Raw genomic sequence first — 72089 nt, 5'->3', positions numbered from 1 at the left:
TCCTCTTGATCCACAGATCCTCCATCCTCAGGCTCCCCCTCAAGTGGCGCAGTGTGACGTCATGATATCATGCGCGCCGACTTCAAAGCAGCAAACTTTATTGACTGTAGGGGCCAACGGGTGTCTGTCTTGTAGGTTAGGACCCTGATGGTGGCCCTGACCATAGGTGCCTAATAGATGCCATAGGCAAACGCAGGGGGGGTTTCCAGTTGCCTGGAAACCCCCCTCCCCAGCCCACACCATGACCACAATAGAAATAGTAAAATAGAATTTTACTAGTTCTGCATGTCCTTCTCAGTATTACAAATGAAATAATTAGCACCACCTGTGGATCGTTTAACACGTGTTAAAAGATCTACAGGTGGTGCTAATTATTTAATGTTAGCCAGTAATAATTACACCTGTGCACCAACTAGGAGAAATGCACTGTTAGAGGTGCACTGCTATAGACTATCAATAGAGTTAATTATTAATACCATATAATAATACACTAACCAGTGCATAACGAAACCAATATAGACATAAATGTCCAGGGCAGTGCTAGGTTCTTCTGCTACTCCCCAGACTTGCTCCAGTGCTCTGGAAAGGAGACCACATCTGAAATAAAAACATTCAGCTCAGGCAGGATGGCCCTACTGCTGTATTTAATGGCTTTCTGTGATCACTTTATATGCTGGAATTACGACACACTATACACTTTGTATGACACATATTAAAGCTGGTTAAGTGCTAATTGTGCCCTCTTCATGGACTGGCCACACTCGCTCTAAAATCAAGCATTAGGAAACCCCCCTCTAGAAATCCTGCGTTTGCCACTGGATGCATGCACAGTCAGGCATCACGGCAAAGCCCGATGGTACTTCCTGTTGAACTAAATTCCCCCCTTCAGAGCTGGATTAAGGCTTTAGGGGGCCCCGGGCACACTTATTCACACAGTCACTCACTAATACACACACAAACATACAGTCACTCACTAATACACACACACACACACACATTCTGTCACACACTAATACACACAGTCACACATTCATTAATACACCAACACACACACACATACAGTCACACACTAATACACACATACAGACACACACACAAACATACAGTCACGCACTAATACACACACGCACATACTGTCACACACTAATACACACAGTCACACATTCATTAATACACCAACACACACACACATACAGTCATACACTAATGCTGGGTACACAGTGGCCGACATATCGGCTATTCGTTTGAACTGCCTATATATCGTGTGTGCGTTGGCCAGTGTGTATCAGCGACATGTCTGTGAACAACGTTGTTCACAGACATATCGCATCAGCTGTGATGCACAGCAGATGCCCAATATATCTGCAGATATATTGGGGCATCGTGCTGTGTGTATGGGTGGTCAGCCAGTCGCCCGCATACTTGCTGCATGGTACAGCAGTGATTGACAGCTCAACTGGGCGGGTGCATGTAAATACCCACCAGTTGTGACGTCAGTCGCGACGGATCGTGTAGACTGTATGAGGAACATATGTCGATCTACAGATATATCTATCAGGTGTGTACCCACCTTAATACACAAAGTCTTATACACACACATATAAATACAGTCACAGTCACACATACACACAGTCAGACACATACATACACACACTTATACAAACACATACACAGTGGCGTAACTAGGGTATTTGGAGCCCAGGGCAAATGTAAAAATGGAGCCCCCACCACACCTTATGTGCGCGCGTCGAAGGCGTGCGCGGCAAAAATGGGTGTGGCCACTTAAAAATTGGGCGTGTCAACATGACACACCCCTTTATCATCACTCTGAACATTCCTTTCCATATGCACCTTAACCCCAGTAGTGTCACTTGTACAGTACCCCCAGTATGCAATGTCCCCAGTTCTGGTCCCTCTTATGCAGGCCCATAGTAGTGCCCCTTATACAGTACCCCCAGTAGTGGTCCCCCTTATGCAGACCCCAATTAGTTCCCCTTATACAGTACCCCCAGTATGCAATGCCCCCAGTAGTGGTCCCCCTTATGCAGCCCCTCATTTGTTCCCCTTATTCAGTACCCCAGTAGTGGTCTCCCTTATGCAGTGTCCCCCCCCTATGAAGTGCCCCCAGTAGTGGTCCCCCTTATGCAGTGCTCCTTTATATAGTGCCCCCAGCAGTAGTCCCCCCATTATGTAGTGCCCCCAGTAGTGGTCCCCCCTATGCAGGCCCCCAGCAGTGATCCCCCCTATCCAGTGCCCCTTATACAGTGCCCCCTGTAGTTTTCCTCCCTATGTAGTGCACCTAGTGGTCCCCCCAATGCAGTGCACCTAGTAGTAAGCCCCTTATATAGTGCCCCCAGTAGTATTCCCCCCTTTATGCAGTGCCACCAGTAGTGGCCCCCCTTATGCGGGCCCCCAGCAGTGATCCCCCTATCCAATGCCCCTTATACAGTGCCCCCTGTAGTTTTCCTCCCTATTTAGAGGCCCCCAGTAGTAGTCCCCTAGTAGTAAGCCCCTTATATAGTGCCCCCAGTAGTAGTCCCCCCCCCCTCCTGATGCAGTGGCCTCAATAGCAGTCCCCCCCCAGTTGTAGTCCCCAGTAGTGCCCCACCCCCAGTAGTGGTCCCCCCCAGTAATGGTCCCTCCAGTAATGGTGCCCCCAGTAGTGCTCCCTCCCAGTAATGGTGCCCCCAGTAATGGTCACCACCAGTAATTGTGCCCCCAGTAGTGCTCCCCCCCGTAATGGTGCCCCAGTAGTGGTCCCCCCCTGTAATGGTGCCCAAAGTAGTGGTCCCCCCTTGTAATGGTGCCCCCAGTAGTGCTCTCCCCCTGTAATGGTGCCCCCAGTAGTGCTCCCCCCTGTAATGGTGCCCCCCCCCAATGTTCAGACACACAACACAAATAAAAAATAATACACTTACTTGAATCCACGCTTCGGCTCCAGCCACTGCTCCCGACGCCGCACGTCAGTCCTCCCGGGCTGACGAGCTCTGCATTATGGGAGAGACGTCATGACATCATGAGGTCTCTCCCTTTACCCACTGCAGGAGCCGGAAGGGAGCCGGCTCTTGAAGTGGGAGCTCAGTCTGACTGACTCTCATTGGCTGCTGGGTAACACACACATCGCTGCCGCACTGGCGGCCATGTGTGTGTTACTGCACAGCCTGAGACCGCCCGCCTCCCACCCTCCTCCTGGCGCTATTGGGTAAGCGCTCAGGGGGAGGGAAGGTCTCGGCTGTGCAGCAAAGGACCGGCGCTGGGCACAGGGAAGCCTAGCGCCGGTCCTTTGTAAATGTGTAGCGCTGACCGCACACACTGCGGTCGGCACTACACTGCCTAACTAGGGAGGGTCGGTACCGTGGCCGGCAGCGCCCCCCCGCGCCGCTGGTCCTACGGCGCCAAGGGCACACACCCTGCTCGACCCCCCGTAGTTACGCCACTGCACATAACTACAGTCACAGACACACACATACAGTCAAACACATACATATACATAAACAAACTTATACAAACACAAATACAGTCAAAGCCATACATACACACAGTCACACACATACACACGCACTTACACACACTTATACACACAAATACATAAATACAGCCACAGACACACATGCCACAGTATGTATGCCACTCTCTCTCTTTCACCTCACTAAGGGCCTGATTCAGAGATGGACGGAATTGCATAGCCGCACATAAGTGGCTTTATAATTCTGTCCATTTAAAATGCAAATGCAGGAGGAGGTGTCAGACACCTCCTTTCTGCATCTGCGTGATCCCAGCGCTGCAACCAAGGACGCATCCTGGGATCACCATCGGTCGCGAAGCTGAAGCTTACTGCAGCCTGACCGGGTCTTGGCACCCACGTCAGGCTTGCCTACCCTCCCGATTTGGCCGGGAGCCTCCCGATTTTTGGGTCCCGGCCCCCCGGAAAGGCAGGCAAGCCTCCCGGAAGTCTCACACCCTCCCCACCTCCCCCCTGAAAAAAACAGAAATCCCCGCAGCGGGGGGCCCGGTGATGCGATTCGCGCAGAATCGCGTCATCGTGGCCCCGCCCCCTGCTTCACAATGCCGAAAATCACGGCATTGTGAAGAGGGGGCGGAGTCATGATGACGCGATCGTGCGGCTCCGCTCCCAGCTCTGCCCCCAGTGTGACCCAAAATGGCCACCCCGCCCCCTGTTCATCCCCCAATGGATGGCCCCGCCCCCCGCTATTAGCCGACAATCAGCTCCCTCTCGGAAGGCTGGAGCTGATTGTCGGCAAGTATGACCCACGTAGACCCTGGCCTCATCCCTCCTGGAAAACGGAGGTGACATGCCCCTGTTTCCTGGAACACTGCCCAGGAACGCTCCCGCTCCACCTCCTAAATTCTCCAGCCTGAGAGGCTCTGAAAGCGAACTCACAGACGGAGGGCTGCACATGCGCAGTCCTCCCACCATCGGAGATGTACGTTAACCATCGGGTTAGCTCACATCTCTGGGTACACTACATTCGTCTGTATCACAGTAGCTCCTCCATCCCCTTCTCTCTCATACGCTGCTGGCACTGACTGAGTGCCATGTAGCCTTGCCCCCTGCCCCGACTCCATCTCCCTTTCAGCCTCCTACAGCTCGATGTGCAGTCCAGCCACACTGCAGCTGTAATCAATGGCCGGGGAGCACCTTGTAAGAGGGGTGCCTGGGGTGATGTGCCCCTGTGCCCCCCCCAAATCCAGCTCTCCCACCGCTTAATATACTGTAATTGTCTTAGCCAATATGATGCTAAAGCATCACTAAGGAATGAGGAAGATGTGAGCCTGTGACTTTGAAATTGAGCCCACCAAAAAGTAAAATGAGGTTTATAGAATCTGTCCCCTAGAAGATGTTCATAATATATCTCTCATAGATCAATGTGGATATGATATAAAACGATGTGATAACAAGCATCATAATTATTAGAAGAACACATTTCTTAATCATGTGGAGGCCCCTCTTCTGGGAACCTATCGCCTTACAGCCACTGCTAGTGTGGTGGCTGGAGCCTCCATGTTGTGGCCAGCCACAGACACACATGCCACAGTATGTATGCCACTCTCTCTCTTTCACCTCACTAAGGGCCTGATTCAGAGATGGACGGAATTGCATAGCCGCACATAAGTGGCTTTATAATTCCGTCCATTTAAAATGCAAATGCAGGAGGAGGTGTCAGACACCTCCTTTCTGCATCTGCGTGATCCCAGCGCTGCAACCAAGGACGCATCCTGGGATCACCATCGGTCGCGAAGCTGAAGCTTACTGCAGCCTGACCGGGTCTTGGCACCCACGTCAGGCTTGCCTACCCTCCCGATTTGGCCGGGAGCCTCCCGATTTTTGGGTCCCGGCCCCCCGGAAAGGCAGGCAAGCCTCCCGGAAGTCTCACACCCTCCCCACCTCCCCCCTGAAAAAAACAGAAATCCCCGCAGCGGGGGGCCCGGTGATGCGATTCGCGCAGAATCGCGTCATCCTGGCCCCGCCCCCTGCTTCACAATGCCGAAAATCACGGCATTGTGAAGAGGGGGCGGAGTCATGATGACGCGATCGTGCGGCTCCGCTCCCAGCTCTGCCCCCAGTGTGACCCAAAATGGCCACCCCGCCCCCTGTTCCTCCCCCAATGGATGGCCCCGTCCCCGCTATTAGCCGACAATCAGCTCCCTCTCGGAAGGCTGGAGCTGATTGTCGACAAGTATGACCCACGTAGACCCTGGCCTCATCCCTCCTGGAAAACGGAGGTGACATGCCCCTGTTTCCTGGAACGCTGCCCAGGAACGCTCCCGCTCCACCTCCTAAATTCTCCAGCCTGAGAGGCTCTGAAAGCGAACTCACAGACGGAGGGCTGCACATGCGCAGTCCTCCCACCATCGGAGATGTACGTTAACCATCGGGTTAGCTCACATCTCTGGGTACACTACATTCGTCTGTATCACAGTAGCTCCTCCATCCCCTTCTCTCTCATACGCTGCTGGCACTGACTGAGTGCCATGTAGCCTTGCCCCCTGCCCCGACTCCATCTCCCTTTCAGCCTCCTACAGCTCGATGTGCAGTCCAGCCACACTGCAGCTGTAATCAATGGCCGGGGAGCACCTTGTAAGAGGGGTGCCTGGGGTGATGTGCCCCTGTGCCCCCCCCAAATCCAGCTCTCCCACCGCTTAATATACTGTAATTGTCTTAGCCAATATGATGCTAAAGCATCACTAAGGAATGAGGAAGATGTGAGCCTGTGACTTTGAAATTGAGCCCACCAAAAAGTAAAATGAGGTTTATAGAATCTGTCCCCTAGAAGATGTTCATAATATATCTCTCATAGATCAATGTGGATATGATATAAAACGATGTGATAACAAGCATCATAATTATTAGAAGAACACATTTCTTAATCATGTGGAGGCCCCTCTTCTGGGAACCTATCGCCTTACAGCCACTGCTAGTGCGGTGGCTGGAGCCTCCATGTTGTGGCCAGCCACAGACACACATGCCACAGTATGTATGCCACTCTCTCTCTTTCACCTCACTAAGGGCCTGATTCAGAGATGGACGGAATTGCATAGCCGCACATAAGTGGCTTTATAATTCCGTCCATTTAAAATGCAAATGCAGGAGGAGGTGTCAGACACCTCCTTTCTGCATCTGCGTGATCCCAGCGCTGCAACCAAGGACGCATCCTGGGATCACCATCGGTCGCGAAGCTGAAGCTTACTGCAGCCTGACCGGGTCTTGGCACCCACGTCAGGCTTGCCTACCCTCCCGATTTGGCCGGGAGCCTCCCGATTTTTGGGTCCCGGCCCCCCGGAAAGGCAGGCAAGCCTCCCGGAAGTCTCACACCCTCCCCACCTCCCCCCTGAAAAAAACAGAAATCCCCGCAGCGGGGGGCCCGGTGATGCGATTCGCGCAGAATCGCGTCATCCTGGCCCCGCCCCCTGCTTCACAATGCCGAAAATCACGGCATTGTGAAGAGGGGGCGGAGTCATGATGACGCGATCGTGCGGCTCCGCTCCCAGCTCTGCCCCCAGTGTGACCCAAAATGGCCACCCCGCCCCCTGTTCCTCCCCCAATGGATGGCCCCGTCCCCGCTATTAGCCGACAATCAGCTCCCTCTCGGAAGGCTGGAGCTGATTGTCGACAAGTATGACCCACGTAGACCCTGGCCTCATCCCTCCTGGAAAACGGAGGTGACATGCCCCTGTTTCCTGGAACGCTGCCCAGGAACGCTCCCGCTCCACCTCCTAAATTCTCCAGCCTGAGAGGCTCTGAAAGCGAACTCACAGACGGAGGGCTGCACATGCGCAGTCCTCCCACCATCGGAGATGTACGTTAACCATCGGGTTAGCGAACATCTCTGGGTACACTACATTCGTCTGTATCACAGTAGCTCCTCCATCCCCTTCTCTCTCATACGCTGCTGGCACTGACTGAGTGCCATGTAGCCTTGCCCCCTGCCCCGACTCCATCTCCCTTTCAGCCTCCTACAGCTCGATGTGCAGTCCAGCCACACTGCAGCTGTAATCAATGGCCGGGGAGCACCTTGTAAGAGGGGTGCCTGGGGTGATGTGCCCCTGTGCCCCCCCCTAATCCGGCTCTCCCACCGCTTAATATACTGTAATTGTCTTAGCCAATATGATGCTAAAGCATCACTAAGGAATGAGGAAGATGTGAGCCTGTGACTTTGAAATTGAGCCCACCAAAAAGTAAAATGAGGTTTATAGAATCTGTCCCCTAGAAGATGTTCATAATATATCTCTCATAGATCAATGTGGATATGATATAAAACGATGTGATAACAAGCATCATAATTATTAGAAGAACACATTTCTTAATCATGTGGAGGCCCCTCTTCTGGGAACCTATCGCCTTACAGCCACTGCTAGTGCGGTGGCTGGAGCCTCCATGTTGTGGCCAGCACAGGCATGAGGTGGACCTGTCAGGTAAGATTCAAAAGTTGTCAACCCGAGGGTGCTAGGAAAGAGACTCTTCCCCATGGGCATCAGCCAGCCAATGTAATTGCATTCAAAATCCAGACACCAATACTTACTATGTTAGAGGGAGAGGTGTATCAAATCTTCGAGAGAGAGATAGAGTGGATAAGTTGTCCATAGAAAACAATCAGCTTGTAACTGTGATCAGGGCTGTTAAGAGCCGCCCTGGGCCCAGGGGAAGGGGACATAGCCTAATCGTGGGAAGCGTGGGCATGCACCCTTAGAGAAAAAAGAAAAACCTTGCGGTGCTGTGCGCTGGGGAGGGGGGGGGGGGCGCTGTGAGCCCTCACCCTGGTGCAAATCCAGGGGAGGCCCAAGAAGAGGCTGACAATAAAGAGGGAGTTGGGGCGGCATCAGCCCCGGGCTCCTGCCGCGTCCCGCCTGCAAGCTCGAGCCTGGGTAGCTAGTACTCGCTCCCCCCCCCCCTCTCTGCGCCCCTGACTGTCATTTATCTATCACAGTTGATAAAATGTCAGTTAGAAGATGATTGGTTGGTATGGGAATCTTCTCCACCATTATCTTTCTCGAAGGTTTGAAATATCTCACGCTACAAATTTAAATTGTGATATTTTAGCTAGGTTGAAGAGGGTTTGGTATGTTTACACCATAATGTTGACAGGCACAAAATGTAGAGCAGGCAAAATGTCGACTTGTTCAGAATGTCAATAACAATGTCGACATAAAAAATGTTGACATTGACAAAGGGTCAACATGATCAAAATTTTGACATTCAAAATATTGATAGGTACATAATGTTGACCCCCAATTTTCACCTTAAGCCTAAAATGTCTATTGTTGACATATGTGTTGACATTTTCACTGTATTAACTACTTGAAGGTGTCCACTTTTTGACTGTCAACATTGTGATTGTCAGCATATTGACTACATACCATAAAAGAGGCAGAATGACAATAACTGCTTTGCTAATCTTTCATCTTTGTGGACAACTGAGCTCATTAGCAAGGGGGTGGCAATTTTTAAATCTACTTTTTAAACTGTAATATTAGCCTTTAACATTAGCAAGTTTATTGTCACACCTGAGGGTTGGTTTGGGCTGTAACAGACGTGGGAGACTGAAGAGGTGACTTGGGAGGTGTGAATAAACCTGGGTGGCTTGAGCCAGGACTTCCTCATGTATTGCTGTGAGGAGATAGAGGAGCTGCAGAGGATGATGGGCCTGAAGGTGAGAACAAGAATGGAATGTCTTTATTAAACAGCAGGTTGGAATGAGAACTGGAGATGATAATAATGAATTAATGAGCAGAATTTGATTGGGACCAATAATGCTGGACTGAGAGCTGGATCGGTTTGAGACCGATGTTGATGATTTGAAGAACTTGATGGATTTGAGCGAATAGGTTGCGGAGTATGGTAAGGGCTCTTTCAAAGTACGCAGGGAGCCCGCAGAGACCTTCGATGTTGATTGACAGGAAGTGCCGTTTGTGGGTGGTGACAAGGGATGGTTGGCTGAACGCAGGCATCTCTATGCGTTCGCATGTCGTTACAGGGGCGTGCATAAATGAATCTCAGTGGTGCCACAGGCAGCCAGGCGCCTCTCTGCATGCAGGACTCTCTCAAGTCCTGCGGCAGGGTCAGGTCTACCTTAGCTTACACGCAGCTTCGATGGCACTCGATATTCCCGATGTTTATACTGTCAATCATGGCATAGGTGGGCGGCTTTATGTTTTGCTGGGTGTCTGATTCTTGTGTTGCAGTCTCCATGCTTATGCATTGATTAGCATATTCTCGCAGTGGCTGGGTGCGTGCATCTGCTAGCATGCGTTCCTTGCTGAATCAGGCCCTGAGACCGATGCTGAAGAGTCCAATATTAATGAATTGATGAACATGATCGGTTGGGACCAATGTTGAAGAATTGAAGAACTTAATTGATATGAGTCCGATGTTGATGAATTGATAAACTTGATCGGTTGGGACCAATGTTGATGAATTGAAGAACTTAATTGATATGAATCCAATGTTGGAAGTATCGGATGAAACCGATGGTTGAAAGTATTGGCTGAAACTGATGGTGGCTGTAAGAACATGGGGTAAATTTACTAAAGTGAGAGTTTTTAGAAGTGAGTTTTAAAAGAGAAGTTGCCCATAGCAACCAATCAGATTATACTTAACATTTAACTAGCACCTTCTAGAAGATAATAGCTAGAATCTGATTGGTTGCTATAGGCAACATCTCCACTTCTAAAACTCACTTCTAAAAACTCTCACATTAGTTAATTTACCCCCAAGTCTCATTGTAAAAACCAGAGAGGTGTGCAAGATGGTATAGGAGACTTGTTTATCAGAAACAGAAACTGGATATAACGGACTGGGACCTTTCAGATACAGAGTACCTGGGAACTCAGCACTGAGCTGTAACTTCAGCAAGAAGCGACGTTGTACTGGCAACAGAGGCCAGTCTGGAAATTGGATGCTGCAATCAGCTGGTCTGGAAGCAGCGCTCTGAGTGGAGGAAGAGCGTCAGGTGACAGAGCGCAACATGACTGTGCCCATACTGTTATTAAGGAGGAAACTCTGGCATGCTTCCCATGTGCCATCATGCTGTAAGAGGCTACGGAGAGCCATCTCCATGCTCAGTATCAGGACACTGAGCAGACGGGGCAGGAGCAGCATGGACAGACCTTAGCACCAGCCGGGTCCTATGTGCAGTGTGAGTGGACCTCTGAGCTATCCTGGACAGGCACCGAAGCGGTAAGAAAGAGGCTTTAATAGTCCGGAGGGTGACAGTTATCACAGGGCAAAATGTTGCTCAAAATAAAAAGTTGCTAGCAAACAGAATTTAAGGCAGAAATATTTATACCGGTCCTCTTCTTTCTATCAGTGCAAAGCAACCATGGCAACTGTATTGTTTAGGAATTTGTTAGGCAGTCAGTACAGGCCAGTGTATCCAGCAAACTTGTTCTACATGATGGATCCTGACCATGTGGTGAGCATTCACAAGACTGGTCACCAGATGCGTTCTCTGCCGTACTAGAGTACCAGAGCGTGATGACATACTGTACTTCAGTTGTTAATGTGCCTTTTCTAACATCCCACTTCCAACTCAGCTGACACGTTTCATCACATATGGACTTTATCAAAAATATGTCTGTGGAGGTTCATTGTTACAAATATTTATATATCTATATGCACAAGAAAACCATCACTCCACTCCAACAACAAAGTATTTTGTCCGAGTGCCCTCCCAGTGTCAAATGTTCACTTTCTACACCAGGTATTTTGGCAGCTCTCCAAGGACTCACAATCAAGAAAAGAAGACACTATTCCATAGTGTATTTCCAATGTTTCAGTCTTATTTACAGTAGTTCAAAATTTTCCTAAGGGATAAAACAAACAAACAAACCCCTACAGTATATACTCAACACCCAGGTGTCCTCATAAAGAATAGAACTGAGCGGCAAGCTGGGGCAATGTCAAGTAATATATATTTATAATACAAAACTGATAATAATATCTATCTAAACTGTGAGTTTATATTTGGTGAGGGGCTCTGATGTATTATGTAAAGAATAATGCAGTACCTACTGGTTTTAGGCCTATTACTGTACAAGTCATGTTAGAGCCTTGGGACATTTGTAAAAGCACTCAATGGTCACATAACTCAACAGTGGGTTATAGTATACCACTGATTTACAATAGTTGCTATAGTCTATATAGTCTAATGTACTTTACTATGCTATCAGAGCCAGTAGCGCACATAGGGGAGGGGGTTCTGAGTACCCAGAAACCCTCCCTGACAGAGGGGAGAGCAAGCAATAGAATTAGAATTGCATCATTGGGACTTATTGACACAGTGCCTGGTCCCATCTCCATCTCCAAACTGCACCATGGTAAGTGTGTGTACGTGTGTGTAATGTATGTGTGACATATATGTGTGTGTGTGTAATGTATGTGTGACATATATGTGTGTGTGTGTAACGTATGTGTAACATATATGTGGGTGTGTATATGTGTGAGTGTAAATAAATATATATATATATATATATATATATATATAGTAGAACCCCCCCTTAAAAATCCTGCGTTTGCCCATGAGAGCTTCCCTCAAGTACATTTATAAATCATTATGAAACTTTTACAAAACAAATTATCAAAATTGGGCAAAAACTTTTATAGCATCAATTATACATGTAAAGTAACAAAACACAAGTGTTTTTGTATTTTAAAAAAGCCTGATAAATGTTAAATCTGAGATACTTTAAAGTATTTATTTCCATACAGAAACACATTGGGTTTGTTCCTAAATCAGATGGATTTCCATGCATAGTGAGTTATTGCATATAGTGTGTGCGCAGATGCGAATTTACGGGAAGCAGTCGGGAAGCCTGAGCGCAGGCTTCCCAGCAAGGGATAAATGACAGGCGTCGAGATCCCGACGCCTGTCATTTTACCTATGCCTGGAGCCTGACGCCGGCATCCCGATCGAAGGTAAGCCGGGTGCGGACAGCTGCTGGGGGGAGGGTTAGGTTAGGGGCTCCCAGGGGGAATTAGGGTTAGGCCCCACCCGGGTAGGGTTAGGTTTAGGCTAGGGGAAGGGGGGTTAGGGTTAGGCACCCCCGGGGGGAGGTTAGGGTTAGGCACCCCCCAGGAGACTTAGGTTTAGGCAGCGGGGAAGGGGGGGTTAGGTTTAGGCACTTAGAGGGGGGTTAGGGTTAGGCACCCCTAAGGGAGGGTTAGGGGGAGTTAGGTTAATTTATACTTACCTTTAGTGCAGTCGGGATCTTCACCTCTGCCGGGCTTCTGCTGTCAAGATTTGAACCATGCGGCTGGCGGTAAATCATATCGATCCCGAATTTACACATCTTTGTGTATGTTAATCCTATTCTGAATTGGACAGGACTTAGCTGTATCTGTCTATCTGTGAAATGTAGTGTTTCGGGGTGGTGACAATGTGAGCACACGGAACCGCCATGACTTGAGTGTTATGGGAGTGTCATGGCCATGTATCAAAAGCTCACTATGATTCTGAGTCATTTGTATGTGGTAAGGAAGCCTCTTTCTCTTGCACCACACTTAGGGGTGCAATGGAATCCCCTCAAAAGTAGGCGTCAATAGCAAAAAAGTTCTGCAGCCACATGAAACTTGGGGACGTGCTGCTAAATGTGTATTCTGTAGCGATTGAAGTGTCAATTTTATGCCTCACACCACAAAATATTGTTTTTAAATGTGGACACAATTTGATGTAAGAGTGAAAGACTGAAAGCATGCAACAAAGGCCACATTGGAGTGGAATATGTGGAATGTTTTGAAAGTTTTTGTTCGACTATGGTTCACATTCAACCTGACGGAACTTCATGAATGTTGCGAAAAGCATATAGAAGCTAGTAGAGACTTACCTCAATAAAGTCACAGTTGTATTTGCAGCTATAAGCACTTCTGTAAATTATATATTAAACATTTTTTAAATACTAATGAAATCTATTATTTTCTATTTTTATTGTGGTATTTATATGTTGCTTTTTTATTGATGTTACGGAATGTTTTGCATTAATCAGTAACTTTTTTAAATGAATCTAATTTGATTTCATCATATGAGAAAATAAAATGTGAAAAATGGCAAAATAGATAAATACTTTATATAGCCACTATGGGCCTGATTGAGAGCCGCACCCTCTTCTGCAATATACTTGGGCACATATGTCAAGCAATAATCTGTTAATAGATCATATGTTGCTACAAATAACCAGGTGAGAGAAGGAAGGGGGGAGAGGGGAAAAAGCAAAAAAAAAAAAAAAAAATTTGAATAGAAATTATTTTAATATTGTTTTAACCTTTGCTACGAGCTCAATTGCCCTGAAATTTTTAGATATTATTGTTTATATTAAAGATGGAACTATATGTACAAAAACCTTTAAGAAAGAGACAGATTCTAATTCCTATATCGATATTACCAGTGAACACCATAGAAGGTGGCTGGAAAATATCCCCAAAGGCAATTTAAATGCTTAAAAAGGAACTGTACAGAGACAGATGTACTAGAAGATGAAATGAAAGAGATGGGAAAAAAGTTTAAGGAAAAGGGATACCCATTGGGATCAATAGATAAAGCTAAAGAAAGTCTAATTTACATCGAGAGGGATAAATTACTAAAAGAGAAAGATAAAAGTAATGGAGAATTTAAATACGAGTGGGCTTATTTTAGCCAGTATGGATCCAAACTATAAACAATTGGAAAAAAGTATAAAGAACAATTGGAGAATATTGAGAGAGGATCCTATCCTCAAAGACCACTTACCATCAAAACCCACCTTTATCTATTGGAAACCACAATCCCTAAAAGACAAATTAGTCAAAAGTTCCTTGATGGAAACTAAACCCCTGAGTGAAAGGAATAAGGGTTTCCACAGATGTGGTTCATGTTTAATGTGTCGCAGTACGAGAAATGAAAAGAACCCCAGAAAAATTACTACCTTCACACTAAATGGGAATAATTACAATATAATAGCTTTATCACATGTCACTCCAGAAATATAGTGTATATACTAGAATGTTCATGTGGACTCATATATGTGGCAAAACTACTAGAAATTTTAAAGTTTACATGTCAGAAGAACACATAAGACTGTCCATATCAAGATCTAGACAAGAGACTGCAATGGATATCCAAGCTAGATACACTAGTCCTGAAGGGTTTAAACTCAGATTTTGAGCTCAAATCTTTTTTAGACTAATTTATGTTATGTAGAATTTTATCATGCATTTTATTAACCTTATGTTTTCTTTTCTGCTCTATTTTATGTGCCTGGAATGAGATTTTACCAGAAAATTAAAAGTAACCTCTTCCACCCCCACTAGGGATGGACAGAGTGGGAATACAAAGTACCACTATAGTTTATGGTGGAGTGGGATGTTCAAAAATAAACAAAAACAAGAAACAAAAAGAAAAACAAATCAACATCTTTATTCCGGTTAAAGAATTTATTCCCACCTCATTCATATTGGAATATATGTATATCTATGGTTGAACACACGCAAATTCCATCTCTGGGAAATCCAATAATAAAAATGGCGACAAGAAATGATAACTTCCGGGAGTTGGAAATCCTGTCAGGAGGACAACAATATCCGGTGTGAGTATCCAGCCATCCGTGAGAACAGAAATATGACCACTACCAGTCTCTACCTAACCCAGAGTGGAACGCAACAAGACGTCACTTCTGGGTGGATACACGTGGTGGAACGCAAAAACGTCGGGAAACCACACAGGAAATGAAGGCTTTTACTTCCGGGATAACCATTCATAAAGCAGCGGTATGGAGAGCATGGTACACTGCACTTGACAAAGGACGCTTGGAAGCATCCAAAATGCGTTGTGTCTGTACCATGCCGGTCTGAAAGGGAATCCCCTTGTATGGACTTCATTCCAAAAGGCGAAGCCTGGTGGTGTGTAGTATAAACTGCCTATTTGTGGAGTAACTTTTCATCATCCGTTTACTCACACCACCAGCCTTCAAGGGTATGCAAACTAAGGGCTAGATGTTCCCTAGTAATCTATTTTTGTACTGATCCATCTGCACTAAAACTGGCACTTTATATTGTATATATACTGACGATTTTTATTGCGGTGGAATTGTTCTTATATTGGAATTTATTTTAAGAGTGTGTTTTATTGAATACATTGTTTTTTAAGTCAGTCTTATTATCCTATTATATTTCTCCACATCCATCTGAGGGCAGCGCTTGAAGTTACTTATCTATAATCCAATTTTCTGAAAAAGCAAAAGAGGCAAAAAAGAAGAATATACGTAGGTAATAGTAATAATAAGTGAAAAGAATAGAACAACCTGAACACAACTGCTAAACAGTCAGTGAATCAGATGATATGGCACCAATATAGTCAAACAAGTAACAAAGTTTTATAGGATATTACATTGAATATCATAACATATAATGTTATCATTATTGGATCAAATCTGCAAAAAATATAATTTATCAAGTGTATGCATCATTATAGACAGACAGCAGAGATAGTATCGTCATCAGTTTGATACCATTTCAGAAATACAACACAGCGACAATATAATTGCATACAGTTAATTATCACATTTAATTTCTGAAAATAAAATATCCTGCTGTTATATGGATACGGTAGCATAGGATCTGTGGTGATATAGTTTTATGTAACTCAGAACTTAATATCCTGGCAGGTTTTCAGGTTTTACCAGGTTTTTTTCAACATGAGGGTAATTCAGCAATAGTATCAGTGAGAGTTCATTGTTGTATATTTTCATCAAAGAGTTTAACAGTGTTTTTTTTTAAATATAATTCATATTTTCTGTATTGTGTGATTGTGTCATAACTCTTTTGTATGCTTTATTTACAGAAAATGCTGCTGTTGATAACTTTTGGAAACTAAACATAATAGTGATTTGTTATATATTTAATTGAAATTAGATGGCTGAATGAATCATGGTGAGATGAAGGAAATTAAAATTATAATACATAGTAACATTTTTACTTGCCAACAATTTTGTCCCATAAAAAAAATGTAGAACAAACATTTCCTAACATAGAACAAAAGCGCAAATCTGCAGCACTAATTAAATATTTGCTTTCATTAGTCTAATCTGCACTAGATAGAGCAACGTAATTGCTGACTAGTTGCTGTGGGTTACTCACTGCTCATTTACCTTTGTTGAATCTAAATGAACCCAAAAGTACCATGTAACTTCTATTTCTGATTTTCATCTGCAACTGTAGAAATTAAGTTATCTGGCCATTCATCAAGAAGGTAAAGCAGGAGATATCACAGATTTCTCCTACTTTCCTTCCTCTCGCAGAATGGCCCGCTGTCCCCATACACTAGTATGGGAGCATAATTCATCAAGCTTCGAAAATATAATATTTTCGGAGCATGACTGCAGGAGCATTCGCCATCTTCACATGGCGAGTGCTCCCGCTCGCTGCTCGCAACCCGCTAAGGAGTCCCGATTTGCGAATAGGGATCCTTTCAGATCCCTCTGCCCCTGTCTGGCTCCTTCCGCCGGACGTCGGGGCTCTTGTGTGCATGCGTGACCAGTACGTTACACATGCACACTTATCTCACTGCTTCGAAAGGAGCAGATAAGCCGCTCGCAGAGTCAGCTGATTTTTGGATAAGCTGTCTCTTCGCCAGAGCATTGATGAATTGTTCTGGCGCTTGCGGCCAGTTAGTATGTTAATTATCGCCGATAATTAATATAATGAATGGACCCCTAAAAAATATCTGCATTATGTAAAATATATTTTGGCCCATATATAATGACCCATTCCATGTATGTAATAGAGAGACACCCCTGAGCGGTTGGAGAAAGAAGAGCCCTGGTAAAAAGTTCAGATTAACTCTCTGACTGAAACTTAAACTCCTCTGTTCTAAAACTTTCAGTTAGAAGGTCCTACAAAAACCCTCTCTGTTCCAAGAGATACAATTGAGTGACGTAGAGAGGAGGCATGAGAGATGAGTCTAAGGGCCGAATTCAATTAGCCGAGAAAAGTGCCATCTAGCGAAAAGCGGAATGAATTCGCCTCATTTGCCTGTTTTGCTGCAATGTTTTCTCCTTGCGCGTCCTTGCTTTTTGCCCAATTCAATTGTAAAACAGGCGAAAACGCGGATAGGCGAATGTTTTACAAAAGTCTGTACCCCATAACAGGCTTCAGTGAGCCTGGGAATCAATATAGAATAGTAGTAGTAGCCCTAATAAAAGTATTTAGTGAACTTATTTTGAGGCAAAGGGCTGTTATATGCATATTTACATATGTCTGGAAAAATGATATAAAGCAATGTTTTTTTCAGAAAAATAAGTACCATAGTTAAATTTATGGTACATGTAAATGGGTACTAGTATGTTCTGATGTCTCTAAAATGAAGATTTAAAAAATGAAAAAATACACCTGCTGCAGCCTCCTGCAATCTCAAAAACACCTGTCCCAACCATATAGCCCCTCAAAATACCAGCCCCCCCAAAAAAAACCTTTTACCCATTTTCCATCACTTTTACATTTTTGCCCCAAAAATAAGTAAGTTAAGTAAGGTAAGTTTTTAAAAAAATAAAAAATTGACTGATTAGTCATTAGGGTGGGGGTGCCCAAAGGGTTCTAGATCAATTCCCCACATTTGCACCCCAAAATATCGATTTTGCACTTCCAATTCGCCAATATGTGGAGAAACTTTTATGCCTATTTTTCCATGTAAAGTTTTAATGTAGGCGAAAACGTCCTGGAATTGAGGGCCTGATTCAGACCCGCTCGCGAGCGCTCGCAAGCGGGTCGATGTTGCCCAAGTGCGCATGCGCACGACGGAGGCGGCTCCGTCATGCGCATGCGTGAGACCCGAATAACGACGGCCAAAGGTGGTGATTGACAGCATGCCCCCTTTGGTGGGCGTGCCTGCCCAGACGGAGGCGTTCCCATGGGAACGCCTACCGTCTGGGGCCGGCCCACTGACATCACTAGTGATGTCAGTGGGAGTGCTTTTGGCTCTGATAGAGCCAAAAGCACTCCTCCAGGGCTTGCGGCAGCAAGACCCTACTGCAAGGGTCTCGTCGCAAGCCCGATGGTCGCGATGGTCTTGACCATCGCGACCATCATTTTGGCCGCTCGCTATAGCTGTGGGTGGTCACCCACAGCTATGCGAGCGGCCAGGAGGCCACTCCAACAAGTAGGAGGGACGGCCCTGATTCAGAGCGAGCGCTCTGTCAGAGCGTCCGGCTCTGAATCAGGGCCTGAATATGGAGAAAAGTAGAAAACAGGCGAAAACTTTTTTCCAAACGGCACTTTTCGCGGCTGATTGAATCCGGCCCTAAGAAAGGAAGAGCGGGAGGCATGAGAAAAGGAATTGGAGGAGACGCAAGAGAGAAGACTTAGGGGTCTATGGGGTCTATTTACTAAGCCTTGGATGGAGATAAAGTGAACGGAGATAAAGTCCCAACCAAGCAGCTCCTACCTGCCATGTCACAGTCTGTGTTTGAAAAATGACAGTTAGAAGCTGGTTGGTTGGGACTTTATCTCCGTCCACTTTATCTCCATCCAATGGCTTAGTAAATAGACCCAATAGATATTAAGTTTTACTAAGTATTGGAGAGAGATAAAGTATGGTGGGTAGACCCATAACCTTGGACATGATTATGCTAAAAACCTCTATAGATTGCAAAATTTTATTACATTTATATATTATCAGCAATTTGGAGTTGTGCATCTGAGATTTGTCTGTTTCTGTCCCTGCAAGAAGTCTCATCATGTAGCGAGATCCCCGCGTGCAGCCTGGAGCTGGTAGCCTCCGCAGCAGGGACAGCGCTGTCCCTGCTGTGGGGATGGGCTAGCGCCAGGCTGTAGCTGTCGATAACGACAGCTACAGCCGGCCAAACGGTCATGCGTTATGACCGTTCAAACATGGCCCTGCCGCTCGGCGCTGTTATTTTGTAGCGCCCCTGTCATTTACCACCCAGACCCACGATCATACGGGGAGAAGCGGTATTAGCGCACATAACGTGCGCTGATACCGCTTCTGGGCTTCATACTTCTACCCCAATATTCGCAATGGACCCATTGTATTCATAGTGAGAACTTGGCCTAGTGACAACTTGGCCACGTCCCCCTCACATACTTGGTCACAGCCTTTCTGCCTCTAACCAATCACTTATGGTGCCCATGTCATTTTTTCCTGGATCTGCCACTGAATGGACCTTACACAGAGTCAGGCGGAAATGCCGGGCGCCGAGCGTGGATAGCCGCGGGGAGGGGTAGCTTTAGGGTTCCTGGGGGGGACAGGGTTAGGCATCCCCCCGGGAGGTTAGGGTTAGGCTAGGGGAAGAGGGGGTTGGGGGTAGGGTTAGGCACCCCCCAGGGGGACTTAGGTTTAGGTGGCGGGGAAGGGGGGGTTAGGTTTAGGCACTTAGTGGGGGGATTAGAGTTAGGCACTGGGGGGAAGGTTAGGGTTAGGCACCCCTAAGGGAGGGTTAGGGGGTAGAATTAGATTAGAGAATACTTACCTTAGGACGAGTGGGATTTCCTTCTCTGCTGGGATGCCACTGTCGGGATTCCAACCACCGGGCATGGGTCCGGCAGTAAATCATACCGATTCCCGACATAGGGAGGAAGCTGCAGCCAAGAGGAGCGAGTCACAGCTTGTTATTTGTGTGTGTGACTGACTCTGGTCATACTCATAATATGTCTCAAAGATGATATTTTTTTGTGGATGAATTTGGACACAAAATTCATCCTAATATTCCTGATATGTCCTACTGATGTGTCCTGATATTCCTGATATGATATGTTAGTTTACTGAACTGAAACCAATGTCCATAATTTATATTTAATAGAGGGTGTACAGCTCATTTTAAGGTGTTTAACAACTTAGTGTAGCTTATTGCGCGTTCTCCATAAGTTTGTAAATAATATCTTCTGCATTAAAAGTCTCTTATAAATAAGCTGCCTTGCTTGTTTTACAAAAATGAAAATGAAAGCACATATTGCAGGTGAGAATGTAGAATTCCCATTTCCAGCTGTCAAAAGAAGCTACATTACTAACATTACTAACATTACTAACATCACTATTCCGTTGACAACCTGACAATAGATCCGGTCCCTACCCAAGTTGTCATCCTTGACTCAGAGTTGTTCTTTGTTCCCCACATGCAATCTGTGTCCAAATCTTGTTACATACATGTAATAAACATCTTCAGAATTTGCAAGTATCTGACTCAAGACGCTGCTAGAACTTTAATTTATTCACAGTCATTATCTCTGGCATCCACTACTGACATTTTCTTCTTACAGTGACCAGACTCTTACCCTGTACAGTTTATTTAGAATGAAGAGGCTCATTTTCTTTACAAAACGTTCCTCTGCTGTTGCTCTGGCGGTCCCTGTATTGATTGCCAGTACTTTATCCAATATAAAATACATCTACTGTAATTACTAAGTCATAATAAAACTGCACCAACAAACATTATCTTCTAAATTAACCCCTCCACTCTGCCCAATATCTGTACCTTACATCCACACGCATTACTTACTCTCATTCCTAGTTACAGGACTTTTTTTGGGCAGTGGCCACTGAATTGGTATGGTTTACCGGCGGACAGGATGCCGGCAGTCAGAAGACCGACAGCTGCATCCCGATGGTGAACATCCCGACAGGGGCTGGTAAGTAACCTAACCCTCCCCCTCTCCCTCCCTAACCCTTCCCCAGTGGTGCCTAACCCTAACCTCCCCCCAGTGGTGCCTAAACCTAACCCACCTTCCCACATCCTAACCTCCACCTGGTGGTGCCTAACCCCCCCTCCCCGCAGCCTAACTCTAACCCTCCCCGGTCGGTGCCTAACCATCACCCACCAAGGCAGGACCCAAAACCTAATCCCCCCGTCCCAGTCCTCACCCAAACCCGTATACCTACTTTCGGGATGCTGGCGGTCAGGATGTCAACATCGGTATCTTGATCACTTCGGGATGCCAGTGTCGGCATTCTGACGGGCGTTGGGATACCGGCGTTGGTATCCTGACATCTGGCATCCCGTTTGCCGGCATCTTGACTGGATCCCATGACCACTATGTGGAATTCCTTCCTCATAAATTTCCCAAATGCCCTCCCTGAAAGCTCAACTTTTTGGGAAGTCTTGCCTACTACATGTAAGTCAGTTCTACCGAATTATCACTGTTCAAGCAAAGCTTTAATTTATTCTATACTCAACTTTATAACCTGCACTTTTCTTCTATGTAGAAAGATTCCAGTAATCACCTAAACTCAGCTCTGGGTTGATGAAGATTCTCAGGTAAGTAAGAGTCTCCTCAGTCTTTAAATAGCTGGAACAGAGTAGTCTGGTGATAAAAATTCACAGGGACAGCTTATTTTCGGAGCAGCTGTACCTCTCAGGTAATTATCTATCCACATCTGCAACTTGCGGCGAGTTGGATACTTAATCGTGGCACCCTAAACCTCTTGTAAATTGTACATAACTCCTATATTATTATAGATAATTTGTAAGCATCGCAATCTTACTTGTCTGTTGGTTAATATATAACACCCTGAGATGGCGTACAGCACCAGAATCTCTTCATAATCTTTTCAGATCCCTCCCCGCTGTCTCCCCACTGTTTCACAGCTCCATTTTCACTTCCCTCCTCCTCTCCACAGCATCCAGTAATTAACTTAATTTCACATAAAAGTTTAAACCAGGTGTTACACTGGAGCAGCTTCGGCTTCAGTGCTGGGGCACCCACAGGGTGCCAGTTGTTATCATAGGAGTGTAGATCCAGCAGCAGAAGTGCAATGGCTGATGTAACTACCTGTCAGCCGGGCAGACCTGGCAGGGGGGAGGGGGCAGGGCCAGATTAACAATGGGGCAGATGGAGCTACAGCCCCAGGCCCCCAGCTACAAATAGGCCCTTCATCATGATAGCATGATGATGGCCAGCCACCAGCTGGCCATAAATCATAAAAATTAAAATTGTATTTTTATTTTCCTCACAAATGTTATACTTTTACATATTAGATATTGGTATTGATAGTGTAAACACCCACATGGCACTGGCCACACTCACACAGCACTGGTCACACCTCCCCCACATGTCATAATAGGCCCTTGAGCATATTCAGCCCCAGGCCCATCTTTACTAGTCTTGTGACCTTGTATATTCGTGTAGAAGCTCTATTTGTTGCTATTCCAGCTTGCTCTATTATATTAGACTGGTGACAGCAGTGTGTAACACCCTTCTTATCTCTCATTGTTGATGGGTAAAGTCTCTCTCCCATGCTGGTGGTACGACTCTCACATTTACAGTACTCAAACAGTGGGCCTGATTCAGAGATGGACGCTCTGAATCTGGGCGTTTTTTTTTTTTGTGCGGCCTCCTGGCCGCTCGCATAGCTGTGGGTTACCACCCACAGCTATAGCGAGCGGCCAGGATGATGGTCGCGATGGTCAAGACCATCGCGACCATCGGGCCTGCGACGAGACCCTTGTGGTAGGGTCTCTTGGCCGCAAGCCCCAGAGAGCTTCTGGCTCTAATAGAGCCGGAAGCTCTCCTACTGACATCACTGGTGATGTTAGTGGGGCCGCCCCCAAATGGCAGGCGTTCCTTCGGGAACACCTCCATTTGGCCAGCCACCCCCCTGCCCGCCTACCAAACGGGGCGAGCTGTCAATCACTATCGACAGCTTGCCCCCTTTGGTGCGAGACCCAGAGCACCTGTCGCTAGCCGGGTCTCGCGCATGCGTACGTGCGCATGCCCAGTGGGCAAACATTGACCCGGTTGTGAACGCTCAGCGCTTGCGAGCGGGTCTGAATCAGGCCCAGTATGCTTTCTTTACCAGCAGCGTCAGTGACCAAGGGGCAGATGTATCAATAGGAGATAACCCTTTTTTCAGTAGTTTTGACAAAAATAGAGTTTTTTCCTGTTTCTCCAAATGTAACAAAAGGCATTCCTTGGAGAAGTCAGAGATCTGACTGCAGTGGTGTTCATCCTTCTTCCATACCTGCTTTGTCCCACTCCCCTATCGCATACTAACACTGTTCCTGGTGGCCAGCTGGCTCCCCTTCTTCTACGGCACTAGGTCTGTCCCGTCTCCCTCACAGTGGGAGCCATTGGAAGTGTGTTGCGCATTCCAACGCTCACTGTGCATGCATATCGTCGGCGGGACAGACCATAGGAAATTATTATATAGATTGCTGATAGATCTGGCATTTGTGCTATAAGTGCAATATGTGTAAAGTGCCTAAAACAGAGGTTCCCCAATGCAGTCCTCAAAGGCTCTTCAACAGTTCAGGTTTTAGAGATATCCATGGTTGAGCACAGGTGGTTAAATCAAATTGACTGAGGTACTAATTAAGTCACCTGTGCTCAACCATGGATATCTCTAAAGCTGCATACACACACACAACGATTTAGTAAATGAACGATTTTAGTAAGCGATTTTCGTTCATCTTTTCAAGGGAAAAAATAACGAAAATCGTTTACTAAAATCGTTCATTTGCTAAATGTAATGAACGATTTTTTTGAACTACAAACGATTTTTGCATATTCCCTTACTGAAAATCGTTGAATTGGTCAGTCTGACTGAACTACAAACTACAAACGTGAACGCGCATGAACGATAATCGTTCATCGTTTTAACGCAGAAAGTTAACGATTTTTTCAACGATTGAACCATAAACGATATCAATAACCGTTCAAAAAAATCATTGTGTGTGTATACACCTTAATACCCAAACTGTTAGGGAGCCTTGAGGACTGCGTTTGGGAACCTCTGGCCTAACACACAGACACAGAATATGCCAACAATCATTGGGCAACTAATTAATAATCAATTTTCCTGAATAAACTAAGTAGCCCCAACAAAATTAAAACAGTACGGTTCATGTCTACTACAACATGTAAAAATACAAGAAACATGATAGAACTATAAAGATATGTATTACTGTAATGTAAAAAAAGAACTCTGCATACACTGCCTGCACATTATACATATTAAAATAAGCTTCACCTTGTAGGCTTGCATTAGATTACTTCAAGACAATTTTCATAATTAAATCTCAAAGCAGCTCATGCGACTTAAAATGGAATTAAAAGCATTGCTGAGTCATGATAAGTATCATCTAGTGCACTGATCACCTGTCTAGTTCTGTATGTGTCATTCGTCTAGAATGTTTTAATTGCAGTCTATTTTTATCACCAAAAATGTGGTTTTTGCTTGTTTAGTTACGTTTTTTTTAAGACATATATTTAAACTGTCGCTGTGTATTGCACTCAAAAACAGTCATTCATAAAGCTTTATAGTATCACTGTGACGGCTATTAAAAGATCATTCCATCCAAACTGAAAAAACAATAATCACTTTTTGGTGGAATTAGTTAATACAAATAAAATCTATCTATAAAAAATAAAGTATAAAAAAATATATACTTACCTCCATTGTGACATGTTCACCATTGTAACAGACTATTGCAGCCTATTTATTTATTTATTTATATATTAACAGTTTCTTATATAGCACAGCATATTCCGTTGTACTGTACAATTGGAAACAACATTAATAGAACAAAACTGGGTAGTAATAGACAGACATAAAGGTAAGAGGTCCCTGCTCGCAAGCTTACAATCTATAGGGAAATAGGTCCAGCCAGATTGCAGAGGTTATTGGTGAGCTGTATAAACCAGTCACACAGGAAAGTTGGCCTAGGGTTAGGAGGAAGTAAAAACTGAAGAAAGAGAAAATACAGTATATGAAGATAAGTGTATACTGTAAGAAAGGCGCAAGGGAAGCTATGAAGGTTATGTGGGCTGTTAAGGAAGCAGATAAGATTGTCTGAGGAGGTGAGTTTTCAGGGAACGCTTGAATGTTTGGAGACTAGCGGAAAGTCTTAAGGTGCGTATCCACTAGACGATTAAAATGAGCAATTGAACGAATATGACATTGTTATCGTTCAATCGCCAATTAATCGTTCATAAATCGTGTGTTAAAATGTCAAAAACGACCAGCAACACGCGTTCCCGCTGGTCATTTTCAACATCTATCATCGCCTGAACATGCAGACCGACCTGTCTAGATCGACAGGTTACACAAGAAAAGAGAGAAAAAGCTTTTTTCTCTCTTTTCTTGTGTATTGCTTATTACTGTCCTTGGCAGCACCCCCATGGGATAATCATACATTAGTGAGTTATCAACAAGTTGGGGTTATCATACCTACAATTACTTTCAAATTAAACCTTGTGCAGAGGTGCTTTCCAAGTTCCCTATTCCCAATCTATAAGTAGATCGACAGGTTGTGCATGTTCGGGGATGAGGGAGGGTGCCTGCACTGAACAACATATTGTTCATTGTGGGCACATTATCCACTGCACAAGATGAAGAATGATTGCATGATTACAATGTTGTAATCGTGCAGTTGTTCCACTCTTGTGTAGTGGATACACACCCTTATTGTGCATGGGAGGACATTCCACAGAGTAATCCGTATGGATGAGAGACGCAGATCTTGTGCAGAGCGGAGATGTCGGGTTGGAAGATATTTTGAGATAAGTGAAGATATGTAAGTTGGTGTGGTTTGGTTAATAGCTTTATGTGTGAGTGTATTTTATATTGAATACTGTAGAAAACCAGTGACCAATGGAGAGACTGACAGGGTGGATCAGCAGATGAAGAACGTTTGGCGAGGAAGATCAACCTCGCAACTGCATTCAAAACAGATTGTAGTGGGCAGAGTCTGTTTTTGGGAAGACCAGTATGGAGACTATTGCAGTAGTCAATGCAGGAAATAATGAGTGCATGGATTAGAGTTTTTGCAGTGTCTTATGTAAGATATGGTCGTATTTTGGTTATGTTTTTTAGATGTATGTAACGTGACTTTGAGACAGATTGAATGTGAGGAACAAAGGACAGTTCATAGTCAAGGATGACACCTAGGGCCTGATTCAGAGCTGAACGCTCTGACCAGAGCGCTCGCTCTGAATCAGCCCCTCCTACCTTTTTTGGAGTGTCCTCACGGACGCTCGCATAGCTGTGGGTTACCACCCACAGCTATAGCAAGCGTCCATGATGATGGTCGCGATGGTCAAGACCATCGCGACCATCGGGCTTGCGACGGAGACCCTGCAGTAAGGTCTCGCTGCCGCAAGCCCTGGAGTGATTTTGGCTCTATCAGAGCCAAAATCACTCCCACTGACATCACGTGATGTCAGTGGGGCCGGCTTGAGACGGTAGGCGTTCCCATGGGAACGCCTCCATCTGGCAGGCACGCCCCCGGCACGCCCACCAAAGGGGGCGTGCTGTCAATCAACATCGACAGCACGCCCTCTTTGGTGCGAGACCCGGAGCGATGGAGAGCCCGTCGCTCTCCGGGTCTCGCGCATGCGCACGACGGAGCTCCCTCCGTCATGCGCATGCGCAGTGGGGGACATCGACCCGCTTGCGAGCGTACTGCCGCTCACGAGCGGGTCTGAATGACCCCCCTAGGCAGCAGGCTTGTGGTGTGGGGTTGATTGTCGAGTTGACAACAGTGATAGAAATATGAGGTTGGTAACTACTATTGGCCAGTAGAAATATAATTAATTATGTTTTGGATATACAGGTTGAGTCTCCCATATCCAAAATGCTTGGGACCAAGGCTATTTTGGATATCGGAATATTCCGTATTTTGGAATATTTGTATACCATATTGAAATGTCTTAGGAATAGGGCCCAAATCTAAACACAGAATGCATTTATGAGTCATATACACCTTATACACACAGCCTGAAGGTAATTTTATACAATACTTTCAATCATTTTGTGGCTCAAATAAAGTTTGTGTACATACATGTAATTCATTTATGTTTCATATATACCTTATACCTACAGCCTATAAGTCATTTTATACTTTATTTTTAATAATTTAGTGCCTTAAACAAAGTTTGTGTACATTGAACCATCAAAAAAAAGATTTCACTATCTCAGTCATTCTACAAATATTCTATATTTCTTAATATTCTGTATTTCGGAATATTTGGATATGGGAGACTCAACCTGCATTAAGTTTGAGATGGTGAGATGCCATCCTAGATGAAATGGCAGTAAGACATTCAGTGACACAGACCAGCACAGATGGTGACAACTCTGGGGAAGATAGGTAGATTTGAGTATCGTCTGCATACAGATGATACTAAAAACCAAACAAGCTGATTAGTTTGCCAAGAGAGGTGTTATAGATTGAGTCCAACTGCAGAGGTAGCGAAGATGAGGCAGAAACAGAAAAGCGAACAGTGAAAGAGTGATTAGATAGGTAGGATGAGAACCAAGAAAGGGCTGTGTCTTGAAGACCTAGGGATTGTAGTGTTTGTATGAGAAGACAGTGGTCAACAGTGTCAAAAGCAGCAGAGAGATCTAGAAGAATAAGACGTAAGTAATGACCTTTAGCCTTTGCAATGACCAGATCATTTACTACCTTAGTCAGTGCTGTCACTGTGGAGTGTTGGGAACGAAAGCCTGCCTGAAGTGGATGAATAAGTTGTGTGAGTTAAGAAAGTGGGTGAGGCGAGTGTAGGCAAGTCTCTCTAGTAGCTTGGAGGGGCATGGGAGCTGGGAGATAGGATGCTAATTTGAGAGAGAGTTAGGGTCAGAAGTGATGGAAAGATACCAGTAGAGAAAGAGAGATTACAGATTTTAGTTAAGGGTGGGATGAGCAAAGGAGACAGAGCTTTACTGATTTGTGAGGGTATAGGATCAAGAGGAGAGGTAATAGAGTAGGAGGATGAGAAGAGTGTAGATAACTTCATCTTCATTAATGGGGTCAAATGAAGAGAATGTGCCAGTAGGTTCAGGTAGGGAATTGAGCAGGTCACTGGCTGAGGAAGAGCCCACCATTTCATTTTGGATATTATCAATCTTGTCCTTAAAATAGGAAGCAAGATCTTGTGCACTGATATTAGCAGGTGGATTGGGTGGGGGAGGGGTAAGAAGTGATTTAAATGTGATTTATTTATTCTATAGAACTAAAGATACTACAAAGGCATGTTGTAAGAATGCAGTTCTTCTTAATGCACTGATGCTAGATACCTAAGGGACAATGGTACTGCTGCACTTCATATGCCAGATTTACAGGATGAGTGTCATGAATAGGGGTCTCATACAGACTCAGACGTAGTTTTATTTCTGCTTACAAAGCACATCTGAGACATTCCACAGCCATCACCTAATTCACCTGTGTGTTCACCTGACCTGCCAGACCAATGACTTTGAGCCACTCTGTATTTAAACCTGCACCTGGTATTAGAAAATTGCCTGAGCATCTTAATTTCTTCCAGGATAGTTCTTGGTTCCAGGTCTCAGTACTCCTGTCTCCTGTTTCCAGCGTTCCCTCTGATCTATAGTCTACCTCTCCATGGACTGCACTATTTGCCACATTGCTAACTCTATGGCTTCCAGGTACCTCTGCATCATACAATTTCCAAGTGGACTCCATTACCTGCACTACAGTCACCATAGCGCATACAACTCCATCCAAGTGCCATTGCTATACTTGTCTTCGTCTTACACAGAGCCTGTGTTACCATCCGCAGCTTACTACCACCTACTGCTGTGTTTCACCACAAAGTCTCCATCGCTGTGGAGGTTCACCTAGCTCCCGTGTCCTCTGGCTGCTGTACTATTGGGACATTACGTGCAATTCTTATTCAGTACCCATTGTTACACTCAGCTCTATGCAGGTCTATCTCAGGTTAGCGGTTACATTATTGTGATGACAATATTGGTTTCCCTGTGCAGTGTGAGAAATGTGTGCAGGTTCCAGGGCTGTGGGAGTGTGCAGAATAGAGTATTAACACCGGGGTGATTGGCAGATCTGTATTTCTTATCCTGACTCTTCTGTATTTGAGTTCCCAACTGGGTTCCAGTTCCAGGTCTTGCGTCAAAGCAGTTCTTGCTTCCTCAAGTTCGGCTCTGCATACATATGATTCTGATCCTGGCCTGAGTTTCATTCTGCCGGTACTGTGTTGGCCTGAGTTCCAGGGTGATCACTTTTGTCCCTGGAGTGTATCCTTAGATCTGCCAGCTGGCTGTTCTTGTCAATGGGCTAAGGGCCACCCAGAAGGCCATTGGTTTGGTTTCCCTTGTTTCCAAGTCCATATTCCAGCATCATACCGATTTGTGGTTCCTATTCCTGTCACTACCTGTCTGACTCATGAGCATGAGTTATATACAACCTCCACATCTCACCTGTACTTCAGTTTGAACCAAGAGTCCCGGGCCAGACCTTCAGAATTCTAAACCAGTGACAATGTGCTTGCTTAGGTTACTTCTCCAAGTTACTGTAGGTATTTAATATTTAGATGCATACCTTACATTCTCATATAAAACTTAAGTGTATCCTAGACACAAAAGTAGGAAATTAGGGATGAAAATAGTTGAATTTCTACCATCTCCCAAAATGCCCACTGCATTAGTTTTCCTTTTTAAAGAATTTCCACTTTAAATCCAGTGGCTAAATCACCCAACATTTTGCAGCTGCTTGCAACTATTATATATACAGTACACCTATATTTGCAGTTTTAAGGGCTATCACAGTGAAACTTTCTGTGCTTAGGGACCTGTGGTCTGTCTGTCCTAATAACCTGGGGGGAGGGGCCCTAGATTGCACACCCTAAGCACAATGTGAGGTGCTACCTGCTGAGACTTGTAGTGCTGCAAGCAGAAACAGACAAATGCAAGTGCACACTCTACCATGCTAAACCTAATAATACTGCTAAATTGCATAAGAGGTTCTTGGCATAATAATGGCCATAATTATGGGCCTGCTCACCGCTATCAGGCAGGTCCCTAACACTCCTATGGAACAAATACAGGGCACGGGACCCCCCCAGGCCAACCCAGCAGAACCACCCCATGGCATCACAATAGTGTGAGATTTAAAGTGGGGGTTAAAGAATAATAAAGAAAGCCTATGTGTTAAGTCCTACAGAAGTAGGAGGTTATAATAAAAAGTGTATAAAGTGCTACATATATAAAAAACAAACTAAAGAAGTGAAAAAGTGTACATTATGATGCCATGAAGCAGTCCAGCCACACCAGCCCAGAGAGCCCCGCACCCCAATACCAGTTCCAAAACTGACACACAGCATATATATATATATATATATATATATATATGATAGGTCTTACCCTCAGTGTGCCTCATTATATGTGCAGTCTTGAGTGCAAGGACTTCCTAATTAAAAACACCCAGGAACAGGTGAGAGGGGTGCTAATCAAGGTGGAAGGAGTCTCGTTCTTCCAGTGTACATACATACACATAGTACAGAATACATAGGGGGAGGGGCCCTAGATTGCACACCCTAAGCACAATGTGATGTGCTACCTTCTGAGACTTGTAGTGCTGCAAGCAGAAACAGACAAATCCAAGTGCACACTCTACCATGCTAAACCTAATAATACTGCTAAATTGCATAAGAGGTTCTTGGCATAATAATGGCTATAATATGGGCCTGCTCACCACTTCCAGGTAACCTCTATCAGGCAGGTCCCTAACACTCCTAATAACCTCCCAGACGATATCTCTGGATAGCAGTATCTCAACCTTCAAAGTCTTTATGCCTTTTAACCCTTGCTACTGTAGTTTAAGCTACGAACTGCCAGTCAATTTCATTGCTTTTTCCAACATTACTCCCTTGCAGATATTACTAGCATATTGTAGTCTTGTGTTTTGTGTGTTTGATCTGAACCCATAACATGCAGGAAAGTTTGCTGGTTACATTTTTCTGTGATAAGTACATGGTCGATTGATCAACAAGTTTCTACAATAGAATACACTGTCACAAGTTAGGAAACATCTCATTCCCCCCAGCATACTGTAGCTTTTCATTTGACACTCATGGGTGCATTTTATAAAGATAGATTTGAATTGATTTGAAATTGATTAAAATCAACTGAAATTGACTTTTAGTAAATATACCCCTCAGCCTGCAATTGTTGCCATACTCCAACATCTGTATGAACTTTTTTGCAAAGGTAATGGATTCAAAAATGCCCAGCAGGACTTTTAAAGGATCAAAAAGAATCACAATGGTGGATACAAATGCATTTAAGGAAATATTGTGAAAACAGAAGGAAACCCAAACCCCCACCTCCACTGAATATGGGAGGTTGCCATCATAGATTACATCTCTGCTTGTACCGTTTGTTAACTTTTATTACATTTGCCACAGTGTATAACAATTCCTGTTGATTTTCATTATCCTTCTAACAGAGTTTCATGATTTCCATGCTGCTTTTATTTTCTTCACTGCAAATAACAACTTAAACTTATTGGCTCAAACTGCTAAAATATCAACCTACGCTTTAATTTATCCCTTATTCTAACAACTGTGTCTTCCTACTCATTTGGTTCCTGATCTCATCTGTTGCAAAGTCTTATGCACTTTTAAAATAATTCAATATTATGCTGTATTTTTAAACCCTTAGGTCTTAGTTATACATGGTATCTTGTAGCAATTTGCAGTCAATTTATTTATATATGTTGGTTTGTAAGGGGTCCATTCATCATCTCTAAATGGCCTGTTACACTTGCGGAAACGCTAGTTTCCGCATATATTAGGTAACGGGCTATTTATCATCAGGGGTCCAATAGGACCATCTGATATTCCACGCAGTCTGAAAACAGTACCAGGGATGCAAAGAGGAATCTGAGTGGATCATTCCGGTGACCTCTGATCACACATGCGCAAAAGCTGGCCACGGGGGAGGTAAATAATGCCGCTATTTCTGTGGCAGTGCTACTAATCATGGGGACAGCTGCTTTTCGGAACAGCTGTCCCCGTACCAGATCAATGCTGAATTGCTTGGGTGATAAGTGTCCCCTGCGACGAGGTGGATACTTAATCATTGGGAGCTGCCTGGCATCCAATGATAAATAGACCCCTTAGTATGTTATGTATAAATGGTTAGTAGACTATATGAACAAGTAGCACAATGTTGATAGTAACCATTCTCATTTCATTTAGGGACCTATTTATTATTGAGGCCTAGAATAATGAAGTATCCAACTCACCGCAAGTTGCAGCAGTGGATAATAAAGTACCAGAGCAAATCATTATTGATCCAGCTGTGGGATAGCTGCTCCTAAAAGCAGCGGCCCCATGATTCCTATCACTGACACTTTCACCACTAATTGCTAGCAGTGAAAGTTTACACTGACAGGCAATGTAAGCAGACATGTGTGACCGGAGTTCATGCCTGTGCTCAGAGAGTGCCGTTGGAAGCGGAGAGATCTGTTTGGATCCCTATTTGTAGCCCGAACTTCCTTCCAATAAGGAAAAGTAGGCCTTCGGGAACTAACACCATCTGAAGAGGGCATCAGTCCCTGAATATGGGGCAACCACTAATAATGAATGAGTCCATGTGAAAACCAGTGTTTCCACATGTGTGGCGGACTCCTAGGAGATGGTGTGCAATGAACATACTATGCATATTCTAAAAAAAGAATAGATCTATGTAGAAGTTGTAGCTGTCTGGCTGCTCATTCTCTATTGGGCTGCTCAGGCCACAGGGGTACCCCATCCTGCCTCTCAGCCCGGGCAGTGTCAGGGAACCCCTGTAATCTATTAGGAGGCAGCAGAACAGCCAATACTGAGGAGAAACTCTGCCAATCAGAGCACAGAGCTGACCCCTGCCCTCACTGCTTGAGACACGGAGGAAGCTGCATAATAGCGAGAGGTCATTTAGCATGTGATAGTGTGAGTGTATGAGAGAGTGTGAGTCAGTGTGTATGAGAGGACTGTGTGTAAATATCTGTGTGTGTGAGTGTGTAAGAGAGAAAGAGAGAGAGACATTGTGGGAGGTATATTTGTTGGAAATGATGTGTGTGCAGGTGTTGATACTGCAGAGTTATATAGGCACACACCTGCATATGACTCCAACTATGAAATGCCCAGTTACTTAACCAGTGGTGTGGGTTAATTTATAGATAGCAGGTACAGCTGTACTCAGTGTTACATGCACACCGTTGATGGAGAGGAGCTGGGTTCTATACAGCTCACAAGCCGGTGAGTGTATGCTGCAAATGGGTTGGGGTACAGGGTTTAACTGAAGGTATTAACCGGGTTCTCTATAGGAGTTAAGTAGGTGACTTCTGTCTTTTACCATGTCACTCTACACAGTATTAAATAAAGATTGCTGAAGTTCCATGTACAGCATGTGCATTAGCACATCAGGTTGGAGGTCAGACCTCCATACAGACTCTGGGTCCTAGTGCCCACCATGTATGCACAGTGAGCAGTACAGGAGCTCACTGCTTTCTTAGAAGGGCTGAGTAGAGGTGTGTGGGCTGAGTAGTGATGTATGGGCTGAGAAGTGGTGTATGGGCTGAGTAGTGGTGTATGGGCTGAGTAGTGGTGTATGGGCTGAGAAGTGGTGTATGGCCTGAGTAGTGGTGTATGGGCTGTGGTGTATGGCCTGAGTAGTGGTGTATGCGCTGAGTAGTGGTGTATGGACTGAGTAGTGATCTATAGGTTGAATAGTGGTGTATGGGCTGAGAAGTGGTGTATGGCCTGAGTAGTGGTATATGGGCTGTGGTGTATGGCCTGAGTAGTGGTGTATGCGCTGAGTAGTGGTGTATGGACTGAGTAGTGATGTATAGGTTGAATAGTGGTGTATGGGCTGAGAAGTGGTGTATGGTCTGAGTAGTGGTGTATGGGTTGAGAAGTTGTGTATGGGCTGAGTCATGGTGTATGAGCTGTGGTATATGGCCTGAGTAGTGGTGTACGGGCTGAGAAGTGGTGTATGGGCTGAGTAGTGGTGTATGGGCTGAGTAGTGATATAGGGCTGAGTAGTGATATAGGGTTGAGAAGTGGTGTATGGGCTGTGGTGTATGGCCTGAGTAGTGGTGTGCAGACTGAGTAGTGGTGTAAGGGCTGAGAATTGGTGTATGGGCTGAGTAGTGGTGTATGGGCTGAGTAGTGATATAGGGCTGAGAAGTGGTGTATGGGCTGAGAAGTGGTGTATGGCCTGAGTAGTGGTGTATGGGTTGAGAAGTGGTGTATGGGCTGAGTAGTGTTGTATAGGCTAAGTAGTGGTGTATGGGCTGAGTAGTGGTGTATGGGCTGAGTAGTGATGTATAGGTTGAATAGTGGTGTATGGGCTGAGAAGTGGTGTATGGCCTGAGTAGTGGTGTATGGGGGGTTGAGAAGTTGTGTATGGGCTGAGTAGTGGTGTATGGGCTGTGGTGTATGGCCTGAGTAGTGGTGTACCGGCTGAGAAGTGGTGTATGGGCTGAGTAGTGGTGTATGGTTGAGAAGTGGTGTATGGGCTGAGAAGTGGTGTATGGGCTGTGGTGTATGGCCTGAGTAGTGGTGTGCAGGCTGAGTAGTGGTGTAAGGGCTGAGAATTGGTGTATGGGCTGAGTAGTGGTGTATGGGCTGAGCAGTGATATAGGGCTGAGAAGTGGTGTATGGGCTGAGAAGTGGTGTATGGCCTGAATAGTGGTGTATGGGTTGAGAAGTGGTGTATGGGCTGAGTAGTGTTGTATAGGCTGAGTAGTGGTGTATGGGCTGAGTAGTGGTGAATGGGCTGAATAGTGATGTATAGGTTGAACAGTGGTGAAGGACTGCAACATTTTCATCAAATTGTTAACTAAGAACCTAAATTTTATTTTAACATTTACCTAGTTTTGTAGTATTACATCATATCAGAGTTACCTTGTTTTAGCGTAAGTATTTTCTTGGTTATTTTATGTATTCTCCTGTTCTTCTGAATTCATGAACAATTATATTCTTATTGGCTAATGGCCTGCTGAATTGATAGAACTAATCTTGCCTCAACATTTAGTTATCTTCAGATAGCATCTAGAAAGGGTATAGAAGGAAAACAACAACTGTATATGAAGCCCGTTAGGTGTACAGCTTTGCACAAATCTATTTCCATCTACAAACACCCTCCCCAATTCTAATTTGTTGCTGATCCTGCTGCTACTCCTTTGGTGACTGTAAGATGAGAGATCTTGGGGAAAAAAAAATCTGACAAACGCACAAAAAAACTATTACACGGTATATTTGCTGAAATTATAACCATATATTCTTATTTTAACAATGGCATCTTTTACAGCTTGCACTTGGACACACACTTCCCATATGTTCAATAAACAGAGCTCACATGAATATTTTAAAGTTACAAAAAGCATAATTTTGAGAAAGAATATGCTTTTCTAATTTTGGCAAATTTTTACAGTATAACAGAAATGTTATATCTATATATATTCCATCATGTTACCACAATAAAGCCATGTCTCTCCTAAGAAAAATGTCAATTTAGTTTAAGAGACCAAAAAAAGTAAATTTTTCCCCAAATGTAAAAAAAAATGTCTCAATCAAAGGGGAAGACCATCAGGTCATTATGGAGTTAAAGAACAAATTATGTAATTCTTAAGCATCATTAGCTAACATGGCAAATTACACTAACTTAGAATTTGCATCAAAAAAATAAGTAATTTTAACTTAATTCCCTTCATTTTGCTGTTCCCAAATTTGCTGTGTAAGACAGCTGTCTAACATTGCCTCATTATAAGCAGAGGCCCGCTGAGAGTAAATGCCATGTTTGTTTTGCTTTAAAACATAGGCATATTATTACTCTGTTAGGCACTAATTAACAGTAAATTATTTGGTGCTAAATAATTAAGTAATTCATGTAATTAAATATATAATGTAAGCTCGGAGAAAGTTTCTATGCAGATGTAATTTTTAGATTTTCTCAACTAAATAACTTCTTAAAATAAAAAAAAAACCTCATTGAACAAGAGCGGTTAAGTATTCAGGTACTATGGACCTCATTCAGAGCCGGTCGCACAGAGCGTGCGGTAGGTCTGAATGAGGGGAGGATGTCTTGCGTTTTCAAGACGTCCTCCTTTGTGGTGGTAAGGCTGTGGGTTAACACCCACAGCCTTACGACCGCCTAAGGTGATGGTCGCGATGGTCAAGACCATCGCGACCATCGGGGCTTACGACGAGACCCTAGGGTAGGGTCTCCCTTCTCGTAAGCCCCGGAGAGCTTTCTGCTCTGTCTGAGCCGGAAGCTCTCCACTGACATCACTAGTGATGTCAGTGGGGCCGCCCCCAAACGGTAGGCATTCCCATGGGAACGCCCCCGTTTGGGGTGCCACCCCCCCGGCCCGCCTTCCAAACGGGGCGAGCTGTCAATCAACATCGACAGCTCGCCCCCTTTGGATCGAGACCCGCTACGACCGGCGCTGTCGGTCGTAGCGGGTCTCATGCATGCGCACAACGGCGCCGTCGTGCGCATGCTCTGTGGGGGGCCATCGACCCGGTCCGAGTGCATCGGCGCTAACGGGTCTGAATGACCCCCTATATGCACAATAAATTTTTTTTGCACTGAATGATGTCTAAAGGCGCACATCCTCTAACAGATATTAATGGATGACTGAATGATAACGACATCATTATCGTTCAGTCATCCATTAATCATGCATAAATCGGGCACTAAAATGTCGGAAACGACCAGCGATGCACGCTCCCGCTGGTCGTTTCCGACATCAATCATTGCCCGAACATGGTCAAACTGTCGTTATCGGCAGATTGACCATGTTCGGGGATGACGGAGGGTGCTTACACTGAACGACTGCAGGGGATGGGGAACGATTGTACGATTATGATGTCATAATCGTACTGTCTGTCCTGGGTCACCTCGTGGATGTGCGGCATTACAGTACACCTTTTTTAGGTTTATTTGACAAAAAGGAGACTTAGGAATGTTAGACTTGTTCTGATGATTTGCGGCTGGACCCTTCCCACCTCAGTATCTTCAGTATTCTCTATATCTCTGTGCAGCAGTGGTGACAAAATGGACGTCAAGTTGTTTTCCGTCGCCACTCTTCCCTGTCTCTGAGAATAACAGTAGTGCTGAATCAAGGCAGTACAGTCATAGAGGCCTATTTACCATCAGTGGTTCAGTAGCTGTGGGGTAACTATCATGCTGTAGCTCCTCTGGGAGCCCCACAAAAAAAATCCCTGTTCCGAAACAGGGGCATATCTACCCCTTGCCAGGGGCACTGAATGGGGACCTGAAGATTCCTTTTTCCCCTCAATGGGGACCTTGTTTGAATGTTGGACCTTGACAAATGATCAACACAGTATGTGGCTTTTTAAAATATTTTATTAATTGTTCCGCTGTTTAGTAGAGCTCATATAGCATTTTCATATCTAAAGTAGAGATGAGCGGGGCTGGTTCTCCGAGAGCCGGACCCACCCGTACTTCATGTTCCGAGGCCAGAGTTTTCCTGCCTGACTCGGATCAAAACAATTAGGCGAAACGCATCATCCTCCCGTTGTCGGATTCTGACGGGTTTTGGATTGTATAAAGGTCCCGGTGATCGGCACCATTTTCACTCTGGCTGTGGAGAGTGTACAGAACAGACATGCTCTGTGCTGCTCTGTCTGTGCACATGTTCTCTGTTTCTCTCTCTGTTGTTCAAGGGTGCAGTGTTGTCGGGCTGGGGCTGCAGTACATAAGGTGGCTGCTGTACATAAAGGGGTGCTGCTGTGTCACTGTTGTCCTGTCAATCAAGGGGCTGGTGCTGCAGTACATAAAGTGGTGCTGCTGTATTGTCCATAAAGTAGCTGGGGCTGCAGTACATAAAGGGCTGCTGCTGTGTTGTCCTGTCCATCAAGGGGCTGCAGTACCATCAAGGGGCTGGGGCTGCAGTACATAAAGGGGTGCTGCTGTGTTGTCCATAAAGAGGCTGGGGTTGCAGTACATAAAGGGGGGCTGCAGTACATAAAGGGGTAATGCCGTGTTGTCCTGTCCATCAATGGGCTGGGGCTGCAGTACCTTCAAGGGGCTGGGGCTGCAGTACATAAAGGGGTGCTGCTGTGTTTTCCATAAATGGTCTGGGGCTGCAGTACATAAAGGGGTGCTGCTTTGTTGTCCTGTCCATCAAGGGGCTAGGGCTGCAGTACATAAAGGTGTGCTGTGTCATCCAGGGGTGCTCTGTCAATCCAGGGGTGCTCTGTCAATCTAGGGATGCTCTTTCCCAGTGTAAAAAAAATAAAAGTTAAATAAAATTATCATTCTATATATGTGTGTGTTAGCTAAGCTATTATTGTTTGGTGACACTGCCGGCCTGACTACAGCTTATCATCCACATACTTGTGATTCTGCAGGTGGTCCATCAGCACTCCGCAGAGGTGCTTTGTTGTCCATAAAGGTGTGCTGTGTTGTGCTTTTTTGTGTTTTTGTGTGTGTTAGCTATGCTATTATTGTTCGGTGACACTGCTGGCCAGACTGCAGTGTAAGTTTGTTGATATGGAGGACGATCAAATGAGAGGAGACCAGGAACCACATGCTAGTGCTGCAGCAGCTACCAGCAGTCATGATGATGATATACAAGGCCGTTATCGTCATCTATGAAGGCCGATGCCAAGGGGCTTAAGTCAGGGCATCTAAAATAAAAAAATCAATCTTTTACAGTGGTAAAGAAAAAAACATCAAAGGGAAAATTAGCTGCAGAAAGACATAAAATTGGCAATATGCCTTTCACCACATGAAGTGGCAAGGAAAGGCTTGGTTCTGCCTCTTGTGATGATGATTATACCTGTAGTCGGCTTAAAAAGATAAAAATAGTTAAGGGTTAAGGCACAGGAACCAACTGTGTGCTCAGAAATCCCTGAGGAGAGTCTAAGTGTGTCGGTGGGTGAAATGTGTGAGCCTGGCCTTTCCAAAACTGTACTCTAAAAGGAACCTCCTTCCACCACGTGTGCGTCCTCTGCAAAATGTGACGATGAGCAGCACAAGTCAACATGTTGACATAGAAATCGAGGATGCTTCTGTGGAAGTGCACAAGGGTGAGGAGGATATTTGTGTAGCTGACGCTAATAAGGATGTTGATGATGAGGATGTTATTGATGAGGATGTTGTTTGTGTAAATCAGGTACCAGTGGAAACAGTTGTCAGGATCTTCCAATCAACAATACATTTTGGCAACCATACTCGATCCTAGGTTTAAGTCATATGTTGAGTCTTTCTTCCCAACGGACACAAATCTGTAGAGATGCAAAGAGATTTTAGTAAGCAAATTGTCATCACAAGCGGCACGTGATGCAGCAATGGCTCCTCCTTAAGTTTCTTCAGCAAGTGCGGCTGCCAGAAAAAAACTAAACTTTCCCAAAAGACCCACTGATGATGCAGATTGTCACAACCGGGCACTCCCCTCCAACTCCATCCGGTGAATAATGGCTCAGCTCAATAAATGCCTGCTCCCTCTGTATGTAGGTGACTCTAAGCGGAATAACTGGATAATGTAGATGGTGGGTGTCATGAGAGAGACCAGAAATGTGAACAGCAGCACAGAGCATCTTCCTGCCAGGATGTGTGCAACAAAGTGCAAATACGTTTAATACAATAATTAGTTGTGTATATTGGTCACATTACATACATATTTACATGTTACATGCAGTGTGTAAAGCAGGCTGAGGTAATCTGAGGCACTCCACCTGTTGTTGAAAAATAACTTCCAGTAGGCCCAGCAAACATCACAGATGCTGGGAGTTCTAATTCAGCTGGAGAGCTACAGGCTGCTTTCCTCTGATGTAAACAGCAAGTCTTGGTCCCATTATCCCTAACAACCTCCCTGAGCATAAAGTAAACGTCTGTTTACAGTGTGTACTAACAGCACCTCCACAAGCAAGGCCACCACATTTCTATTAGAGATATTAAAAAACTTCATCCAGATCAAAGTTGTCTTTCATAAACTGAAGAACTTGATCCTACATTGATCTTCCCTCATAATTTTTGGGGGGATTCAAACAAGAATTTATTTGCTGTTAAAAGGACTTGCGGTAAGTCACATGCATGTGCACAATAGCACAGTATTTAAACATCACTAAATTAAAAAAAAAGAAAAAGAAAGACTAGAAGAGTAGAACCTCCCCCACAAAACAGAAGATATTGACTGTCACGGTCATAATTTCCCATGTGTCCATCCACCACCTTATTCAGTGGCAGAAGCCTGCACAATGTCCTGAATGTGAATGGGGAGTGTCTCCAAACTTTGACTTGCGGCTCAGAATCTCCTACGTGCAATCATCACTGCAGCACCCCGATACACTGCGAGAGGTCTTGTCTATCTCAAACTGTAAAGCGTCTCTGAAGAATTGGTAAGCACCATGATTGTGTTTGAACATGGTAAGGACGACTTTCTTCATCTGTGTTCTATTTGCCATCAATTGTAAGATGTGGACTAGGAATTTCCCTACTGCTTTCTTGTGGACACATATTTCCAACTGCACCTCATAACAATAAAGGACATCATCCCCACACTCCACATCAAATCTGAAGTGCACAAAAGCAACAGGCGCAGAAAGCTCATCTCTGGCAATAAGGTACCAGGCACATTCATCTGTCAGCTCTTCACACTGTTCCCGCTCCTTCCTTCCCCACTCGCGCTGTTCATATAGCAGCTGCATATTTGTCTTTGTGAGTTCAAACACTCAGTCTAGAGTATTTTGGTCCACATCTGTTACTCTGCAGCACTCTATAGACAGATTCAACCCATTTCTGTCAAACTTCTTATTCTTAAAGACTGGAAAGGCTCCTAAAAGGTCACCCTGCAGATTGGCCGCTTGCTCCTTGACCCACACAGCTGCCATTGCAGCACATTCCTCTTGGCATTTTTGTTTCTTTTTCTTTTGCTCGTACACCCTTCCTCCCCATGACATAGCTGATGATGTAATACTCAGCAGCCCGGTTCAGTTCGGTTCTGGAGGGGGAGAAGAAGCTCATACATTTTTTTAAGACTCAAAACATAAAAACAAACAATTAATAACTAATCAATCCTTCCGTCCTTTCCCTGTCTTCATTCCATAAACATATTACAACTCCCTTGACCTAGCTCTTGATTAATGAAAACATTCTTGGTTTTTAAACTTCCTAGGGGTCATATAGTTTATTAAACTTCCATCCTGTCTACCACTGCAGTGCCACACTATGCCATGTTGGAAGGTGAATTGCCACATTTTAGTGTCGCCCACTGCTGTCACTTAGCTTAGTCAGCCAGCTAGCTGGATGCAACCTTTTGGCCTAAACTGGATTAAATCAATATTGTAAGCTGTGAGGTAATCAAAATTGACTGCAAATGACTGGAAATAAATGTTATTGAGGTTCATAATACTGTAGGAACAAAAACAGGCCCAAATTATGTGATTTTAGCTGTTTTTATGCTTTTTTTTAAGAAAACATACAGATCCAAAAACAAAAACAAAACATGCAAGGGCAGTATTGGCAAAACCAAATACAGACCCAAAACACGAAGGATATAGAAATCTAAAACCAAAACACGGGGTTCGGAGGACATTCCTAGTATGTATATTGATTACAGGTCACCTATGAGGTATATTTGCAATTACTGTATATCACCCAGTAAGTAAATAAATAGATATATAGATTGATATTTAAACCAATTAGTACCCTATGCATTATGTAGGGGAAACAGTATGATTACATGGTGACAATTCACCAGCATCAAATGATGATAATATTGTTACCAATGTTCCACAGGACATTACCGATGTTGCACATATAAAGGTCTATGTACTAAACCATGGAGAGAGCTAAAGTGGACGGAGATAAAGTACTGATGTGTTTGGTCACTTCCAGTGACTTTTTCAAGGTGCTCTGTGTGCGTTGCCTTCTTCTTTTATCCCTCTTTGGCTATCTCCCATTGGTTAATGGAAGTGTGGTGATAATAAATGTAATAGGTACAACCCGGTCTCGTCTTTATTAATTGACCTCGTTAAAACACTGCATAAGTTAAAAACATGCAGAATTGCATAAAATGTGCATAACTGCATAAAAAAGGGGTATAATGTAATAATCAAAAATATAGATATGAAAAAAGACAATAAAAAATATCGAAATGGAGATGTATAAAATAATAATTGTCCTTCAAAGTCATAGTAAAATGGCAATAATTGATTGCCAATTTAAGGGCTAAGTCACATTAATCGGTCTATGATAGGTTGAAACCATGTATCTCAGTTGCTCTGGGTCTGGCTACAGTAGCTACCAAGGTGTTATGTTGTAGCAGAAAAGTTGTCACATGGTGAATTAGAAACTAATATAGATAGATGCACCTGAAAGTTTGACTTGATTGAAGTTTGCAGCAGAACAGTTTTTGCATGGTAGGCTAGGAATTTAAATAGGTGTGATCGGTATTGCAGAGGGGGGAAGACCCTCAAATCCTATAAAGGACATAATATATTTCCTGTACAAGTAAAAAACTGTATATATAAAAAAAATACAAAAGATATAAAATAATTAAATAACTAATATATATATATATATATATATATATATATATATATATATATATATATATGGGAGGTCCGGCACTCCATTCAAAGATAGTTATACTCCACAAGGTGCCATCACATAAAAATCAAATACACAGTCCAAGGTGCGGCACTCTTGTTATAAATAATTCATACACATCAGGTCATCAGGATGTAACGTTTCGGTTTATCACCGTCTTCAGAACATGAAAAACAAATACAAACATCTTACCTTTATAAACATCACCCAAGTGAACGCCGTGCAGCCAAAAACGGGACCCAGCACCCGATCAGCAGACGCCGGCTAGTGACGTCATCGCGCATAGCGTGTGATGCATGTGAAACCCATCACCAGGCATATAGTTGCTATGGAGACAAAGTCAACAGTGTAATCACGATGGTATAGTTCTCAATTTAAATCACTAAAAAGCGCTATTCCACAGTCATGGATAAACATAACTGCATATCATTGCACATCATCTTGATAGTAAGTGCTGAACACTCTACAAAAAACATGAAATGGGGAGATATTCATTAAGTCCCCGTGGACTAACAACATCCAACCTATGGATCCATCGGGATTCGCATCTTAGTAAAGCCAGATTCCGATCACCACCTCTATTAGAAAGAGGGATGTGATCGATCATACGATACTTAAGACTGGCTAAATTATGTCCTGCATTGGCATAGTGTCGGGCAACCGGTTGTTCACTCATGCCATTAGCAATAGCAGCCCGAATGGCCGAACGATGCACCCCCATCCGTTCCTTGAATTTCCTCTGTGTCTTACCAATGTATGACAGTCCGCAGGGACATATAATTTGGTAAACCACAAAGGAGCTATTGCATGTCAGATGGTGTCTAATATGGAATTCCTTGCCAGAATGGGGATGAGAGAAGGTGTCACCAATGATCAAATGACGGCAAGTAACACATGAACATCTAAAACAACCCCAACGCTTAATGGACAGGAAATGTTTGGGTACAGACAGCCCCATACCAGTGACATCAGCTTTAACTAGGGAATCCCTTAAATTTTTGCCCCTGGTATAACACGGCATGATAGATGTTTCTGTTAAACCCAATAACTCATCCGTTTGAATGATGGGCCATAATTTTTTAGAAATGTTATTAATTTGGTTTGATAAAGGGTTAAAATTATTAACCCACGGGAATTTCTTATTATCCTGACTCTTGTTCTTAGGGATCAATAATTGATTTCTGTCCATAGACAGAACTTTTTCTTTAGTTTCTAGTAACTTTTTTAAAGGATATCCCCTAGCAACAAATTCTTTGATAAGAGTATCCATCTGCAAACCTGCTGTTACTATATTGTCATTAATCCGCCTTACCCGAATCAATTGGGAGTAAGGTAAACCAGCTTTCAGACTATATGGGTGGCAGCTACTCATATGTAATAACGTATTACGGTCAGTCTCCTTCGAAAAAACTGATGTACTAATACCGCCATCATTGTGAGTGATACATACATCAAGAAAATTAATGCATTTCTGGTGCATGTTATAAGTGATCTTAATTGGATTAGATGATAAATTATGTTGTTCGATAAGTTTTTGAAATGTCTCTTTAGGACCATTCCAAATTAAAAATATATCGTCTATGAAACGAGTATAAAATAGTATCATAGAACTAATGACAGGACAATCAAAAAATAATTCCTGTTCAATACCAAACATGAATGTATTCGCATAAGCAGGGGCCACTGAGGATCCCATAGCACATCCCATCAGTTGAAGATAATACCTCCCATCGAACAAAAAATAATTCTTTGTCAAAATAAATTCCAGAAGTTGCAATAAAAAATTAATGAATGCTGTATCAAGTAGACCATCAGCTGATAGAAGTTTTCTCACTGCTGCCATCCCAGACATGTGAGGAATCACCGTATATAGGCTAGTTATATCGGCACATATGAGCCAAATATCGGATGGTAATGTCTCTACTTTAGCCAATTTATTCAACAACATTGTAGTGTCCAATAAAATTTTTTTATGACCCTGTACTAACGGTTGGAGGACCGTGTCCAGGAATATTGCGATAGGCTGTGATAACGATCCATGGGCCGAAATAATCGGTCGACCAGGAGGTGGAATAATTCCTTTATGCATCTTCGGCAATGTATAGATTAAAGCGGTAACGGGAAAGTCTGGAAGCAAGATCGCTTTGAGTTTATCATCAATTAGTCCCATATCATGAGCCATAATAAGGCATTCAGACAATTCCTTTCTAAATATTGTAGTGGGGTCACCTTGTAGTTCCTTATATACCCCAATATCACCTAATTGGCGATAGATTTCTTCTTTGTACATTGATACATCCTGAAGTACCACACCTCCCCCTTTATCAGCAGGACGAATGATAAGGTTGTCATTAGAAGATAAAGATCTCAATGCATTCCGTTCTAATGAGGTTAAATTCGGATGTACAGAGGAAGTTTTAGAAGCTAGTTCAGAAATCTCCTTATCAACCAATCTCATATATGTCTTAATGGCCGCATTGGAAGATACAGGTTCGAATGATGATTTCTTCTGTAACTTTCTTAGTTGTGTAGGGATTTCTTTAGTGCCCGTATCTGGTAGTTTTTCTTTGGTTTTCTCCTGCTTATAAAAAAACTCTTTAAGTTTTAATTTTCTCTGGAGATTGTGTTTTTCAATCTGCCAGGTAAAATCATCAAACGAAGTGGTTGGAACAAAGGATAAACCTTTTTCCAAAAGACTCTGTTCAGCCGCAGTTAATTCATAGGATGAGAGATTGAAAATTACCTCCTTCGTGGTAGTGGTGGCTTTCTTCCACGTCCCTTCCCTTTTATTCTGCCCACCTCTTCTAGTTGTCCCCCTGTGGCGGGGCCTTGTTTTCTGGTGGTAACCCCTAAAGGGGCACGAGTAATTAGTCGTGTACTGGTGGGTATCACTTCTGAATCACTGGCAGTGCTGACCATTTCTTGTGATGATTCTGTGTCGACAATGGATTTAGGATACCGACTCCTCCTGAAAAATGGTACTCTCCTCTCATTAGTTCTATTTCCAGACAACCATTGATAGACCTTGTGGTACTCGTAATCGAGTTCGACTTTATGTAATTTTTCTTTCTTAAATTTAACAAGGTCACGTCTGTAAACAGCAATCTGATTATTAAGCTTAGCAATCCAATCAATTTCTACATCAGCTACCAGATTCGGTAAATGTACTGTTTCAAAGGATATGATTTTATCTTTGATAGACACCAATTCTTTGTTGGATTGTTCGATCACTAGCAGAATTAAGTCATATGAGCATTTGTTTAAAATGCCAATCCATTTCTTGCAAAAGCTCGGGTCATTTCTGCCAATAGTCGGGCAGTTCTTCACCCTGAGCCCCCGCAGGATTTTTTTGGAGCGATAATAATCGCTTAAGGATATTGCATGATATTGAAAATCTACCTCCTTTTTCTTTAATCTTAGGAGGTCCCGGTATAGAATATCAGAAGAAGCAAGTTCCGGGGCATCATTTAAACAATCTTTGCGTAGAATGACTTCAGCTTCTATATCAGAATATCCAAAAATGTCCCCTATTGGGAATAATGATGGATTAAATGAAAAATCATCAGCTGGTAATTCTGCCATGATGAAATATATATAGGTGTAGATTGAATATTTAGACAAAGCCGCAATACGTTATTACATATGAGTAGCTGCCACCCATATAGTCTGAAAGCTGGTTTACCTTACTCCCAATTGATTCGGGTAAGGCGGATTAATGACAATATAGTAACAGCAGGTTTGCAGATGGATACTCTTATCAAAGAATTTGTTGCTAGGGGATATCCTTTAAAAAAGTTACTAGAAACTAAAGAAAAAGTTCTGTCTATGGACAGAAATCAATTATTGATCCCTAAGAACAAGAGTCAGGATAATAAGAAATTCCCGTGGGTTAATAATTTTAACCCTTTATCAAACCAAATTAATAACATTTCTAAAAAATTATGGCCCATCATTCAAACGGATGAGTTATTGGGTTTAACAGAAACATCTATCATGCCGTGTTATACCAGGGGCAAAAATTTGAGGGATTCCCTAGTTAAAGCTGATGTCACTGGTATGGGGGTGTCTGTACCCAAACATTTCCTGTCCATTAAGCGTTGGGGTTGTTTTAGATGTTCATGTGTTACTTGCCGTCATTTGATCATTGGTGACACCTTCTCTCATCCCCATTCTGGCAAGGAACTCCGTATTAGACACCATCTGACATGCAATAGCTCCTTTGTGGTTTACCAAATTATATGTCCCTGCGGACTGTCATACATTGGTAAGACACAGAGGAAATTCAAGGAACGGATGGGGGTGCATCGTTCGGCCATTCGGGCTGCTATTGCTAATGGCATGAGTGAACAACCGGTTGCCCGACACTATGCCAATGCAGGACATAATTTAGCCAGTCTTAAGTATCGTATGATCGATCACATCCCTCTTTCTAATAGAGGTGGTGATCGGAATCTGGCTTTACTAAGATGCGAATCCCGATGGATCCATAGGTTGGATGTTGTTAGTCCACGGGGACTTAATGAATATCTCCCCCTTTCATGTTTTTTGTAGAGTGTTCAGCACTTACTATCAAGATGATGTGCAATGATATGCAGTTATGTTTATCCATGACTGTGGAATAGCGCTTTTTAGTGATTTAAATTGAGAACTATACCATCGTGATTACACTGTTGACTTTGTCTCCATAGCAACTATATGCCTGGTGATGGGTTTCACATGCGTCACACGCTATGCGCGATGACGTCACTAGCCGGCGTCTGCTGATCGGGTGCTGGGTCCCGTTTTTGGCTGCACGGCGTTCACTTGGGTGATGTTTATAAAGGTAAGATGTTTGTATTTGTTTTTCATGTTCTGAAGACGGTGATAAACCGAAACGTTACATCCTGATGACCTGATGTGTATGAATTATTTATAACAAGAGTGCCGCACCTTGGACTGTGTATATATATATATATATATATATATATATATATATGTAGATGATAATATGAAAAAATATATGTATATACCAAACAGTACATGAGTAAATTAAACTGTATAGAGGGTGATAAATATCGAGAAATATATATGTCGTTCAATTGTTCAATCGTTCATCTGACTGATCTGACCATGTGTAGGCACTATTATTATAAAAGTTAACAAATATTGCAAACAATAATGCATAACTAAATAAATAAATACAGAAATAAATACAGAAATAAATAATAGTATTTCACTGTTTGAAGATTGATTTGCTAAAAGACACCACATAAATGAACACATATTTTACACATTGTGTTTTTCAAATATATAATCAGCCATAGATGCAGTCTTAAATTTTTGTGTCCATCGTCATTTGAGCCGTAAAAATTTGCATTTGTGTTATTGAATCTATAAACTGTCTTCTATTGCTTTGTTATCTATCAAATAGTAGACAAAGAAATATATAAATAAGTTATCAGTTGCTTCTTTAATTCTAACATAATTCAGACAAAGCAATACAAATGAATTGTTGCTTATGTCATTGTCAATTGAGGAAATTAATGAGCTTTGGGTACTAATACCAACTCTGTTGGGGATAAGTCAACATTTTCTATATCTAACTTCAATTCTACTGGGGACATCTATGAAAACCGATGCAAAGGCAGCTCTATGTACCAGACTGGGAGACAAGGGAACCTTCTGGATACAAAATCACCTTTGTGAATATTATGTAAAGTAAAGGTACTTTGTTGTACATAGTATAGGGGGAGATGTATCCAGAAGCATAGGGAAGGGGGAGTGGCCTAATTGTGATCAGTGTGATCGCTCCCCCCCACAGGCAGACAAGAGGAGACTGCTGCAGTAGCGTGTGCTGGGCTGGGCTGCTGACAGGTAAGAGAGAGGGGGGGGGGTGGCATCAGATGGGCCCAACAAGCCCAGGCCCAGGTAATTAGTATCCACTCCCCTCCACTCTCGGTGCCCGTGGTAGTATCAAACCTTCTAAAGATGACAAGTGGAGAAGTTGCTCATAGCAACCAATTAGCTTATAGGTTTCATTTATCAAGTACATTCTATAAAATGATAGCTACAATCTGATTGGTTGCTATGGGCAACTCCCCCAATCTTTAGAAGGTTTAATAAATCTCCCCCAAAGTCACCATTCTCTAAAATTGCTGTCCAGATCTTCACTTCTCTAACAGTAAGGTCCAGATCATTGTTATGCATGCTAATTGAGCCATTTGGAAACTTACTCGATCAAGTCACCAGCACAATCCACCAAGACATGACCTGTTTAATTCCCATGCTGGTGTTATAACTTTAAACATGCGGTAAGCGTACAACACCCATGTTGGGATCCGGGCACTGGTATTGTGAGGTCGACATACTAACTGTAGGGGTTGTGAATGTCGAACTCCTGACCATATACCTTATTAAACCTATAATGAGCACTTATCAATACCGGCCCATGACCTCTATAGGTGCTGAACACCAACTTAGGCACATGCTGCATGCTGTGACACCTCCATGAACTGAACTTTCCAAAAGAACAAACAGTAATCAGCTGTTTTGAGGAATCGGATGTACTAGTTAGGGTGATGGTACTCAGGTACAGGCCCTTCCATAAAAAATGCAACAATTCTGCTCCGGTCAAAAGATATTTGTAGGAACCTCTGAAAAAGTTATCCATACTCCATTGACTGCGTGCTGACCATGGTCAGTGAAAATGGGGAAAAAAAATATCATTGATACTTCTTGGAGCAGGCGTACAACGGAAACCTGTCTGAGTGGAGAGACCATAGAACTTTACTTTACACTTATATAATGCACTAGGCACTATTGAAAAAAGTAATTACACAAAGCATGAACATTACTCTTCAAATCATTTCAGAATATAAGACTATACAGGATAAAAGCCAATTCTAGTAGCCTCAACGTTCATTATGTCCTATCTCATGTTTTCACATTGCAGCCACTCTACATTTTTTTGAAATGCATACAAATAATACAAAAGCAACATGTAATCTCGCCGAATATTCTGCATTGTACTCTGCAAAAACTAGATAATTACTTTTAGTTTGAATCCTATAATACCCTGTGCTGCAAAAAGCCTGGAAAACCTTTTAGTGGCTTTTTCTCATTCCTGGCTTGTTCTGTATGAGGCTAATTTGGTACTATTTGTGCAGACTTTAACTAGGTGAAAAAAAGGAAAAGAATATGTTGTCAGCTTTATTAAAAAGATTGATGATTAGTCACACACACTTGGAGACAAGTTTCCTACCCGGCACTACTCCACTCATTAGTCAGGCTGAGAGCTGCTAGTGTTCCTGCTGCCGGGCAGCCAAGCAACAGCTTTTAAGATAGGGGAAGCAATGTATTGGTGCGTCCTGTCACACCTTGACTAAGAGAGACCATTTCCAACATGATTTGCTGCAAGTGGCTCACCAGGGCCTCCATCTGTTTACTTTTAAACAGCTGTTTCTTAAGTAACTTTCCCCCAATGCTGATATACATTTTTCTGTGATCTCTGTACTGTTGTACCTTCAGTTTCTTAATAAAGCTATTATAATATGGCAAATAATAACAATCATGTTGACATTTATAATGTCCACAAAAATGTCTCCCCTACAATTTAAATATTAATTACATATTCTATATACTTTACCCTTCAAAGTTAATTTCTTTCAATATTATATAAGCACTAAAAAATAATGGCAACAACTAATGCTTGACTGTCATTGACTATCAGAACTGTATGAATCCCATGACAAGCTTAAAATCTCACAGTATTGTGCCAGAGTCTAACACCCCTTTTACACCACAGCTACAATCCGGGTTATTGCCAAATTAATTGCTGCTAGGCATAAAAGGGGATAGGGTTGGATTCCTGGGTCAAGTGACCCGGCAATCCAACTCGGGTAGTTTGCAGGGTTTAACACGGGATGGGAGAGTTCAGGTGCTTGGAGATGATGTCATTTCCAAGCAACGGCAGAAAAGTTCCACTGCACCTGTGTGCAGTGTGAACGGCACCGACCCGGGAATAACCTGGGTCGGTGCCGCAATCTGAAGGGAGTATGTCCCAGGTATGACCTGGTATGGAACCTTGTACAAATACCGGGTCAGACCCAGAACATTACTGTAAAAGCTTTATTACATAGGCAGTGATTGCACAGAACCATGTCTCTGTTCAACCAGGGTTTTTCAAATGAACAAAACACTGGGCCTGATACATCAGCTGATGTAATGCCGATATTTACGTAGAACGAGCGATTGTTTGCCATCTCGAATGACAGGTTGAGTGACAAGTTGTCAGCGTTTGAGGGTGGTAATGGGGAGGTGGTCAGAAAAACGCAGGTCTGTCTGTCCGTTTGAACGCCATTTAATGGGCATGCATAAATTAGTGATTGTATTCGCAGCATGAGAGCTCCCTGCCTGTGAGGAGACTTGCACTGTTTGCGGCTGATCAGACTTGTCCTGCGTGACCGGCCTATGTGCATCAATATTAGTGATGATTAAGCAGGAGAGCGACATTGGACGGATAGCAGAATGTAGCAGTGGGCGTCATTACGCTCAGGTAAGCTTTGGAAGCAACAGTATATTTTCGCAGTTGCATTCCGTGCACATTTTCAGTTGCGATTGCATTAGTATCCACTGCTGGATCAGGCCGACTGTTTGCACCATCCAATTACTAAGAGCTAATACAAAGCTGTAGTGGGGAGATCCTCTGAAATGCAGTGGTCTCTGACATTGCACCCCCATAGTCCTGATAGTTGGAGATAGGGATGTTAATAAAAAAAAGTAGCTTTATTAGTGGACTTATCCTTTAAATACCTAAGTCTCTCTGTAGAATTGCATTGCACATATTTCCTAATGCCAATACCTCTGTTATTTCTGATCTAATTACTTAGATATCCAGGAGTGACACACATGCCAGGAAATAACTTTTGATTTAGTATGCAAATGCACTCTTTTAATTAGCTTATTTAATCATGCTACTAATTAAATGCTTGAAATGCTATAGCTAAATAGCGTGCTTGTTGGAGAGTTCGGTTTGGAATTAAGGTGGGTGAGAGTTAATGAATAAGATTACTAAACAGAGACAATTCAGTGTTCAATAATCTCATATTATATCTCTTCTAATTTTGATCTCAGGGTTATTGAACCAGTCATGTTTGTTCAGGTACGTAATAAAATACACATCCTGCATGGCTTCATTGACTTTAATGGGTATACATTTCCATGATTCAATACAGTACTGACCACTGTGATGGCTCATTTTATTAATCCCACTCACAAAAAACTATTTTGGGTATTTCATCATCTGATAAAAAGGGGTGTAAACTGTCTGAAGAAGCGGGCGCTGTCCTGCGAAACGCGTCACAAGTTATGCAGAATTGAAGTATGACACAACTGATGGTCAAGAGATGGATGTGATTTAATGAATGACATGTGAAGAATACACAGTAAACAACTGAATTTTAAGAAGTAATACTGACTCTTTAATTGGGAGAACCTGCACCAGGAAGGACCTTCCAGGAGACTCCAACATTTGGGGAAAAAGTGGCCAACTTCCTGCAAACTTGCTAGCTTTCACCCTTTCTCAGCTGAAGTTAGATGGGCAAAAAGTATAATGACATGATTCTCTATGAATAATGTAATTGTGGCCCCAACCCATAGCAATGCAAACAGCGTGTAACAAATATAAACATTATGGCAATCAGAGGTGATCATCATAAAATGACGCATATTACCCCGATGAAGCTACAGCATCATGCATCAGCCATTTCCATGGAGGACTCTCCTATTATTTGCTATTGGGATTTTTTTGCAGTCATCATCTGGCAATCAATTTAATTTACTATCTATAAAAATTAGGGTGATATAGTTATCATTGGTGGCAGCAGGGCCCTGAAAATTATAATTCCATATTACAAAAAATTTGCTGGAACACCTGCACCAATAGGAACCTATCCAGATGAAGAGAATTGTCGTAATTGCTATCACTTTATCTATCGCTATTACTTTACACTGCGCATGCTTTGCCATCCGGCCAATCACTCGCAGAGTCAAATTATGGAAACATGGTGGGGGGAGGGGGGATTGTGGGGCTACTGGGGAGAGTTCAGAATATCCCACTCCTGTAATAATCCTTTACAGGTGATAACCCCACCATTCATCTGAAGGTGGCCTCAGCTATTGGGGCCAAGCACTGAATTCAAGCTTTTCCCCAATAGCTTGATAAATTAGGTACATCCACAGTCCCCATGCGGTCTGCGGAGGCGTTAGTTTGCCTCACTGATATCTGCTGCATCAGCACTTCTTAAATAGGCTAGTTACTTAGATCATGCAGAAAATGCATGTTCTAAAACCAATTTTAGGGGGATATATGTTAATCAATGGGCCTCATAATGTTAAAGTGAATTATAGCACTAGGCAGCTACCAGTAAGTCTGCAATAATATACTTATTAAATAGTTCACTTCAGATACAGTAAAGAGAATAAATGTTGTCCCTTCTATAAGTATTTTATAATGAAAATTTAATAAATTTTTTATTTAATAAAAGGTGTTATACTAATGTCACAGAAGTGTGGACAGTTGATGTGACAGCAGAGCAGCTCTTGAGGGAGACTAAAGTCCATTTATAGATATATGAGAGAGTTCTGTGGAAGCCAATTCATGGAGCACTATTGAGAGCTATACATGGCAGCATCATTGCAGGGAAGACAAGCACATTTTTCAGCGAGCCATCTCTCCGCGTCAGATAAAGGTGCAGTTCCCATAGGGAACACTGGGGCTTATTTTTGTTAAAATAAAACTTCCACTACAGGCAGAGATGTCTTTTAAAACTCATAAGTTGTAATGTGATTCATAAAACTAGATAGTTTATAAACAGCTTTAATAAACTCTTTAGGCAGCAGAAATGTTAAGTTACAAATCCCCTCATTATAACTTGGAGAATATGATTTTGGCCGTTCCCTATTAATGATCCCGTGTTTACATGCCCATTTAAGGAAAAGGTTTCCCAGAGGTAAAAATAGCAGGTTTCCTGTCAATTAAGAAGAAAAAAAAAAAAGGCCTCATAGATTCAGCTGGCATGACATGTCAGGGGTGACGGTATGGAATTAGAAGACATGGTATACAATGAAATGTGTCTTGTTGTCAAGACTGTTACTGTGTTTCCCTTCCGATACTCTGTAAACAGCCATGTGCTTCCCTTTCCTCCAGTGTCACACTGCACTATCACATCTTACTGATCACACACCTTGCACGGTCCGTCCAGCTCTTCCTGTTCTAACTGACAACAAAAGTAACAGACTGTAAAGTGCTCTAATAATTTCCTCTATTTAAAGAGAATTCTCAAAAAAGTATTTAGATTTTTTGCGTATTGACCTCCACGGTAAAAATAGTTGAAAGCATCCTGGATCTTCACAACATCATAGGCTCCAGTGGGGCTCATTAAATACAATGTATCATTTGTTTAATATGTACAACATGTCTACCTCTACCATCTGTTTTTGTTTTATGCATCTGTTATGTCCTATAGAAGTAATGTGCTGTACTTATTGAGTTTTGAATATATGCTGAAATTTTTTCAGCACAATTTTTTTGTTACTAATTTTATATTTATGTTTAGGCATACATTATAGTATCAGTTAGCTCTATAGCTGCTAGGAAGTGGGGAACGAAGAGCATCTAAATGTGATGAATAATAATGCATATAAAATGCATATACTGTAAGAACCAGCATACATACCCACAAATCAAAGCATGCACCTGCTAAGTCTAAGGCTGTTGCATTTTTGGCCAAACATGTGCTAAAAAAAATCTTATTTATACTACATGTTAATTGTAGAGTTTATTACAATCGTTTGAATTATCACTATTCTTAGTGCTTAGAAGTGTGCACCTGCATTCTCCATTTTTCATTCTCAGAGTGACAAACAAGATATATATATATATATATATATATATATATATATATATTAGGGGTGAGCGGTTTCGGATTTCTGAAATCCGAACCCCCCCGAGCCCCCCCGATCCGAGGCAGATCCGAGTCAGGCTGGACTTTTCCCGCCTGACTCGGATCTGAAATCGAGGCAAAACGTCATCATCCCACCTTCCGGGTCTCGCGAGTTTTGGATCCTATATAAGGTACCCGCGTCGGCGCCATTTTCTCACTCGGCTGTGGACAGTGAAGAGGGAGGGTGGGAGTTAGGGCTGGCTGGGCTGTGTAGTGTAGTGTAGTGTAGTGCAGAGTAGTGTTGTGCTGTGCTGTGCTGTGCTGCTGTTGTTAATAGGGGCTGTGTCCACTACTTCAAAGTCCATAGGGGCTGGCTGGACTGTGTTGTGCAGTCAGTTGTCCATAGGGGCTGTGTCCACTCCAAAGTCCTGTGCAGTGTCCCAGTCCTAAAGGGGTGCTGTAGTGTTGTCCAGGGGGTGCTCTGTTCGTCAGGGGTGCTCCCCCCAAGTGCTAAAAAAAAAATATTTTTTCTGTGTTTGTGAATTGTGTGCGCAGTAGCCGCACGTGCATCAACAAAGTAGTGCCAAGCGTGCGCCTGTGTCATAAGTAAAGGGCCGGCTGGCTTGACCGTTAAAGGGTGCTGTAACCCCCAAAGTACACTCCAAACCAAATAAAAAAATATTTTCTGTGTTTGTGAATTGTGTGCGCAGTTGCCGCACGTGCATCAACAAAGTAGTGCCAAGTGTGCGCCTGTGTCATAAGTAAAGGGCCGGCTGGCTTGATCGTTAAAGGGTGCTGTAATCCCCAAAGTACACTCCAAACCAAGTAAAAAAATATTTTCTGTGTTTGTGAATTGTGTGCGCAGTAGCCGCACGTGCATCAACAAAGTAGTGCCAAGCGTGTGCCTGTGTCATAAGTAAAGGGCTGTCTGGCTTGACCGTTAAAGGGTGCTGTAACCCCCAAAGTACACTCCAAACCAAATAAAAAAATATTTTCTGTGTTTGTGAATTGTGTGCGCAGTAGCCGCATGTGCATCAACAAAGTAGTGCCAAGCGTGCGCCTGTGTCATAAGTAAATGGCCGGCTGGCTTGACCGTTAAAGGGTGCTGTAACCCCCAAAGTACACTCCAAACCAAATAAAAAAATATTTTCTGTGTTTGTGAATTGTGTGCGCAGTAGCCGCAAGTGCATCAACAAAGGAGCAGTGCCAAGTGTGCGCCTGTGTCCCATAAGTAAAGAGCCAGCTGGCTCATTTCTTAAAGGGTGGTGTAACCCACAAAGTGCACTACTCTCCAGCAAAAATAAAAAAATATTTTCTGTGTTTGTGTGCGCCTTAGCTGCACGTATATATCAAATCGATATAACATAAATGGAGGACCAAACTTTCTCCGATAAAAATAAAATAGAGAAAGATCAAGAACCACTTCCTCCTAGTGCTGAAGCTGCTGCCACTAGTCATGACATAGACGATAACATGCCATCAACGTCGTCTGCCAAGGCCGATGCCCAATGTCATAGTAGAAGCCACATACAATCCCAAATGACAAAGTTCAGCAAAATGACCTTAAAAAAAACATTTAAATCATCTGAAGAGAAACGTAAACTTGCCAATATGCCATTTATGATACGGAGTGGCAAGGAACGGCTAAGGTCTTTCCCTATGACTAGTGTGTGTGATACTAGTATGACTAGTATGTTCATGACTAGTGGTTCAGCTTCACATGACGATGGAAGCCCTCCTCCCGCTAAAAAAATCAAACGAGATAAGCTGGCAAAAGCACAGCAAAGAACTGTGCGTTCTAAGAAGATATCACAAATCCCCAAGGAGAGTCCAAGTGTGGTGGCGGTTGCAATGCCTGACCTTCCCAGCACTGGATGGGAAGAGGTGGCTCTTTCCACCATTTGCACGCCCTCTGCAAGTGCTGAAAGGAGCACCCACAGTCCACTTGCTGATATGCAAATTGAAGATGTCACTGTTGAAGTACAACAGGATGAGGATACTGGTGTAGCTGGCGCTGAGGAGGAAGTTGGTGAGGAGGATTCTGATGGTGATGTGGTTTGTTTAAATCAGGCTCCGGAGGAGACAGTTGTTGTCCGTGGGATGAAAAAGCCCATCACGGTCATGCCTGGGCAGAAGACCAAACATTCCACCTCTTTGGTCTGGCAATTTTTCTATCCAAATCCGGACAACAACTGTCTTGCCATATGTACCATATGTAAAGGTGGAATAAGTAGGGGTAGGGACGTTAACCACCTAGGAACATCCTCCCTTATACGGCACCTGCAGCGCGTTCATAATAAGTTACTGTCAAGTTCAGAAACTTTGGCTAAGACCGTAAGCAGTCCAGGGACACCTAAATCCCATTGTCCTGTTGTATCCAAGCGCCTGCAAACCACACCGTCAACTCCCTCCTCGTCAATTTCCTCCTTAGTCAGGATCGGAAGTAGTCCTGCAGGCCATGTCACTGGCATGACTTACTCTCCTATCCGGGATTCCTCCGGAGGATCCTACATTGCTACTCCTCCTGTTGCCGCTGCTGCTGTTGCTGCTGCTGGGAGTCGTTCATCATCCCAGAGAGGAAGTAGGAACACCACTACTTTTACTAAACAATTGACCCTCCAACAGTCCTTAGCGAGGAGGATGAAGTACGACAGCAGTCATCCTGAAGCAAAACGTATAACTGAGGCCTTGACTGCTATGTTGGTGTTAGACGTGCGTCTGGTATCCGCCATTAGTGCAGTGGGATTTAGACAATTGATGGAGGTAGTGTGTCCCCGGTTCCAAATCCCGTCTAGATTCCACTTCACTAGGCAGGCGATACCGAGACTGTACAGAAACGTCAGAAAAAGTGTCCTCAGTGTCCTGAAAAATGCCGTTGTACCCAATGTCCACTTAACCACGGACATGTGGACAAGTGGAACAGGGCAGACTAAGGACTATATGACTGTAACAGCCCACTGGGTAGATGTATCACCTTACGCAGCAACAGCAGCAGCGTCACCAGTAGCAGCATCTCAAAAACGCCAGCACACCGCCGACAACCTCTTAGAAAAACTGAGGGAAATCATCGCCTAGTGGCATACCCCACTTAGACTCTCCTGGGGATTTGTGATATCTGACAACGCCACCAATATTGTGCGGGCATTACATCTGGGCAAATTCCAGCACGTTCCATGTTTTGCTCACACAATAAACTTGGTGGTGCAGAATTTTCTGAAAAGCGACAGGGGCGTGCAGGAGACGCTTTGGGTGGCCCGAAAAATTTCTGGCCACTTTCGCCATTCAGCGACTGCGTGCCGAAGACTGGAGCACCAGCAAACACTCTTCAACCTGCCCCGCCATCACCTGAAGCAAGAGGTTGTGACGCGGTGGAACTCAACCCTCTATATGCTTCAGAGGATGGAGGAGCAGCAAAAGGCCATTCAAGCCTATACATCCACCTATGACATAGGCAAAGGAGGGGGTATGCACCTGACTCAAGCGCAGTGGAGAATGATTTCCGTGCTGTGCAAGGTTCTCCAGCCCTTCGAAATTGCCACACGTGAAGTCAGTTCAGACACTGCCAGCTTGAGTCAGGTCATTCCCCTCATCAGGCTTTTGCAGAAGCAGCTGGAGAAAGTGAAGGAGGAGCTAAGATGGAGCGATTCCGCTCAGCATGTGGGACTTGTGGATGAAGCCCTTCATTCGCTTTGCCAGGATTCCAGGGTGGTCAATCTGTTGAAAGCAGACCACTAAATTTTGGCCACCGTGCTCGATCCTAGGTTTAAAGCCTATGTGGTGTCTCTCTTTCCGGCCGACACAAGCCTGCAGAGGTGCAAAGACCTGCTGGTGAACACACTGTCAGCTGAAGCGGAACGTGACACGTCAACAGCTCCTTCTTCATTTTCTCCCACAACTGGGGCTGCCAGGAAAAAACTTAGCTATCCTAAGCAACCCGCTGGCGGTGATGCAGGGCAGGCAGGACCAAGTTTGGACATCTGGTCCGGACTGAAGGACCTGGCAACAATTTCTGACATGTCTACTGTCACTACATATGATATTGTCACCATTGACAGAATGGTGGAGGATTACATCGGTGACAGCATCCAAGTAGGCATGTCAGACAGTCCGTACCTGTACTGGCAGGAAAAAGAAGCAATTTGGAGGTCCCTGTACAAACTGGCTCTATTTTACCTGAGTTGCCCCCCCTCCAGTGTGTACTCCGAAAGAGTGTTTAGTGCAGCCGGGAACCTTGTCAGCGAAAGGCGTAGGAGGTTGCTTCCACAAAATGTGGAGAAGATGATGTTCATAAAATGAATTATCAACTCTTCCAGGGAGACCAGCCTCCAGAACGTACAGAGGAACCTGTGGTGGTGGATTCAAGTGGGGACGAGTTAATACTTTGTGAGGATGAGGATGTACACACTGAAGAGGGTGAGGAATCGGTGGATGAGGAGGATGAGGATGACATCTTGCCTCCGTAGAGCCAGTTTGTGCAGGGACAGGTTAATTGCCAGCTTTTTTTGTGGGGGCCCAAATGAACCAATCATTTCAGCCACAGTTGTGTGGCAGACCCTGGCGCTGAAATGATTGCTTTGTTAAAGTGTGCATGTCCTGTTTATACAACATAAGGGTGGGTGGGAGGGCCCAAGGACAATTCCATCTTGCACCTCTTTTTTTTCTTTGCATTATGTACAGTTTGGGGCCTAGTTTTTCAAACTGCCATCCTGTCTGCCACTGCAGTATCACTCCTAGATGGGTCACGTGTTTGTGCCGCCCACTCGTGTCGCTTAGCATAGTCATCCAGCTACCTCCGTGCAACCTTTTGGACATAAAAACACTATTGTGAGGTGTGAGGTGTTCAGAATAGACTGGAAATGAGTGGAAATTAAGGTTATTGAGGTTAATAATAGCATAGGAGCAGAAAAACCAACACATTCTGTGATTTTAGCTGTTTTTATGCTTTTTAAAAAAAAATAGAGATCCAAAACACAAAACCCAGAGCCCAAAACACGGAAGGGTGGTTTTGGCAAAACCAATCCAGATCCAAAACACGAAGAAAGATCCAGATCCAAAACCAAAACACAAAACACGAAAAGGGGCCGGTGCACACCCCTAATATATATATATATATAGTATATATACATATACATATATATATATATAAACACACACACTTTTAAACATATGCACATTGTTAGGTTAAAAAAACATAGAGGACACTATGGGGATGGACAAAGCTCTCTATACATCAAATGCAGATAATAGTATATTAGTATATAATTACAACAATATGATGCTCCTTTATTACCTATTGGGCTTTAGATTCGAAAAACATAATTTCTTATTGCTGCTATTCGTGGCAATAAGAAATTAATTTCTACCCAGACATACTAGAAATCACATCCAGGGACAGACGCTTCAATAGGAGCCCAACCTTGCAATGTGTAAATAAAATGATAGTATCAGAGATCGCTTTACTTTGTTCTGCGGACTCACTGTGCATGCGTGGCCATGAGACAGCGCATATGTGAGTGGCTGTTACCGGGGAGGATCCAGAGGATTCATCTCCTGGTAATTTGTGCAATATGTAGCCCTTAGGCTACAATGGCTAACACAATAGCTGGTGTGATTGGAAACAGGGAAATACATTTAAGGGATACTTACATTTTGCGGGTCTTCCCCTGAAAACATTAGTTTTTGGGAAATTATCAACAAAATGTGTATAATAAATATGTCCCTAAAACATAACTGTAATTTGTGAGTGACTTACCTTCATGAAGAAGAAGAGAAAGGATCCACGCAGAGCTCCCACCCTGGCTGAGGCTGTGCATCAAGGGTAATTTTCAGGTGAATCCACGCTATTGTGACCCCCCACCCACTACTGGAGAAGTGGGTGGGATCCCTGGAGGTAATCTACTCTCCCGGGAACCAGAAAGATCTTCCTCTAAATTTAGAAGTCTGCCCTTCAACCTAGGCCCACCTCCCACACAGATCTCCCAGAGGGTGCAATTAAGGAGTAGGTAATATGATTTGTTCTATACATGCAGTATGGTCTCAAATATCTCACGACTGCACCTGCATGGAATGAGTCTGTATTTCACATGTAATATTTGTGTCACTAGCAGATGTGTAGCGTGTAGCCAGGGCGCCCGGAGCACGTGCGTGCTATGGCGCCCCCCTCAAGTGTTCCAGGGAGGAGTAGGCGGGTCCAAATGGAATTAATGTAAAGAGAAGTAAAAATAAAGATTAGGGGCAGTATTAAAGTGGGGCATGGAGGGATAAATATATTCTGTCTTCTTCCCCGTCTCTCCATCCTCCTGCCCCAGCTTTCCAGCCTCCTTCCGTATCACTCCAGACGTCAGCTCCTGTAGTAGTACCCCTTAAGCAGGGCCCTCTGTAGTGCCCATATGCAGTGCCCCTGTAGTTGTGTCCATATGCATTGCCCCCTGTAGCTGTGCCCATATGCCATGCGTCCTGTAGCTCTGCCCACATGCAGTGCCCCCTGTAGTGGTTCCCATCTACAGTGCCCCTTGTAGTTGAGCCCATATGCATAGCCCCTTGTAGTGGTGCCCATATGCATAGCCCCTTGTAGTGGTGCCCATATGCAGTGCCCCCTGTAGTGGTGCCCATATGCAGTGCCCCTGTAGTGGTGCCCATATGCAATGCCCCCTGTCATGGTGCCCATATGCAGTGCCCTCTATAGTGGTTCCCATCTGCAGTGCCCCCTGTAGTTGAGCCCATATGCCGTGCCCCCTGTAGTGGTGCCCACCTGCAGTGCTCCCTGTAGTTGAGCCAATATGCAGTGCCCCCTGTAGTGGTGCCCATATGCAATGCCCCCTGTAGTGGTGCCCATATGCAGTGCCCCCTGTAGCGATGCCCATTTGCAATGTCCCCTGTAGTGGTGCCCATATGCAGTGCCCCCTGTATAGGTACCACTGTAGTCTCCCCCCCCACCCCAGCCCAGTACTTACCTGATCCATCACGGCCATCATCCGGGCTGTTGTTCCTGCTGCCATGCTGACTGGATCTAACTAGGTCCAGCAGGCGCGGCCGCATAGGCTCCTCAGCAAGCTGGTGATGTCATGACGTCACCCTCGCACTGCATCACTGGGATGCTGGCCTCTGAAACGATCGGAGGCTTCCTTAGCCTCTGATCAGAGGCCAGCATCCACATTGCAGAGGCCAGCGTCCACATTGCAGTGGGGAAGCAACGGCCCCCGGCGCCTGGAGCTTGCGCTCCACTGGAACTACCCTCCCTATGCCCTTTGTCACTAGTAATAACAGATGGATTGGTATATTTGTACTGTAACTTGCTATATTGTGCTTATCAATTGAGCAAAGAGAACTCTGTTAAATTAATGGATAATGCCAACTTCAAAGTGAATAAATCAAAGCCTTTTCTATAGTGAAAAAGCTCGGTGACCAACAGTTTGTGCTTTGTTTCCTTTATAGCGCTTGTGGCCCTTATTCAGACCCGCCCGCGAGTGTATAATGCTTGCAAGCGGGTCGATGGTGGCCCAGTGCGCACGCGCGGCGTGTGTGCGAGCTCCGTAGCGAGTGAGACCTTCGCTCGTTACGGAGCTCGCAGCAAAACGGGGCAGCTGTCGATGTTGATCGACAGCTCACCCCGTTTTGTAGGTGGGTAGGGGGGGTGGCTGAACAAACGGAGGCATTCCCGAAGGAACGCCTGCCGTTTGTGGGCGGCCCTACTGACATCACTCGTGATGTCAGTAGTGGACTTCCGGCTCTATTAGAGCTGGACGTCCAGTTGGCATTGCGAGTGCTGAGACCCTACCACAAGGGTCTCCTCGCAATGCCGATGGTCGCGATAATCACTCACAGCTGTGCGAGCGGCCTGGAGGGACGCCCTGATTCAGAGCGAGCGCAAGCGAATAGCGTGCGCCTCTGAATCAGGCCCTTTGATTTCTCATGTGCATGACAAAATTTTGCATTAGAAATGTTGCTGGACAGATCTACTCATAAATGCAGCCAGGACGTTCCCTATTGTCCCTAAACTGTCCATTATCCAGAGCCAAAAAAGAACCCTTTTGTGAAGTGATGACAACTTACATTTGAAATTCATGCACTACAAAACAAAATCCTGTGTAACAGCTGTCAAATGTCACCGTAACTGAGAAAAAAGGACTTTTACACTTTACCATGACTGCACAGACAAAAAAATATGAAAATCTAAATTTCACACTGTCAAAACAATCACAAATAGAATCCTAGAAATTGAAATCTTATTTTTCTGTGATGTGGAAGAGAGAATGATACAGTAAGCTAGCAGACAAAAGGACATTACATCAGCAACTCAGAACACTACACCTAAATAGTGTGTTCTCATACAGTTCTCAGTTCACCTTATGTTTTAGCTAGAGATGTGCGCGGACCCCCATGTTTTGGTTTTGTCAAAACTAGAGATATGCGCGAACCCCCGTTGTTTGGTTTTGGCAAAACCACCCTCAAGTGTTTTGGTCCTTTTTTGTTTGGATTTCTTTACAAGTTGATAAAAACAGCTAAAATCATGTAACTTGGACCTGTTTTTGATCCTGTAGTATTATTAACATCAATAGTATGCATTTCCAGTCATTTCCAGTAAATTTTGGCCACCTCACAGTATCTAAACTCATGAGTGAGGGACTTAAATGCACTCCATGGGGTATTTACTAAAGGCTGATTTTGGTAGATTTTTGGTCGATTTTGTTTTTCAGGTTCTAAATCATACATTTCACTAACTGATGATTTTTTTACATAACCTTTTTAAACAATGTCAAAAATCATCTGTGTGATATAGGGGTACTGTATATTTACTAAAAGTCGATTTGGGTCGATTTTTGGTCGATATTTAGTCAATTTTTGGTCGATTTTGTGTTTCACAGAGAGGGCCCGATTCATACCTGATTGCAAGGCTGCGTTCGCACACAGCATGCTGATGTTTGTATTCTGCGCATGCGTATAAGACACAGTGTGTGCGAACCGGCCACTGCGATCAGAAATCAACCGCAGCTAGCACGCAGAGCCCTCACACAGTGATTGACAGGACCTGACCGTTTGAATGTGGTGATAGGGTGTGGTCAGAGAAACAAAAGTGTGTTTGTGCATTTCAATGCCATTACAGGGGCGTGCATAATTAAGCCCCAGCAATGGCATACGCATCCTAATATCTAGTTACACACATAAAGATTAGCATTGTCTGCGGTAGGGTCAGGTCAACCACAACTGTGCGTGTGGGTCCAATGGTTCTCGATGTTTTCGCTGTCTTGTGAGGACCTAAGTAAAGGGAAGTAGGCGGCATTATGTAGCGTTGGGTGTCTACTTATTGTGCTGCGGTAACATTACGTATGGGTTCATATTTTTGCATCAGCTGGCTGCGTGCGAATGCAGCCGTGTGATCAGGTCTGAATCAGGCCCTAAATCACACATTTACTTAGAGATACTTTTTTGACATAATTTAAAAAAAATTTCAAAAATCATCACCTAGTTTGATTTAGATCCTAAAACACAAAATTGGCGGGTGACATCCAAGTGCGGCCCGCACCCACCACATCCTCCTTGTGATGCCACTGGGTTACACAATAGTATCCCCAATTCAAATGATGCCACACAGTAGCACAATCTTATCCACATTACACCGCACATAGTGCTCCTGATTCACATTACACAACATAGTAGTGTCCCTTATTGATGGTATGACACACAGTAATGCCCATTTTACACAATGCCTACATTAGTGCCCCTTATACACATTGCCCCCAGTAATGCCCCTTATACACAATGCCCACAGTGGTAGTGCCCCTAATACACATAATGCCCACAGTCGTAGTGCCCCTTATGCAATGCCCACAGCAGTAGTGCCCCTTACACATAATGCGCACAGCAGTAGAGCAGGATAATCACATAAAATGGGGAGGGAGTGGATGGGGGAGCAGAGTGTACACACACAGTGGAGAGAGGGGGGGCAGTGGGAGCAGGGTGAACACACACAGTGTGGAAGGGGGAGCAGTGGGAGAAGGGTGAACACACACAGTGGGTAGATGCAGTGGGAGCAGGCAGGGTGAACACACACACAGTGGGGAGTGGGGGGCAGTGGTAGCAGGCAGGGTGAATACACAGTGGGGGGGCGTGGGAGCAGGGTGAACACACACAGGGGGGGCAGTGGGAGCAGGGTGAACACATACTGTGGGGAAGGGGGGCAGTGGGAGCAGGCAGGGTGAACACACACAATGTGTTTAACGTATATATCCAGTATATTTCATGCCTGGCTAGGTGTTTTAAAATATCTCCACCTCTTTCATCTAGTAGTACACGCTCAATTGCCTAAAAGTACAACCCATCTAAACTAGAACTCTGACATTGCAAAACATGTCTAGGGACACTACGATTTTTAAGTTTATTAATAATATCCCTTGTATGTTCAAGAATTCTAATTTTTAGTTTTACCCACATATTTTTTTGACCACATCTGCACTCTGAAAAACGGATAACAAATGTGGTTTGGCAATTTATAAGTCCCTTTATATTCCAGAATTATGAATTACCATAATTGGAGAAACTTTATTTGCACATTTTACAGTTACCGCAGGGAAAAAAACCATTACATCCATTTAACCATTTATTTTCCTTCTCTAGAGATAGCTTACTAGGATCAAGTCTATTCTTCAGAGTTCTAGCTTTTCTAAACACTATTTGCGGCTTATCAAGTCAACTCTCTTTAAGTACAGGAAGAAGGGTAAACACATCCCGGTGGTTTTCCAGTATCTCCCTAATTTCTTTTTCTTTATTCATGTAAGAAGTGATAAAAGGTACAATTTCATTCTTTTTATTGTCTCCCTTATTCCTATATACCAGAAGTTCTGACCTATTTAAAACATTCTTGATTGAGTTGGGTATGGGATGTTGGCACTGGGGATCCCGGTGGTCAAAATCCCGATGCTGGCATCCTGACAGGGTTAAGATACCGACCTGTCGGTAGGTATCCTAACCCTCTTACCGTCTCTCTACCCCTAACACTGGTGCCTAAACTTAACCTCTTCCTCCCCGCACCCTAAACCTAACTCTCTCCCCTTAGTGCCTAGACATAACCCTTTCCCCAGTGCTTAACCCTAACCACAAACCCTAACTCTCCCCCTAACCCCACTACTTACCATGAGACTGCAGCGCCAGTATTCTAAGTACCGGCATCCCTTGTGCATATATAGCTGCTTGTTGTTTATATCTGTCATTGCTTGTACAGTTACTCCTGACTCAAAAAAATTGGGAATATGGGATATTCTGCACCCATTTTCTGAGATGGCAGCTCTCATAATGCACATAACTATTACTATCTACTCTTTTTTTATGAGTGTATATCTACTATCATACCTTCTTTTCATGTTTTAGTTTTTAATACAAGATCAAGAAATTTATTATTTTTTTCTTACTGAAAATTATGAGTACATTTTAAGTTCAAATCAATGAGATGTTCAACAAATCTCCCTTCCACAAAATCAATATATCATCTATATATATATATATATATATATAGAACAGTTTAATATGTTTACTATAGGGATTTCCATTAAAATATACATATTTTTCCATTTAATCAAATATAGATTCGCACAACTTGGAGCATAAGGTGTCCCCATCGCAGTTCCACAATACTGATTATTAAAATGCCCTTGAAATTTTACATAATTATTCTCCAAAATATATACAATACGTTTTAGAATAAATACTCTCATATTCTCTGTTAGATCCTCACCCTTCAACAAAAAGAAATGGATTGCCTCTAAACCTTCAGTGTGGGGTATGCTTGTATATAATGCCTCTACATTATATTTAGGTCTAAAACATATTTCTTTATATACAGTAGATGTCTACAAACTCTGATAATGATGATGCTAATGAAGTTATCCCAGAAATTATTAGGCGACCTGGGTTTTTTTTTCAACTTTTTATGAATTTTTGGTAAAAAGTAAAAAATTGGTATATCCTTGGACATGGAGTATTAATATATCCATATTCATTACTATTAATGCAAAAACATTTTATACTATCATCCAATAGTACCTTTAATTCCTCTATCATCCTTTTACTTTGGTCACTCCAGTTTTTCATAAGTAGTCGTTTCATTCAGAAGTCTTATCAAATCCACTTGGTCTTGCACTTGGAGCAAAATTTAAGCCCTTAGATAAAACTTTAATTAAATTATCTTTTAACTAATAATTTGACAGTTTGACAGATTAAAGATGCCTAAACCTGATGTGGGTTCTGTCTTCTCATTTTGTTTCCTATTCACCCCTCTCTTCCCCCTTTTAATTCCTCCTGTTTTGTTATTAAACTTCTCCCAGGGCTGTTTAGGTGTGCTTCTTCTAATTGACCCTTCTGTTCCTCCAAATTCTTCCTTCCCCTAAAGCAGTGCTTAAAGTGGTCCTACAGAAGTGGTGGAACTCACCGCCCCCCCTTGATGCAATATCAGTCAAGGGACAGCCGAAAGAAAGGGGCGTGGTTACATAATAGTATTCCTGATACAAATTACGCCACACAGTAGCACATTCTTGATTCACATTAAACCACATACTAGTGTCTCTTATTTATGTATGACACACAGCAGTGCCCCTTTTACACAATGCCCACATTTGTGCCCCTTATACACAATACCCACAGTAGCAGTGCCCCTTATACAATGCCAACAGCAGTAGTGCCCCTTACATATGATGCCCACTGTAGTGGTGCCCCTTACACATAATGCCCACTATAGTGGTACCCCTCATGCAGTGCCCCAGTAGTGGTAGTTCCCCTTATGCAGTGCCCACAGTGGTAGTGCCCCTTATGCAGAGCCCACAGTAGTGGTGCCCCTTATGCAGAGCCCCCTTATGCAGTGCTCCCTGGAGTGGTGCCTCTTGTGCAGTGCCCTCTATGCAATGCCCCCAATAGTAATGCCCCTCTTTAGTAATTCCCCCAGTAGTAGTGCCACCTGAGTAATGCCCCCAGTAGTCGTGCCCTTAGTAATGCCCCCTGAGTAATGCCCCCAATTGTAATGTCCCCAGTAATAATGCCACCTGTAGTTATGCCCCCAGTAGTAGTACCCCCTGAATAATGCCCCCAGTAGTAGTGCCCCTTGAGTAATGCCCCTGTAGTAATGTCCCCTATTGTGAAGCCACTTACACAACAAAAAAAAACAACTAATACTTACCTTAAGTGCCGCTCCCGTATCTGCTGCTGTCTGGTCCCCCTGGCTGCTCCTTAGGCTGAACTATGGGAAAGACGTCATGATGCCTCTCCCATAGTGCACTGCACATAGCGGGACCTGGAAGCTGAAGCTCATGAGTGAGCTCCAGCTGCTGCTGGCGCTGCGGGGAGGGAGCCGGGTGCCCGCTGGTTACAAAATCTCAGTGGGCACCTGGTAAATGGAGCCTCCCTGCGGCACCGGGTTTAGGTGGGTCGGAGGATGCGGAACTGGTTCCGTCTCCAAATAGAAGTGACGGAACACAGTTCTGCCCCATTCTGGCCCACTTTAACCCCTGCCTTAAAGTGTGCAAACATATTGTATGCCTTGGTATTGCAATGGGGTGCTTACAGTGCTCTTAGTGGAATACTGTAGCTCATAAACATATTTTAAACAATTAAAACTCATATGAAATTACCCCCCCCATATTTTTTAAATATGGCAAACTTTTTTGTGGGCATGCGTAATACAACTGTAGGCATTGTACACAAAGCATACAGGTGTACTGCCAACTCCGCAGAAACCCCATTGTGTTCTATTCTGAGTGGAGTAATACACTGCAACTAAAATTAATACTGTATGCATGAGTATATGAAGTTGAAAATTGAGTAATCTATAGCCCAGCTCTTTTGTATTATACTGCAGGATATGCCAGGGACTGACTGGACCTCCAGATCAGCCATAGCATTAATCACTTTGCGCGCACTGTACGCACGCACGATCGTACAGAGGCGCTTGGCCTCGTGACATGTCCCCGTCTCTCAGTATCCTGGCCAAGCAGTGCGCCGGAAGGCGGAGCGGCTCGGCCAGGTTTCAGTCCGGACCAGCCCATCAGCACTTCTGGCATTTGCCAGAACTGCCAGTCTGGCCCTGGATATCCCTTGAGAAATTGCCCAGCACCCACTATTACACAAATCTATATTCTAAAACAATCGAGTAGCGTCACACTACTCATTGCTTGGCTCCATCATTTGTGTCAGAGTCAAATGCTATAAAGCTTTTTAAAATACATTTGTGGAATGATGGCATTTTCAAGTTTAAACTACAGAAATGGTCTCTACTCGTGTACTCTTATTACAGTATGTCTTCTTCTTCTTTGCCTTAATGCACAATGAATGTTACACAAAAAGACACACTTGGAAATGTGTTTTGTTCATAGCTGTTACATTAGCAAGTTCTGCAAAGTGTTTATCAGAGCTGGCAATTATGAAAAGAATTTCATTTAATGAAAGGCACACATTTTTCATTTTTTATTTACAAGTGTCCTTTGTGTGTCCTAATGCAGAACAGTGGATTCATGTACACTCATACTTTTGAGCTTGTCATTATTATCAAGGTTACAGCTGATATTAAGATTCAGATAAAAATAATATTGTAACATAGCGAATGTGCAGATTTACAGGCGAAATTATGCAGAAACTGAATTTCATATTGGAAAAGGCTGTTATGTAGACGTGTGAAGTTTTGGCTAAGCAACCTCAAGTGTCACATTTGCTTTGCAGTTCTGTAAAAATTAATTCCGTGCTGTATTTGTAAGTTCACCTTTTATGGAATTTGTAGTTTTTGAATACAGCCGAGTTGATGATTTGTGCAGTGGTTGAGTAGAACTGGAAACACTTAGCATCTAATTCCACCAGCGAAACATGTAAAAGTCTGTAACCAAAAGTTTGAAGGGCCGAATATAGAGGCAAACAGTTTGGAGAATCTTGATTGGTATTAGTATAACCTTTTCATAGGTGCAGGTACCATATACCCTTTTTCAGTAATATATGCCTATATAATAATCTTACCAGTCCTACTTACAGTCCACAATAATTCCCCCTTCCCCCGTGTTCCCTGCATTACTGTGTTGCGGATACATCAATCTTTCACATGTCCCTTTTTTTTTTTTTTTTAATGAAATGACCAATACAGGTGGTAACTATTATGGGCTCAGCTGGTCACTTTTTTGCTGTACATAATAGGAGTCCCAAGCATAAATTATTATGTAAGCCATGTAGTTACGTAGCCACATAATTACTAAGGTTTATAAAGATCCAGGTCTATATATTGTAAATGGGTTGATCCAGAAGAAGGTCAAACCATCAAAAATTGTAAATGCATTCATACCCTCCATAAATTGCAAATATGTGGCTCTAATTTACTTGCTGTCTGTGACTCTACAAATTGGGCCTTTGGAATAGGTGCAGAATACTGTATTCCAGCTGCAGTCTATAGTGGACTTAATCTGGGTACGCACTTGTCAATATATTGCTCCTATGGAGGAAGCTACTCAGTGGGTATCAGCCATGGTGGCTGTAGTGAAGAAGGATGAATCTGTTGAATCTGCATCAACCCAGTACATTTCAACAAGGTTCTTGTGATTTCTGATATACTCAACATTCACAACACTAGATGCCAAGTGTGGATTTTGGCAGATTACCATGCTAACAAGATTCATGACACCAGTGGACAGATATACTTTGCTCGGAGTGCCTCATGACACATGCATTGTTAGAGAAGTCTTTCAGTAGTTCCTGGGACATGTCTGTGAAGGATACCCTTGTGAGAGGGGCCACACCATGTAGTAACATGATAAGCGCCTTACAAAAGTGTTGCAAATAATCTGTGCTCTCAACATGAAGCTAAACCCTTTCTACTGCCAGTTCAGAGTCTCTGAGGTTCCTTTGTGGGTAACCTGTTAATCTCCCAGGGTTTCATCTCTGTCCCAGTCAGTACCCTGGCAAACCATTACTACATGCCAACTTCAATGGACAAGCTCAGCCTGCAGCATTTCCTGGGTATCACCAACTACTTATCCAAATGTTTACCACACTACAAAAAGGTAACTGCTCCACTTCATCAACTCCTTCATGTGGACACTGAGGGGTAAATTTACTAAAGTGAGAGTTTTTAGAAGTTTTAAAAGTGATGTTGCCCATAGCAACCAATCAGATTCTACTTAACATTTAACTAGCACCATCTAGAAGATAATAGTTAGAATCTGATTGGTTGCCATGGGCAACATCATGTTTAAAACTCACTTCTAAAAACTCTCACTTTAGTAAATTTACCCCTGAGTGGCATTGGCAGAAATTCCATAATATTGCTGCCTCTCATCTTCAATCTACATTGACAAGTAGTCCTATTCTTCAGTATTTGTTGTTCACCTCTTGGTCCTCATGTCTGTGGATCAGAGCCGGATTTAGACCTCACGGGGCCCTAGCCAAGATACTCCCTCAAACAATCCTGTCCATATATTACAGTAGGTGTCACTGGAGCAAGACATACACACATCATATTATATACATGCACCATATTATATACACGCATCATTATATATATATATATATATATATATATATATATATACTGTATACATAGTTTTATTTCTCCAAAAGAAACCTGTCCGATCTGTGGAAAGGAATAGGCGGCACTCTTAAATACTGACGAAAATGTCTTAGGACCTTGAAACATTGACTAAGTATTTAATCCATCGGTGATCAATACACCTTTTTTTGGAGACAAAAGAATGCCGCCTATTCTTTTCCACACGGGGAGGGCCAGGATTTCCTTATCTTGCTCCAGTGATACCTACTGTACTATATGCACAGTTACAACAGTCTTCCTAGATCACACACATATATATATATATGTGTGTGTGTATATATATATATATATATATATATATATATATATATAGGAATGGGGTATGGAAAGAACATGCGCCTAATAGTGTAGTATTTCAAAAAATATTTTTAGCACGTGCTCGAATATAAATGTGCGTACCAGAAAATAAATCTTTATAGCTTATCTGTGGTTGTTTTACTGGAACCTCATATGGTGAAATGGTTTCACAATTTCAGGGTGACCAGGAACCTTAAATAGAATTAGCTCATGTTGAGCCAAAATACGCATACATAGTGTAGTAATTTTGTGTCCCAAACAAATATTATGGTGAAGTAGTTATAAATGCGTACCAGAATGTTACTTGAGTTAATGCATCAAGTACTAAGTCGCCTCTTCAAACTCGTACAATGGCCCCAGTATTAGCATGTGCAGGAGGAGTAGGTCAACTTAAATCAAACAGAAAGTGACTCTTACTCAGGGGGGCTTACATCAACAAGTGGTTTAATAATACTTAGTACATGGGGAATACATGGGGAGTACATGGGG

General features: G+C 43.5%; 1 pseudogene; it reads right to left on the bottom strand.

Annotated features, from left to right (window-relative positions):
* Window positions 1–40444: 40444 nt before the first annotated feature.
* Window positions 40445–41162, bottom strand: LOC148537805 (N-alpha-acetyltransferase 40 pseudogene; annotated as a pseudogene).
* Between the last annotated feature and the right edge of the window lie 30927 nt (window positions 41163–72089).

The sequence above is a fragment of the Taudactylus pleione genome, unplaced genomic scaffold (genome assembly GCF_031769625.1).
Source record: "Taudactylus pleione unplaced genomic scaffold, aTauple2 ptg000043l, whole genome shotgun sequence".
In the NCBI taxonomy this organism is placed as follows: domain Eukaryota; kingdom Metazoa; phylum Chordata; class Amphibia; order Anura; family Myobatrachidae; genus Taudactylus; species Taudactylus pleione.
Note: the sequence above shows the minus strand (reverse complement) of the source record. Positions and strands in the feature narration are given on the sequence as shown.